General features: G+C 37.7%; 1 long non-coding RNA gene across 1 annotated transcript; it reads right to left on the bottom strand.

Annotated features, from left to right (window-relative positions):
* Positions 1-38,114: 38,114 nt before the first annotated feature.
* Positions 38,115-39,085, bottom strand: LOC149146705 (uncharacterized). Its single transcript, XR_016265315.1, has 4 exons — positions 38,947-39,085; positions 38,778-38,849; positions 38,609-38,682; positions 38,115-38,452 (listed from the first exon to the last, which is right to left on the bottom strand). It is a non-coding gene; the product is annotated as an uncharacterized LOC149146705 (long non-coding RNA).
* Between the last annotated feature and the right edge of the window lie 33,004 nt (positions 39,086-72,089).

Below are 72,089 nucleotides of genomic sequence, written 5' to 3'. Positions count from 1 at the left end.
TACATACTCTTCTTAAAATGATCAATTTACACACTCTCCTCCATTATCAAATTTCAAACATTTAAAATGATCAATTTTAAATGGAGTGTTAAACCCCAAGTTAAGATGGATCTTCTGGAAATTCCATTACCTAATTTTCTTTTTTATTCGAGGAATAGGTTAATTGATCTCTTTTTAAATTGTATATATATTATTTTCAAAATTGAGTTTGTTAATATTAGAGGACACATTTTTTATTTAATTTTTATTTTTAAAGCAACTTTACACATATCTTAGCATATACAATATATATTAGCTCACACATACATTTTTTTAATATCCCCTCTCAGCGCAAAAATTGATGTAGCATATATATATAATCCAAAAGTTTAATGTGGATTACAGATAAAATATTTCAATGTCAACTATGTATATATTATATATGATTTAAAAAATGTATATATTATATTAAGAAAATGGAGACAAAAAATTATAGTTAAAGTATTTCTAGTAATTTAATATTTTACATTTTGGTTCTTAATGCAACAAACTGAGGTAACTAAGGAGATTTTAAATTAAATTGACCAAATTAATCTTAGACATATTTAGAATATATAAAATGATCAAAATAATTAGATCAACAAATTTTGTATGACTGCACACCACTGAAGCCAGCCTAGATCCATCTTAACACCAGATCTAGCAAGCGTCGAGAGGGATCAAATCTCTCGAGGTGCAAACAATTCCTCAAGTTTTGCGCTCAAAAAATAGGTTTGCACCTCGAGAGATTTGATCCCTCTCGACGCCTAATAGATCTGGTGTTAAGATGTATCTTCTCGAAATTTCTTTACCTAATTTTCTTTGTTATTCAATGAATAAGCTAATCGATCTCTTTTAAAATTGTATATATACATTTTCAAAATTGAGTTTGTTAATATTCACTGACACATATTTTTTAAATATTTTTTAATGTAACATTACGTGACAACATCTCCCTCATATACTGGGCTGTAGAGTGCCTCTTGAGGCAAAAATTGATGTAGCATATATATATATATATATATATATATATATAATCCAAAAGTTTAATGTAGATTATTGATAAAATATTTCTATATATATATATAGATAATCCAAAAGTTTAATGTGGATTATAGATAAAATATTTCAATGTCAACTATGTATATATTATATATAGTTAAAAAAATGTATATATTATATTAAACAAACTTAGATAGCTAAGCAAATTTTAAATTAAATTGACAAAATTAATCTTAGACATATTTAACATATTTAAAATGATAAAAATAATTAGATGTTTAGCAAATTTTGTATGACCACACATGACTGAAACCAGCGTAGATCCATCTTAACACTAGATCTATCAAGCGTCGAGAGGGATCAAATATCTCGAGGTGCCAACCTTTCCTCAAGTTTTGCACTTAAAAAATAGGTTTGCACCTCAACAGATTTGATCCTTCTCAGCGCTTGATGGATCCGGTGTTAAGATGGATCTTCTCGAAATTCCTTTACCTCATTTTCTTTGTTATTCGATGAATAAGCTAATCGATCTCTTTTTAAATTGTATATATATTGTTTTCAAAATTAAGATGGATCTTCTCAAAGTTTTAAATTAAATTAACCAAATTAATCTTAGACATATTTAGCATATTTAAAATGATCAAAATAATTAGATGTTCAACAAATTTTGTATGATCACACACGACTAAAACCAACCTAGATCCATCTTAGCACCTGATCTATCAAGCACCGAGAGGGATCAAATATCTCGAGGTGAAAACATTTCCTCAAGCTTTGCACTCAAAAAATAGGTTTGCACCTCGAGAGATTTGATCTCTCTCAGCGCTTGATAGATCTGGTTAAGAAGGATCTTCGCGAAATTCCTTTGCCTAATTTTATTTGTTATTTGATGAATAAGATAATCGGTCTCCTTTTAAATTATATATATATATATATCGTTTTCAAAATTGAGTTTGTTAATATTAGCCAACGCATACTGGGCTGCAGAGCGCCTCTCGACGCAAAAATTGATGTAGCATATATATAATCCAAAATTTTAATGTGGATTATACATAAAATATTTCAATGTCAACTATGTATATATTATATATAGTTTAAAAAACGTATATATTATATTAAACAAATGGAGACAAAAAATTATAGTTAAAATATTTCGAGTAATTTTAATATTTTACATTTTGGTTCTTAATGCAACAAAGATTTGTTAGAGTTGTAAATAGAACTATGTAGTCTACACAATATAGGTGCTGAAGAGATTTTGAATGTGTTGAATGTATTTGCACATTCAAAATGCACTTTAAACAATGAAAAATGAAAAATTACACATAATACACACACACACACACACACACACATATATATATAAATTTATACTAATTATAAATACGGTCATATCATCAATTTCATATTACAAATCAAATAACATTTGGATTGCATTGTATATATGTAGCTTATTTTTAATTTTTAAAAGAAGGATATGTTATTAGTCTTTAGGCTTCCCATTGGACTAGGGTTATGGTTTGGTGGTAAATGTAAGAATTTACAGGGTAAGTTCCTTAGATAGAACACCAAGGGATACCACTCACAAAGAAATCACATATCAATACACTAGTATTCTTGACGTGGTTAAAACCCTTAAAGAGGGAAACAATCCACGACCTAAGCTAACGCGGCCACTTCAAACAATTTATTAATGTAAAAGAAATTAAATTTACATAAACATATCTCATGAACGGTCACCTTACAAATGACCCTCCATGCTTTGTAAATAGAGATCATGGACCAATCAGGTGTTAAGCCACATATCAAGTGTTGGTAATACTAAGGAAAGAATGAACCGTTGGATGACTTCATGTCTAGAACATATCGTGACCTTCAGATTGTAAGTGACAAAAATACATAGTGAAGAAACACACTTTACCTAACTCTACACTAGACCAAGTTATACTTAACTATTTCCTATGTGCCGAAATATCCTAACAGCTCCCCATAAGAACAACTTGGGATAGGATTGAAGGATGTAAAAATATGACACAATAGGAGAAGGAAGGAGGCATTAGAGCCTATCCCCCCTTAGTGACAACTTCTTGAACTCCAACCATAAATCGAAGTTTAGTAAACTTCGCCTCTGCGAGAGCCTTTGTAAAGATGTCTGCAACTTGATCATCGGTTGAACAATATTGCACTTCAATAACATGGTCGTGAATGATATTTCTGTTGAAGTTCATGTGTAGTTCAATGTGTTTTTTGCACTGATGTTGGACTGGATCTTTGCATAGTTGAATGGCACTTTGATTATCACACCAAAGTGTAGTCGGATGTTGTTGTTGAAAGCCAAACTCTAACAGGATCTAACAAATCCACATGGCTTCCTTACTAGATTCTATGACGCCATGATACTCTGCTTCTATTGAAGAAAGAGAAATGGTACTTTGTTTCTTCCAAGCCCATGTAATAGGTCCAAAACCAAGAGTGAAGACGTAGCCTGCAGTAGACTTTCGATCATCAGGGTCACTAGCCCAATTGGAATCAGTGAAATCAACCAATAGAGGAGATGCTTATGCACTGTAATGAATCCCAAACTGAACTGTACCTCAAACATAACGAAGTATTCTTTTAGCTGCTTTCCAATGACTTTCATGTCGGTTTTCATAAACCGAGTAATAAGGCCAACAACAAAGGAAAGGTCAAGATGGGTATGGGTCAAATACAAAAGTTTTCCTACAAGCTGACAGTATAAGGTAGCATCAACTTCAAGGGAAGTACAAGTTATTGAAAGTTTGGCTCCAGACTGAAAGGGAGAAGGGGGTAGCTTACAGTCTTCCATGTGAAAATGGTGTAGAATATTGCAGGCATACTTGGACTAGGAAAGGGAAATACCTTCCTTGGATTGCAAGACTTGAAGACTAAGAAAATAATGCAAGTGTCCTAAGTCTGTCATTTCAAATTAATTTTTAAAGCTGGACTTCACATGTTTTATAAGGTTGGGATCACTACCAGTAAGGATAATATCATCAACATAAAGAACAAGAATGATAAGATACTTACCCACTTTCTTGGTGTAGACAATATTTTCAGAATGACATCTAGAAAATCCAGTATTTAAAAGAAAGCTATCCATTTTGGCATACCAAGCCCGAGGGGCTTGATTGAGACCATAAAGGGATTTCTTAATCCAACATACAAGGTTGAACTTTGTTTGTATAAATCCAAGGGGTTGTTCCATATATATTTCATCATGCAAGTCCCCATGCAAGAAGGTAGATTTAACATCCATTTGATGGACTTCCCATTTGAATGAGGTAGCAAGAGAAATAACAAGGTGGATCGAGTTCATTTTGGAAACAAGGGAGAAGGTTTCAATATAGTCATTTCCTTCAACTTGTGAAAAATAATTAGCAACAAGATGAGCTTTATGTTTATAAACTTTTCCATCTAGTCCAAACTTGGTTCTGTATGTTAGCCTCCTCTTGCAACAGGGTATCATTTTTCATGATCGACATTTTTACATACCAAATATGTCATACTTTGCAAGCTGCAGTGTTCCATATTTCCAGAAGAGACCAAAGAAGAAAGCCATGAAGTGTGCCAGTACAAATGCTACTGTTGATTCCAATTTTTGATAAGTTGTTCCAGTTTTGAAGAGTTTTCATTTAAGGGAGGTCCAAACAGTTTAATCTTGGTCTCCCTAGGTTTCAATTTCCTGTTTTAGAATATAGAGAATGATATCTGTCCAAATAGTTTAATCTTGGCAGATCTGTAGATAGGTAGAGAATCAAAGGGACCCAACTCTTTAATCTGGGCCCTGGCAGAAATAAGTGTAGATTTAGATAGGAAAAATTCAAAAGAAAAAATTGTAAATCTGGGTTTGCAAGTCTAAGTGCACCCAATTCAAAAGAAGAAAAAATGTTAGGAGAGTAGGCTGGGTAGGTAGCTGTGTGGTTGCAGAATGATAATTTATGACCAACTTTGTGTTACAAAGTGCTTTATCTTTACAGATCACAGTGCAGGCAGTGTTCATGCAAAGGAGCTCAAAGCTGGACATAACTAACTCCCCCCTTCTTCTAATTCCCCAAGTCCCTTACTAACTTCCCAAAGAGGTCAAGATCTGCTTGATTCCTCTTAAGTTTCATCATCATCCATAGTAGTTGCCTTGGTGACGATCTGCTTCACTCAAAGATTCTATTTCTTTTCAAATTCTTTTCCCCAAAATTAGCCTAAGGTCCCTAACCTTAGCACTTGCTGATCACCTTCATATTAACTACTAACAGTATTGTATAACTCCCTATCGATTTTCCCCTTTCCCCTATTAAAACTTTGTATATAAAATCCCCCTATGTAAATATCCCCTCCCTGGCAATATAGCCATATTTTTATAAGTCCGGGAAAAAACGGTCCATCCGGGGCTGTTTTTAGCCCATCCGTGTCTTAAAAGGGATTAATCTGACACCTGGCCAGATTAATAACCTCTCCCCTAGCCCTAAACCCTCAAAAACCCCCTTTTCCGCCCCTAAACCAAAGTTTTGTGCACAAATACATTGACCCGCGCGTATTAAACCCATATAACCCCCATAACCCACATAAACCTAAGTTTTAAACCCACCGCGCGTTATATTTAAAAGGGAATATTCTGCGCATATTCCCCGCCCTAACCAGCCGTCGCCTCGTCCTTCCCGCCAGCCGTCCGATCGTCCGCCCCGCAGATCGACGGTGGGCGGGCCGTCCCATCTCCAAAATGCCCGAGCTTTAGCGTCCGGGAGATGGGCGGTATTACCGCCGTACCTCCCGCCACGCGTCAGCTCCTGGGCTGTGGCGGAGCCCCCTCTGACAAAACCGCTTCCCCCCAAAAGGTGGTGCGCCACAAAACCACTTACCGCCTCCTGCCCGGTGACGTCACCACTTACGTCACCCCCCTGCACAGTCACCGCTTACGTCACCCTCCTCTGTGCAGTCACATGTCGAGTCACCTACCTGTGTGGCCCCTTGCCACGTGTCATGCCACATCACCGTCCATACATGATGACGTCATGCTGATGTCATCCCACCATGTCATCATGCTGACATCATCGCTGACATCACCCGCCGTACAACATCACGTCATGCTGACATCATCAGCACTTTTTGGCGCGAAGGGCAAAAAATCGCACTTCGGAGCCCCGAAATCAGTTTCTGAGGCAGTTTTTGATGAGCGATTTGTGCGCGCAAATCGCTCATCGCTAGATTTTTTGGGCCTGAATGGGGAATCTTTAGGGAATCTTTTCATTCTGCGGCCCCCAGCAGGCCCGAAAGGCGCCGAATGACCCATTTTTCTTCGCGAAGCTTGCCGGAAGGAGCAGAAAACAGTTTTGAAGGAAACAGAGGCCGAACAGCGGCCATTAATTTGTGAATAAGACCCACAGCACGTCAGAACAACATCAATTTATTGCCAAAGAGTATCAGAGGAAGAAGAAGAGCCAAAGAGTATCAGTCAAGATTTTTTAGGGGCTCGAAGCACCTGAACATTGATGAGCCCCCCCAGAAAGTCAAATCAAGAGGCGTAAGCCCATCCTTGCCCTCAAATCACAGTTAAAGCTTTAAATGCAGACAGACAGCAGAGATGCAGAAACCCATACACATTTATTTTAGAAAACACTGCAGAAAGCCACCAAGGTCAACATCATTTACTCAGTTTTGATACGGTGGCCCTGAGTGCAGCCCGAGATATTTTTGCATTTATTTCTGGATAGGATTAGGTTAAGTAATCATCTTTCTTTCAGACCTAATTAGGTCAAGATGTAATAAAGGAACTCTGTAGATAGTTTTGCCCTATATATACCGCCCTCTACATTGTTTCAAGGGCTGGTTGATTGAGAATTTTCACTAGAGACTCGCATTGTATACCTGAGTTGTTTCTATAATCAAAGATTGCTGAAAGTTTGGAGAGCAAACTGACTGTTGTAAATGAATGTTTTTGGAGATATGAAGATGGAATTCTTGTGCTGCAGCCTGAATCAATAAGTGCATCTTACCTCTGTTTATTGTTTACCACTATCTAAATAGCAGAAAGAAAGAATAGCCTAGAATTAGTTTAAATACTCTCTATGCTCAATTTCTGCTATTTCTTTATGTTTTTCTCTGATTGAATTGGTTATGAATATGAATTCCTCCTGGCTCATGTTTACCCCAGTTCACCTGTGTTTGCCAATTATCTAGGGATTCTTTACTGCCCCTAGGTAGCGCTCTGTTATCTCCTCTGTTAAGCTGATTGAGAGATTCTTAACTGCCTCTCATCACTTAGCATTTTTCCTATTGTGTGTGGCGCATGATTGTTTAGAGGTCTTTGTTTCAGCCGGATGTATACCCCAGGAAGTTTTGTACACCCCTCCACGCGGGGGGTGCCAGAAATAAATGTAAAATTGCCTTGTAAAAGTATAGTAATTTCTAGTCAATCTGGGCCGTTCATTAGGCGGATGATCTGACGGTAGAACTTATGTTTAGTTTAGGGTTTTTTTCCCTAGAAGGCAACCCCTCTCTTCGTATGAGGGCATTTTATTTAAGGCTGTGTGATAGATGTGTATTCTGTGAGCGAGAAACAGAGAGGTGAGACTGTGAGAGAAACAGAGGATATTACAGTAGATTTGTTGTAGGTTCTGTCTCTTCATTTTGCTGGATAATAGAAAGGAAGGACTGGCTGTTCGGGGTGGACATAGCCTAAACTGGGTGAACCACGTATATCTGTGTCTCTCTTGTTTTGTGCGTTCCCAGTGTTTATATTTCTGCAATATTTTATGTGTTCCATTGCTCCGTAATATATAATTATCTAACATTTCCCATCATTTTAACCTGAAATATTGTTTCATGCACAACTATCTTGCTCCACTTTCCCTCTCTTGTGACCGAAGAAATGCACCAGCAGTTATCCTCCTTGACTCCACACCCAATGGTTTGAAATTTCCAGACTATGCCTTGCCTCTCTGTCTGAAAACATCAATTTTCCCACCAAAAACAAAACAAAGACCCTCTGAACTCGAGACCTAGCCTAAAATCCTTTTCAACAAAGTTAAATCTTAAAGAGAGAGCCCTCTCTGATTGCAGGTTGGCTAGAACCTGTAATCCAAAGTTGGTCTGTGGTTACCTCGGCCGTATCCTTTTCCAGAGCTTAAGGACAACTTGAGTGATAACATAATGGTGACTCCGCTGGGGACTTTCTCAGATAGTTTCACGAAGAAGGTAAGAAAGCTCTGCTGAGACCATAAATCAAACTTTCCAATTGTTGTTTATCTCTTAAAACTACAGATGAAGCCTGAATGTCAGCGAGGAAACCTTTGAGACTGTTTTTGCTTTGCATTAACAGGAGTAAATAAATGTTGCTTCAGTCAATCTTCATGCTAGTTTTAAGTTACAAACGAGCTGTCTCATATTTTAATTAGTCCCTTTTTGATTACAAAAACATTCCTCGGAAAATTACCCAAAAAACAATTCAGAAGCTGGCTCCCAAGAAAAATCCACGATATACAAGGTCAAATCCAGATCCCAACCCTCCAGCTGTTTTTGAAAACCCTAACATAATCTCGAAAATCATTAGGAAGCAAGAAAGACAGGAAGATTTGGCTGATTTGAGCCCTGAAACAACTTACCCTAGCAGTATTCCGACTCCTGTCAAGGTTTTGTTCCATTCAACCCCTATTTCCCTTAGTTCATCATCTACATCCCGTAGTACTCCTTCCACACCTTCATTCACTGCACATACTAGCACTACTGTTGTTTCCAGCATTCCAGTTACTCCTGTGATCCCCGTTACTCCAGTTGTTCCACTTATCCCCATTGTTCCACTGATACCTGCCAATATGGCTAATAGATATGAACCCCTGCAATTACCTGTTAATGCTGGGGCTTTACCTCAAGAGTACCAATTGAAAATCACATATTTTGATTCCACCGATCCTTTCACAGCCCTTCAGCACACCAAAAAGATGCAAGAATATTTTGAAAACTATGAGATAGATGATGATAGTGTAAGAATGAGAATTTTTGTTCAGAGTTTGACAGGTGATGTGAGAACTTGGTTCAGATCACTTGTTGCAAATTCCATAACCACCCCAGATGAGCTTTACCAATCCTTTACCAACAGATGGGAGAAAAAGAAAGACCCCTTGCACATACTAGCTGAATATGATACGATCAAACGAGGTCATCAAGAGACTGTTTTGGAGTACTGTGCAAGATTCAATAATGTATATAACGCAATACCACAGAACTTAAGGCCTCCACCTGATCTGGCCTTGTACAAATTTCCCGATGGATTCGACCCGGATATGGCATACCAGTTAAAAGAAAGAGCTCCTCAAACCCTTGCGGACATGCAAAATGTTGCTGTCAGCGTAGAAGCCAATTTAATTGCCAAAAGAAACAGAGCTAGAATGGAAAGAAGAACCACCTTTAAGGAAGAACCCTCAACTTTTGATCAAAAGCTTGATGCTATCATCAATGGCCTGCAAAGGCTGGGAGAAAGAGTAGAAAATGTTGAGAGAAAAGCATCATGGGAAGGACAACAGTCTAATACCATAAGGAACCCAAATTTTAGAAAAACGCAGAACACAAATGCTGGTAGGCCTAACCAAGACCATGATATAAGACCCCCTTTCCAAGATAATTATGTTGAAGGATCTACATCTAGTGAACCCATAGAGGACACTCACATGAACTTAATGGATCTAAAGGGTGAGCACCAAACTGTCCTGTCCCAAGAAGATCAAAATGAACCCGATTACAATCAGTTTCAGACTAAGTCTAGCGAGTCTTTTGATTTTAAACAAGGTTATGATACCACTGTGTATGAAGTACACAAACAATATAAGCTGAGAACTAGGACCATTGACATTTCCGAACCTAGTAAAACAAAGGAAGGCAAACAACCCAACAAGACTAAAGACAAGGCTGTCATAACAGAACTAGCTGATATACCTATTCTAAACTTGCATCAAGTCACTGCAGAAGACATAACAGAAATACAGCCTTCCAAAGATCAGCCTTTGCCACCTTCTTCCTCGAAAGAAAGCTTGATCAGGGTTCCAAAAAACTTTCCTGAAGTTGAAAAAGCGCAAGCAAAAACCTCCCATAGCAGTGATAAACAAGAGAAAAACGCAGACAATTCAAATGAAACAGAAAAAACTGTTATTATCAACACCAAAACTCCACTGGAAAAGCCATTTAACTTAGAGACAGAAATAACTAAGTTAAAAATATCCATTCCCCTCTCAGAATTGGCTAAACACGATGTATATAGGCAGCAAATTCAAAAATCACTTCAAATGCCAGAGGTTAAGGATGATGTAAATGTTTTAGATGACACCCCAGAGCTGCTATTTGGCCCAGAAGTTAACGGAAAATCAACACATGGACCTGTCCCACCCTTTTATGTCAGTTTGCATATACATGATAAGGTTTTGCACAATGCTATGTTTGACTCAGGGGCATCGCACAATCTTATGCCCAAAGCAATTATGGAAAAACTGAATCTTGATGTTACAAGACCTTACAAAGATCTGTATTCATTTGACTCAAGTCAAGTGAAATGTCTAGGCCTCATCAAAGACTTGTGTTTCTCCTTAGTCCAATATCCCAAAAAGACCATCCTCATGGATGTAGTGGTTGCTGACATTCCACCAAAGTACGGTATGCTCCTGTCAAGATCATGGGGAGCAAAACTCCAAGGATCCCTTCAATTAGACCTTTCCTATGCCACCATTTCAGTCTTTGGGCAATGAAAGAGACTGTATAGAGAAACGCTCATGAAATATGTGGTAAGTAGTGAGAGCAAGCCTGAAAATTTTCCCATTTACTCAATCCACTCTGATATGGATTCTTTTATTTTGTTTAATGATGATACAAATGTTTCAATTGATAATGAGCCCTTCACTCTAGAGAAACAAGCACACATCAACGAAGAGTCGGTTGCAAATACCCACGAAACTGTCATAGCAATTGATGCAACCAACCTACCAAAAGAAGTTCCCCAAACAGAAATTTTAAATCTGCCCAATCCTAAAACAGCTCAATCTCTTGACACTGACTATAAGCGAGAAATCACATGGCATTTAGAGTTTGATGGCTCTGTCAACAAGTTAGGAGCAGGCCCACGGGGCTTTGGATTGACGGTTAATGGGTGGGCTGTTAAGGCACTCCTTGCGATAGGTCACTGGTTCAAATCCCCGTGGGTGCGTAGGTTAGTCTTAACAAGCAAAAAAAAAAAAAACAAGTTAGGAGCAGGGGCAGGTGTCTGGATTCACAACACACATAACAACCATGGAGAAGGACATGCCTACAGACTGAATTTTAAATGCACAAATAACATGGCAGAGTATGAGGCTCTGCTTTTAGGCCTCAAACTCCTCAAAGCTCTAGGAGCTGCAAAAGTCTCTATTTTAGGAGACTCTGATTTAATTATACAACAGATGAAAGGCAATTTTGTAACCAATGACAACAGAATGAGGGCCTATAGGACCGCTGCTACTAATATACTCCAGGCATTCACTGAATTCAAGCTTGACAAGATTTCAAGAAATCACAACATTCATGCACACAGCCTAGCTACTTTTGCTAGTACATGCAAGCTTCCTTTTGACCCAAACCATCACTTTACAGCTGAAATAAAACATAGGCCCGCAGTCCCAAATAACGTTAAAGATTGGCAAGTATTCGAAAATGATGCCCAGATTAATAATTTCCTCACCCTTGAGCATGAGTTTTCGAATATTAACATCGACATGGATGCTATGACAGATATGGAACACCAAACAAATGAAACTCAGCAAGATGTAACAGCTGCAACAGTCAAGCAAATCCTGAAACCAACTATTTTTGACAAAGAAAACATAGAACAGATGAAACAAATACACTTGGAAGATATAGCCAAAACAGAGGCAGACATCATTGACTTAAAGGATAACTTTCTGCCTGCTGGCCTAACCCCATTAGAAGATATGTTTGATGCTAATGACGTGCCAAGAAAGCCAAAATTGCAGCCCATAAACACTGAGATAGAGGAACACAACATTGGGAAAGTAGAAAAGCCAAAAATGATCAAACTGTCCAAAAACTTACCACCCGATCAAAAGCCCAAGTATATTGACTTATTCAAATAATTCCAAGATGTATTTGCTTGGAGCTATGAGGATCTGAAATCGTATGACACCTCGGTGATCCAACACACCATTCCTTTAAAACCAAACCAGAAACCCTTCAAGCAGAAACTTAGAAGAATTAACCCTATGCTTCTTCCCCCGATTGAGAAGGAAGTAAATAGGATGTTTGAAGCAGGCATCATAGCACCCATCAGATTTTCCGAATGGGTGTCCAATCTTGTTCCTACGAGAAAAAATACAGGCGAGATCAGACTTTGTGTAGACCTCAGAAATTTAAACCAAGTCTCCCTAAAAGACCATTACCCTTTGCCCAAAATGGACCACATCTTGCAGAGAGTAGTGGGATCATCTAGAATCTCTTTGCTAGATGGTTTCTCAGGTTTCAACCAAATACTTTTTCACCCGGACGACCAAGACAAAACTGCCTTTACTACACCTTGGGGAACATTTAAGTATGTAAAGATGCCATTTGGTCTTAAAAACGTTGGTGCTACCTTTCAACGAGCAATGGATATTGCTTTCGCCAAAGAAATACATGACTTCCTAGCTGTCTACCTTGATGACTTAACCCCATTTTCCAAATCTGATGAAGAACACCTCAAGCATCTTAGGCAAATTTTCATGACATGTAGGAAATATGGCATTTCCTTGAAGCCCAAGAAGTCTATGTTTGGCCTTGAAGAAGGCAAATTACTTGGCCACATCATATGAAAGGATGGGATCAGAATTGATCTTGAAAGAATACAAGCCATCCTCCAAATCCCATTCCCAAGAAACATTAAAGAGCTACAAGCATTCCTTGGGAAAATCAACTTCTTGAGAATATTTATTCCAAATCTAGCTGAGCTGATAAGATTGTTAAGCAACATGTTAAAGAAGGATGCAAGGTAAAATGGTCTTTTGAAACCAAGCAAGCATTTGAGAGTATCAAATCAGCCTTAACACAAACCCCTGTCCTAACTAGCCCACAGTTTGATAAAGATTTTATCATATTTTCATTTGCATCTGATCACACCATAGCCGCTATGCTTTTGCAAAAGGATGAACAGGGAGCTGAAAAACCAATCGCTTTTTCAGCCGAGCCTTAAGAGACGCCCCTTTGAAGTACCCAATAATGCAAAAGCAGGCCTATGCACTTGTTAAGGCCATCAAGGATTTCAGAGTGTACATATTATATTCACACGTGATTGCCTATGTCCCACATGCTGCTGTAAAAGACATATTGACCCAAGAGGGATTAGAAGGCAAAAGAGGCAAGTGGATTGCAAACATCCTTGAATATGACATAGAGATAAAACCAAACAAGCTGATAAAGGGACAAGGTTTAGCTAAACTGATGTCCGAGACGAATTTTCAGGCCTTAGAAATTAACCAGCTGGACAATGAACCGGAGCTGGCGACTCTACAGATCAATGAAATCTTTTTACAATCTCCATGGTACGCTGATATATTCTTTGTATTGTTAAACCTGTGTGCTCCCCCAGGATTGTCGAGAACCAAGAAAAGATTTTTGAAAATGAAGGCTTTAAAATTTTGTGTTATAGATGGTGCATTATTTTGGAGAAATCATGAAGGTATATTGCTTAATTGTTTAACCATGAATGAAACTAACAATGTCATGAAAGAATTCCATGCAGGTGACTGTGGAGGACATCTATATTGGAAGTCCACTGCTAATAAAATTCTAAGGGCTGGTTTTTATTGGCCCTCTCTTTTTGCAGATATAAAGAAGTTTGCCATGTCATGTCACAAATGCCAAATTTATTAGGGAAAGAGAAAGCTGTTGCCCCTGCCCCTTAAACCTATCTCAACTAAAAAACCTTTTCAACAATGGGGTCTTGACTTCATTGGAGAAATCCATCCCTCTTCCTCAGGCCAGCATAAATGGATCCTAACAGCCACCGACTATTTCACCAAGTGGGTTGAAGCCATTCCCTGTAGACAAGCCAATGACACCATCATTATCCAATTCCTTGAGTGCAATATCCTTTCCAGATTTGGCTACCCTGAGAAAATCATCACTGACAATGCCGCTGCCTTTAAGTCCAAAAAGATGATCAATTTTTGCCACAGATTTCATATTACCTTGGGCCACTCCATAGCCTATTACCCTCAAGGCAATGGCTTGGCCGAGTCCTCTAACAAAAGCCTCATCAACATCATAAAGAAAGTGCTGGAAGAAAATAAGAAGAACTGGCACAAAAAGCTGGTAAATGCCCTATGGGCAGACAGACTGTCGAGAAAAAGATCCATTGGGATGAGCCCTTATGAGCTAGTATATGGCATGGAGGCCAGATTTCCTTCATCCCTGGGCATTCCTACTATCAAGCTGTTACAAGAGATTCAGGCTGAATCGAATGACATTCAAAGAAGAATAATCAGACCATCCATCTACAACAAACCAAAGAACAAGTTTACGACAGAGCTCAAATTTTGCAAGAAAAGCTCAAAAAGATGTTTGATAAAAGAGCTAAGGCTGAAGATTTCAATGTTGGTGACAAAGTTCTAAGATGGGACTCAAGAAGGGAAGACAAGGGCAAACATGCCAAGTTTGATTTTCTATGGAGAGGTCCATTGGTTATTTCTGCTGTTCAGGGAAATAACACTTATTTTCTCAGATCTGTAGAGGATTGTTCTGCTGAAGAAGGCCCTGTCAATGGCCGTATGCTGAAGCATTACCATGATCCCTTTTAAGGGACACAATGCAGGTTTGTACATATCTTTGTACAGTCTTATTTGTATATATCAGCACTTTGTTTTCATTTTTATAAGCAAGCCGATTGTTTAAGAAGCTGCAGTAAATCTGTGAAGATTCAGCCGATGCAAGTATTCCAATTTTAAAGGCCCTGTCTTTGCACTAATTTCAGCACAACAGCGAAGAATAGCACAGACACATCACAATATATTATGGTAAAGGCAAGCTGTTGCAGATTATAATCTTCAGCTAAAAGAATGTTGACAAGGAAGAAGAAATTGGTCAATAACTGTTCAGGACCAGAGTCAGAGAAGACACATCAGTTTTGGCCCATGACTTTCAGAGGCATAATGCTCAAACAATGTTGTACATAATTATCAAGCACGCAGAAGAAAGCAGGCGATGCTGCACAGTTCACAAGTAATTCAGTTGAGGAGGAGGTTGTTCCTAGTTCAAAGTTTATATTTTTAAAAGTCAGAACAAAGAAGTGTTTCCAGTCTACAACAACCACAGAAGATCAAGGCAATCTGACCTACTATTCTTGGTCTCCCACAAGGGAAGGCCATCCCCAAGTGGAGCCACTGTTAGCCTCCTGTTGCAACAGGGTATCATTTTTCATGATCGACATTTTTACATACCAAATATGTCATACTTTGCAAGCTGCAGTGTTCCATATTTCCAGAAGAGACCAAAGAAGAAAGCCATGAAGTGTGCTAGTACAAATGCTACTGTTGATTCCAATTTTTGATAAGTTGTTCCAGTTTTGAAGAGTTTTCATTTAAGGGAGGTCCAAACAGTTTAATCTTGGTCTCCCTAGGTTCAATTTCCTGTTTTAGAATATAGAGAATGATATCTGTCCAAACAGTTTAATCTTGGTAGATCTGTAGATAGGTAGAGAATCAAAGGGACCCAACTGTTTAATCTGGGCCCTGGTGGAAATAAGTGTGGATTTAGATAGGAAAAATTCAAAAGAAAAAATTGTAAATCTGGGTTTGCAAGTCTAAGTGCACCCAATTCAAAAGAAGAAAAAATGTTAGGAGAGTAGGCTGGGTAGGTAGCTGTGTGGTTGCAGAATGATAATTTATGACCAAATTTGTGTTACAAAGTGCTTTATCTTTACAGATCACAGTGCAAGCAGTGTTCATGCAAAGGAGCTCAAAGCTGGACATAACTAACTCCCCCCTTCTTCTAATTCCCCAAGTCCCTTACTAACTTCCCAAAGAGGTCAAGATCTACTTGATTCCTCTTAAGTTTCATCATCATCCATAGCAGTTGCCTTGGTGAAGATCTGCTTCACTCAAGGATTCTATTTCTTTTCAAAGTCTTTTCCCCAAAATTAGCCTAAGGTCCCTGACCTTAGCGCTTGCTGATCACCTTCATATTAACTACTAACAGTATTGTATAACTCCCTATCAGTTTTCCCCTTTCCCCTATTAAAACTTTGTATATAAAATCCCCCTATGTAAATATCCCCTCCCTGGCAATATAGCCATATTTTTATAAGTCCGGGAAAAAACGGTCCATCCGGGGTTGTTTTTAGCCCATCCGTGTCTTAAAAGGGATTAATCCGACACCTGGCCAGATTAATAACCTCTCCCCTAGCCCTAAACCCTCAAAAACTGCCTTTTCCGCCCCTAAACCAAAGTTTTGTGCACAAATACATTGACCCGCGCGTATTAAACCCATATAACCCCCATAACCCACATAAACCTAAGTTTTAAACCCACCGCGCGCTATATTTAAAATGGAATATTCTATGCATATTCCCCGCCCTAACCAGTCGTCACTTCGTCCTTCTCGCCAGCCGTCCAATCGTCCGCCCCGCAGATCGATGGTGGGCGGGCCATCCCATCTCCAAAACGCCCGAGCTTTAGCGTTCGGGAGATGGGCGGTATTACCGCCGTACCTCCCGCCACGCGTCAGCTCCTGGGCTGTGGCGGAGCCCCCTCTGACAAAACCGCTTCCCCCCAAAGGTGGTGCGCCACAAAACCACTTACCGCCTCCTGCCCGGTGACGTCACCGCTTACGTCACCCCCTGCACAGTCACCGCTTACGTCACCCCCCTCTGCCCAGTCACATGTCGAGTCACCTGCCTGCGTGGCCCCTTGCCACGTGTCATGCCACGTCACCATCCATACATGATGATGTCATCCCACCATGTCATCATGCTGACATCATCGCTGACGTCACCCGCCGTACAACGTCACGTCATGCTGACGTCATCAACACTTTTTGGCGTGAAGGGCAAAAAATCGCACTTCGGAGCCCCGAAATCAGTTTCTGAGGCAGCTTTTGATGAGCATCGCTCATCGCTAGATTTTTTGGGCCTGAATGGGGAATCTTTAGGGAATCTTTTCATTCTGCAGCCCCCAACAGGCCCAAAAGGCGTCGAATGACCCATTTTTCTTCGCAAAGCTTGCCGGAAGGAGCAGAAAACAATTTTCAAGGAAACAAAGGCTGAACAGCGGCCATTAATTTGTGAATAAGACCCACAGCACGTCAGAATAGCATCAATTTATTGCCAAAGAGTATCAGAGGAAGAAGAAGAGCCAAAGAGTATCAGTCAAGATTTTTTAGGGGCTCGAAGCACCTGAACATTGATGAGCCCCCCCAGAAAGTCAAATCAAGAGGCGTAAGCCCATCCTTGCCCTCAAATCATAGTTAAAGCTTTAAATGCAGACAGACAGCAGAGATGCAGAAACCCATACACATTTATTTCAGAAAACACTGCAGAAAGCCACCAAGGTCAACATCATTTACTCAGTTTTGATACGGCGGCCCTGAGCGCAGCCCGAGATATTTTTGCATTTATTTCTGGATAGGATTAGGTTAAGTAATCATCTTTCTTTCAGACCTGATTAGGTCAAGATGTAATAAAGGAACTTTGTAGATAGTTTTGCCCTATATATACCGCCCTCTACATTGTTTCAAGGGCTGGTTGATTGAGAATTTTCACTAGAGACTCGCATTGTATACTTGAGTTTTTTCTATAATCAAAGATTGCTGAAAGTTTGGAGAGCAAACTGACTGTTGTAAATGAATGTTTTTGGAGATATGAAGATGGAATTCTTGTGCTGCAGCCTGAATCAATAAGTGCATCTTACCTCTGTTTATTGTTTACCACTATCTAAATAGCAGAAAGAAAGAATAGCCTAGAATTAGTTTAAATACTCTCTATGCTCAATTTCTGCTATTTCTTTATGTTTTTCTCTGATTGAATTGGTTATGAATATGAATTCCTCCTGGCTCATGTTTACCCCAGTTCACCTGTGTTTGCCAATTATCTAGGGATTCTTTACTGCCCCTAGGTAGCGCTCTGTTACCTCCTCTGTTAAGCTGATTGAGAGATTCTTAACTGCCTCTCATCACTTAGCATTTTTCCCATCATTTTAACCTGAAATATTGTTTCATGCACAACTATCTTGCTCCACTTTCCCTCTCTTGTGACCGAAGAAACGCACCAGCAGTTATCCTCCTTGACTCCACGCCCAATGGTTTGAAACTTCCAGACTATGCCTTGCCTCTCTGTCTGAAAACATCAATTTTCCCACCAAAAACAAAACAAAAACCCTCTGAACTCGAGACCTAGCCTAAAATCCTTTTCAACAAAGCTAAATCTTAAAGAGAGAGCCCTCTCTAATTACAGGTTGGCTAGAACCTGCAATCCAAAGTTGGTATGTGGTTACCTCGGCCGTATCCTTTTCTAGAGCTTAAGGACAACCTGAGTGATAACACTGTAAACCCATTTGCATCTAACAAGTTTTCGTCCCTTTGGAAGAGGAACAAGATCCCATGTATCATTTTCCAATAATGAACATTATTATTCTTTCATAGCTGCGTCCCAATCTGGATGGCCTGCAGCTTCTGCAAAGCTGTCAAGATCATAATTCAATATAGCTTGAGCCAGTAAAGAAGAGGCTCTATCAAACTGCGAATGTGTGTGACGTTGATCTGTGGGATCACCTACACCTACAAGAGCACCTGCTGCATCCCGAGTAGCGTAGACCCATTTTGGAAGTTGAGGTGCTGAAGGAGGATCCCGAGAATGTGGGGGAGGATTTCCATCCTCGCCGTCATCATTTGAAGAAGATTTTTTTTTAGAAGTAGAAGGGATAGAGAGAGGTGGTACATCTGCCAAACTAGGCTCGTAGGCCGATATATTTCCAGCAAACTTTACATATCTTTTAATGATAACATTTTTGTATTTAGGTGGAAGAATTCGATATCCTTTGACATCTTCGTAATATCCAAAAAAAATAATGTTTTCACTCTTAGGTTCTAAGGCTTTATGTTTGTCATCTGGAATATGGGCCCATGCTTCACTTCCAAAAACACGAAAGTGACTTACATCTGGTTTAATTGAACTACATGCTTCTTCTAGAGTGATATTCTTTAAAACCTTAGTAGGAGTGTGATTTACTATGTAATTTGCATAGGTAATTTCTTCTGCCCAAAAAGTACGACTAAGTCCTTCAGATTAAAGCATACAATAATTTAGCCATTTCCTTTAAAGCGTGATTCTTCCTTTCAGCTACACCATTTTGTTGTGGAGTATATGGAACAATATGTTTCATTTGAATTCCATGCTTAGTGCAAAAGTTGATGAATTTGTTGTTAACATTTTCTCCACCATTATCAGATCTTAGCTTAAGAATTTGATGTCCATATTGTTTCTCAACAAAGGCCTTAAAGGCCAAGAAGATGTTAAATACTTCACTCTTGAGTTTTAAGAAGTATACCCAAGTGGATCTGGAGAAATCATCAATGAAAGTTAAGAAATACTTAGAGCCAGAGAATGAAACAACTGGAAGTGGACCACATAAATCACTTTGTACAAGCTGTAAAGGGGCTGTGGCGTGCCAAGAGGCACTTTTTTCAAAACTATCCCAATGATGTTTTCTGAGTACACATCCAGAACAAACACCATCTCTGCAAGATATCATAGGAAGACCTGTCACCATATTTTCTTTACATAGATTTTGAAGGGAGCGATAGTTTAAGTGACCAAATTGCTCATGCCAAAGTTTGCTCACTTCATCATTATGAGCAACAAATACCGAGGCAAGAGTTGATGACCCAAAGTTGTTAAAATTATACAACCTTGTAGAATCATCAAAAATTCCATTAGCTAAAATCTGTCTAGGATCTCTTAGGTCCTTAATTCCAACATCGTGAGGTGAAAATTCAACAGTTTTTACCTTCACCTAAATGAGCTATCTGATATATAGATAAAAGGTTGCAGGATAAGGTTGGAACACATAATACATCATTAAATTGACCATTGTCTAGATTAATAGCTCCAGTCCCTACAGCGCTAAGAGATCTATCATCACAAACATATATATTTTTGGTGTTACAATCATTCAAAGAAGAAAACATGGCTTTGTTTTTGGCCATGTGATAAGAAGCTCCAGAATCAGTGAACCACCAATGAGAATGAGAAGAAGAAGATACATTTAGTGCATAACCAGACTGAGATGCTTAACAACCACATGTAGAAACTGTTATTCCTAAAGATGAAGTTGAATTTGAAGAGTGCTCCAAATGGATGTTATGCTTCTTCATTGCTGCTTCCAAGGCTTCCATCTTCTTAAAGCATTTGTATTCTAAGTGGTCATCTCGATTACAAAAGTTGCAATGTCTATCAATCTTCTTCCCTTTGTTTTTATTTGCCTTATCATTTTGTTGAATTGATTTTTCATTTTGTTGAGGCTGAAAGTGCTTAGGACCTTTGTTTGGTTTATGACCATTCCTTTTAGGATATTTCTTCTTATGATTCTTTGAATTTGGTTGCTACTGGACTGCTAAGGCTTTCTTAGAAGAGTTTCTAGTATTAAGAAGGCCAAGATGTAAGAGTTTTTCTCGTTCTCTTATTAAAGAATCATAAAAGGCATCAAAAGAGGGGGACTTGTAGGCGTGTCCTTGAGAAATAAAGGCTTCTCTAGTAGAATGGAAGGTGGAAACAAACCCAGAGTAGACTGGTCCTAACTTAATAAGAATGAAATAGATAAGGTTACCATCTTCTTTCTTAACCTTAACACCTTCGAAGAGAAGTGCAAGGGTCTTGAACTTGGACAAAAAATCTTCAATAGAAGAAAAACTATTGCAGTCCAATGTAAACAGCTCATTTTTGAGTTTATGGGCTCTAATTTCATTTTTAATTCCAAAAACTTTATTGAGTTGTTTCATTGCTTCATCAGTGGTATCAAGTTCTACGATATGGAATCTAAGGTCTGGAGAAATAGACATTCTTATCAACCCACGTGCTTCATATTGCTTACTTTCTCATTTGACTGCCTTATCTTCATCTTTAGGTTTAGATTCTTGGCTTGAGGCTATTCTATAAAGACCTTTACTTCAAAGTAAATCCTCCATGTAGGACACCGATTGGAAGTAGTTGGTGTTGTCAAGAATAACTTGGCATGGACTTTCCATTTTAACAGAAAAGGAATCTATAAATGTTGAAGCTAAGTGTTCCAATGGAAAGATCTAAAAAAATTAGGCCAATTAGAAAAAAAAAGCTCTGAAAATGACTTTCGGATGAAGAAGTTCTGACTTTTTGAAGAAAAGTTGTTGAATATGTCGATGAAGAACGTGAATGTGTGGAAGTGAATGATAATGTTATAGTTTAAATGCCCACCTCGCCCCCCCTTGCCAAACTTAATCTAATTAGCTCACTTTTAAAAAGAAAAAAAAAATTATGTGACCACTTTTATAAATAAGTGAAAGTCACTTTTACAATGATACTTTATGAGCTACCCACTAAATTGTAACTTAAATAAAAGATAAAGAGACTTTAGAATTATAAGTGACTCACTTTTTCTAATGGGTAAGAACACGGTTACACAAAGTAACTTTAAAACATAAGTTACATGTGATCTTTGAAACAGTGACTCAACAAAAAGAAACACTTGAACCCAACACCTCTATTATCATAAAGTAACTTTGGAGCAAGTGAGCTAGTTTAAAAGGGGTGCGTGCTTACCTGAGAAAGCCCTTTTTTCCTACAAAACAAAAAACCGCACAACCCAAAACGGACATGCACAAAAACCAAATCTTACGACTTGAAGTTAGATTTTGCCAAAAACTAAATATTTTCCTCAATGTTTCTGATTTTCCAAGATCACACTAAGGCGCGATGGAAAAAAGCATACGCATGAGAAAAATCATTTCTTTATATTTCTGATTTTCCCGAATCACATAGAGTCGTCGGAAAAAGAGCATACACAGAAATGAAATGTATAGATACGGTAATAAAAAACAGAGAATAAATAAACCGAAATAAACAGAGAGATAAATAATTAAAACTGCAAATAAATACGATATACCTCTAGATTTTAAAAATGATGTAGCTAGGGCTACCGAAAACCTTTTCGCGTGAAACGAAAGGGGTTCCTCATTGGAATAGATGCTCCTAACACAATAGAGTAGTCCTCTTGGCCCGAAAGAGGTCAAAAATAGTAGATCTAGGAAATGATAGTCAGATGCAGTTGTACTGGCTTCGGATTTGGATCACCAACGGGTGCGACCCTCAAATAGCTCTGATTCCATGTAGGAATTTACATGGTCAGTTACTTAGAGAGAACACCAAGGGAAACCACTCACAAACAGATCACAGATCAGTACATCAGTATTTTTAAAGTGGTTAAAACCCTCAAAGAGGGAAACAGTCCATGACCTGAGCCAACGCGGCCACTTCAGGTCATTTATTAATGTAAAAGAAAGAAAATTTACATAAGCTTCTCTCATGAACGGTCACCTTACAAATGACCCTCCATGCTCTTTAAATAGAGATCATGGACCAATCGGGTGTTAAGCCACAAATCAAGTGTCGGCAATATTGAGGAGAGAATGAATCGTCGGATAACTTCATGTCTAGAACATATCGTGACCGTCGGATTCTAAGTTACAAAAGTACATAGTGAAGAAACACACTTTACCTAACTCTACACTAGACCAAGTTATACTTAACTATTTCCTATGTGTCGGAATATACTAATAGTAAAAGTAGTTGAATTTATATTACACCCAGATTTGATAACTACAAGTAAATTCTTATTAATTTTTATTATATATATATATGATATTTGAAATATTATTTTTTCTATGGTTAAGATCATTTGATGAGACTCAATTGTCTTTGGTGTGCATTATTTTTTTTTGCTATTTGTCGAGATTAAATAACACTTATTATCCTTGCGGGTGGAGGTATAACACATTCAGTAATTCCTTGATTTTTAATTAAACATCATTTGACAAAAAAATTAAATAAAAATATATAATGTAAATATGAAAAAATAAAATTTTCTATTTTTTATATATTTTAATTTTATTTATTTAAAATGTGATTGGTTCAATTTATTTTGGTCTTAGTGTGAAATAATCACTGATAATTGTGAGCTCATAGTCATTTCAAGATGACTCATCTATGTTATGGAGCAAATAAATTATGTCAACTATGATTTGATAATTGGTTGTATTAAAGCAAGAACCTCCAAGTTATTGTAAAATAACCTTCTATATATGAAAATATAATAAGGAAATTATCTTGCGATAAATAAATAAACAATCTTCATAGTCATTTCAAGATGACTCATCTATGTTATGGAGCAAATAAATTATGTCAACTATGATTTGATAATTGGTTGTATTAAAGCAAGAACCTCCAAGTTATTGTGAAATAACCTTCTATATATGAAAATATAGTAAATAAATTCTCTTGCCATAAATAAATAAATGAATCTTCATAGTCATTTCAAGATGTCTCATCTATGTTATGGAGCAAATAAATTATGTCAACTATGATTTGATAATTGGTTGTATTAAAGCAAGAACTTCCAAGTTATTGTGAAATAACCTTCTATATATGAACATATAGTAAATAAATTCTCTTGCCATAAATAAATAAGCGAATCTTCATAGTCATTTCAAGATGACTCATCTATGTTATGGAGCAAATAAATTATGTCAACTATGATTTGATAATTGTTTGTATTAAAGCAAGAACCTCCAAGTTATTGTGAAATAACCTTCTATATTTGAAAATATAGTAAAGAAATTCTCTTGCCATAAATAAATAAACAAATCTTCATAGTCATTTCAAGATGACTCATCTATGTTATGGAGCAAATAAGTTATGTCAACTATGATTTGATAATTGGTTGTATTAAAGCAAGAACCTCCAAGTTATTGTGAAATAACCTTCTATATATGAAAATATAGTAAAGAATTTCTCTTGCCATAAATAAATAAACGAATCTTCATAGTCATTTCAAGATGACTCATCTATGTTATGGAGCAAATAAATTATGTCAACTATGATTTGATAATTGGTTGTATTAAAGCAAGAATCTCCAAGCTATTGTGAAATAACATTCTATATATGAAAATATAGTAAAGGAATTATCTTGCCATAAATAAATAAATGAATCTTCATAGTCATTTCAAGATGACTCATCTATGTTATGGAGCAAATAAATTATGTCAACTATGATTTGATAATGAGTTGTATTAAAGCAAGAACCTCCAAGTTATTGTGAAATAACTTTCTATATATGAAAATATAGTAAAGAAATTCTCTTGCCATAAATAAATAAACGAATCTTCCATATAACAAGACAATGTATCATCACATATGAATTGTAATGGGTTACGGAGTAATAAATAGATTATAGGAGTAAATATTTTAGATTATGCGAGTAAATATTTTCAATGTGTGCATAATTTCCTTCAGAAATGTGTGATCCCAAATCTTGTACACATCAAATAATTCACAAAGCATGCAAACTAAGAGGTGAGCCACATCCATATTTTCAATGTGTGCATGATTTTGCTCCGGAAATGTGTGATCCCAAATCTTGTACACATGAAATAATTCCCAAAACATGCAAGCTAAGAGGTGAGCCACATTCATTTGTAATTATCCAGGGAAACAATAAATGATTTTTTAAAATCTATTTCAAAGAAATTAAATAGAAACATAAGTGAGTTCATTTGTAATTATCTAAGGAAACAATAATTTGTTTTTTTTTTTTTCAAAGAATTTAACTAATATTTTATTATTTAAAAGAAATAAAGGCTTACTTGAATTTGGAGTAGTGTTTGTTTTAATTTTATGTAAAATTTATATATATATATATATATAAGAGCAAGCCACTTGAATTTGGAGTAGTGTTTGTTTTAATTTTATGTAAAATTTATATATATATATATATGAGCAAGCCAACATTTTGAGTAAAAAAATATTTGACTTTATTTATGTACTATTTTTAAAAAGCACAATTTAGAAATATTATTTTAAAAAATTTATTTAAAAAAATTAGGATTTTCGTTGCAATTTGGTTCAAAAAATATTGTTTCAATTTTTCGTTGACTTCATGTTTTTTTATGAAAAAATAAATTCGATGCTATTAAAAACCTAATTATTTTTTTGTGGTATAACTTTTATAAATGTTAAAGTTATTATAGCTAGCTATTAAAAACTTAATTATATTTTTGTTATATAACTTTAACATTTCTAAAATTATTATAACTAATTTTATTGGAAAAATTTTGAAAATCCACATAATAATATTATAAAGAAGAAAATTGCTCCTAATATTAAGTATTTGACATAGAATTAACCATTAATTAATTTATTATTATTATTATTAAAAACTAACATTATAAAAAAAAAAATTAAATAATAATATGTAAAATTAACATTATAAAAAAATAAAAAAATTATTATCATTATTTTAAATCTATTATTTTAATATCTTATTAATTAACGGGCCTTAATCATGTTTCCGCCTCCAATCGCATATGGAATCATACCGTTTGCGGTGTCATGCACTTCGTACTTCAGCCTATAAACAATCCTTAAAACATTGTACGAATGGAAAAAACTTCATCGAGGATTATATGTCTCTTACTCTTAGAGCTTGTAATTAGAGAATTAGCTCAACAGCACCAATATGAAGAATCATCATATGATTCTTTCAGCTCTTCATCTCTAGTAGAACTCCAAGCTCACATAAAACAATATTCAGATTCTGATACTTCAATTTGTTCCTGCTCAAATTCTGAAGATGTGGCTACTTCCTTTGGGAACAGTGCCGGGAACCTGTTGACAGGTTTAACAAGATCCTGAATCTTTATATTTCTTTTGAAAATAAAGGAGTTAGGAACTGGTTTATCTATTTTTGATAGATTCATCTTTTCAACTTTATTTGTCAAACTAGATATAAGACTCTTAGTTGTATCCACATGATCAACTAATTCATCTTCTACTCCTTCTATTTTTGATAAAGATTCTTTGGCATATCATCAAATAATAGCATAATTGTACTGTACATCATTTAAACATTTATTTACTTCATTCATTGATACTTGAACAATATCAAATTGTTCTTTTACTTCTGCTACTTTGGCTGTGTTGATCTCTAGGCCTTTGATTGCTGTATTTGTCCAATTTAACTGCTCACTAGCCTTCTGTATTTTTGCCATCAATGCCTAAAGCATTGTCATCTTTCTGCACTAGTGGAATGGCTCTGGTTGCATTCTGATTTTCTCCGATAACAATTCCTTTGAATGGTGGAAATGTTGATGAAGTTTCCACTTTACTTCCATCTAATGCAGTCCAAGCATGCTTATTAACTGAAGTGGTTGATGATGAACCAATTAAAACATTCATTGGTGAAATATTATCCTTCCACGAATAAAAGGATATCCATGAATTGTTAACATCCATGTAGTGTTTCCAATCTTCAGCTAATTTCTTTTTCTCTTGAGGATTATAATTTCTTCCAAATTCTTCTGCTTGGGGATTAGTGAATAAATCCCAGTTAAGCATTTCTTTCATCCATTGGGTGGTTATTTCAGACTTTAAACATCCATCCATAAGAGAAAATAATTTGCGCATTTCCATTACAACAGGCTTTTTACAGTCATTAGGGACTGGACCAAATCTACATGCTGGTATAAGGCCTTTTGCTTGCTCAATATATCCTAGACCATAAGTGGGCTTAGCAGGTCTCATTAGACTCATCATTTCAGTTAATCTCAGGTTTTCTCCTTCCAAAGTAATTATCTCATGCATCATAAGGACATGGTCAGACTCTTGTTCATGTGGAAAAGGAATGTCTGAACATTTAGGATTGGGGCATGGATTTATAGAGGTTGATGGAGGAGCTATGCCAGATCTAGGATTATGGTTTGCATGAATTGCAGTTTCAACAAGCGTAAGTAAATTGACAATATTTTGGCACTCTAAACATTTAACTTCTAGGGAAGCGAAGTTAACAATCTGTGCAAATTCAAAAAGGGAAATATGTTTACAAGAGGAAGAACTAGAACATGCAGTATCTACAGTAGAAGGATCTCTGTAATATTTAGAACTCTTACAGGCTTGTTCAATACCTCGGCGATCAATAGTAGATCTTCTGGGAAAGGATAAGACTGCAGAAGATTGATTTTCTTTGATGTCGGCTGAGGTTATTCTTTTTGGAATGAGAGGCTTGGGGTTGTTTACTACCCAGTGTTCAGGGAAAGTTAAATCTTCCCAACAGATTGTTTGATGTTCAATTTTCTGATTTTTAGAATCAGTTAGAACAACAACGCTTGACTTGGAATCACGACTGGGAGTATGGAGGATGGCTGGCCATAATGTATTGGTATGTATGAAACAACCTTTTGACTGTATGGCAATATTATTTCTCTTCCAGTGCATATCGAAACCAGTAGATTGGATTTGAAGCTGTAGAATCTGGTCAATGGTTTCATCAAAAGTATAGATTGAGAAATTCGAATAACAGTCAAAATAAACCAGGCCATGAGACAGTGGAGCGACAATCCCACCAATCAAGGAATCTATATACTTTTTGTGTATAAGATCACGGATGGTGGCTAACACTAAAGTATTTAACCCTTGATGAGTTAAAGGGTTGATTCCTATCCTGATGCATCCTAAATGCAGATATTTGGTATTTAATCTTTTGGCCTCTGCCTACAAAGCTTTGGGATCCAGTAAAGTGATGGTCTGGATATTATCATAGTTCTCTTGTATTTGGCTAACAGACTCTTTTATGCTAATCCTATTGAAGGTTTTTAAATGAAACATAGATATGTCATTATATACTTCTAAGGGAGCTATATCAGGTAATTCCCATCGAGCAGATGACTGACTCTCTTCATACTCAAGTTCAGCTTGGTTTAAAACATGACTCGAACTTGAAGAAAACATATCTCTAAGTGGATTTTCTTCAACCAAAGATTCTCTCTCTCCTAATTCACGGAATGATACATATTTCTGGAATGAATCCATTCTTTATGAGTTTAGATTTAGAATACCGACCTTTTGAACCAAACGTTACTGGCTCTGACACCAATTTTTAGCAGGGGTTTTAGGGGCTTCTGTCACAAGCTTGCTACTTGCTACGTCTCTTCGTTTATCTTTGCAAACCAACTCCTGGTGAACCAGTGGTGAACTCAGCGCAAACCTAATCAGAATTTTCACTCTCTCACGACCTCAACAACGGCTTCCTCGCCTAACAACGGCCTTGGCGTCCCTTCGTTCCTTTGGCGAACCTCTGATGAACTTCCTGTGAACTTCGAATGAAGGTTCAAAGAAAAATACTACCACAACAGACAATATAAATGCGCAAGGTACTCATATGTGGAATGGTATACTCATATTATTTCAGAATGGAGTTCAGAAATTTTACAGAGAGATTCTTTATCAGAGATTGACTATCTTCGCATTTATCGGGCTTTATGTTGTTCGCAAGGAACAAGCAATACCGAAGGCTACCTGATGAAAGATAGGCTTTGCCTCAGAATATGACTTGACTCAGACTCGATGACTTCTAAAATGATCTGGCCACTTTAGGTTCTTACCAGTGCCGAGCACACTCATACACAGGCTTCTCAGATCATACTAACTCTCTATGATTCTCTAAGACCGGATGCCTCCACAATGAGCCTTACTCTCATTATGTAGAAAATGAGAGGGGACAAGCATTCCTGTAGGCCATCGGTGGACGAACATAAAAGTGGATAGAATCATTGCTTTTGGGTAACACCGAGGCGACATCTGCACAAAGATTCCAGTCTGGAAAAGAAAATATCAAGGAAAGGGATTTTGACAGAACAAAGTGGATGTTTTTAGTCTATCAAAACCCACAAGAAAAGATAGAAAAACTGTTTACACAGTGGAAACTTCTAGTACAGCAAAGCTCATGGGAAATCTGGTCACAATTAAGTCCTTGTGACTGGGCATCATAATTACACTATGGATGCTTTTACGGAAAGCCCATGTGAACCGTCAGAACACAGTGAGTTCTGGGAATCTATTTCTTTTGTACAATAATTCATCCCAGGCTTTGGTGAATATCCTGCGGACGATCATAGGTTTACCCAAAACAATCTGATGTTTAACTTTGGTTAAAACTAACCACTCTAGATGTTCTTTCATGTATTCTTTGAGTGAATAGTTTTCTTCATAGAATGGCGACCATTCTCTAACTGTCATTTCTTTGACAGTTTTATAAATGGGGTGAAAACATTCTCCAATATTCTGTTCAAAGCATAAATCACAATGTTTTCTACAATATGACTCATGGTATATAGGATCCATTGCAGTTCTATTCACACCATAGTCACGCCACCAATCTTGGAACCATTCACAATGGTTGTTTTGCTGGAAGGTGCCGGTTGTACTGAATTTCAACTTTGTATAGTGAGTTTCTACTTTATCATCAACATTGAGAAAGTCCCACCATAGTTGTTTATAACCTGCAAAATCATACACAGTGTCAGGAAACATAATCTTTGGATCACCTTTTGGCCTGAGAGTAGCAGTATGTGTTGGCCAGTGTTTAGCTCCTGTCCAGGCAAGATTTCTGGTCCGATAAATACAAAAATACTTTTCGTATATGCCAGTGCTGGCCCCTCCATGGTACCATATGCCAACAATATCATGAAAGTTTTGTTGTAGGGTGACTTCTACAATTCTGGCATTTCTCTGTGCTTTTTCATAAATCAAATCATGGATCCACTTGCTTCCTTTTGGATATATTTTCCTTTCAGGTACAAGATGCTGGATGTCAGTATGTGCTTGTAAATTAGCATCTAGTACTTTCGTATTCCTGAGATGCCATGTGGGTTTCCAATTCATTTTGTACTCTTCCCAGTCCTGATCTTCTGGGATTATTCGTAGGACCTCTTGCTTTTGGTTATAGTCCCATTCAGTGACGATTATCATAACATGCTCATGTGGCTCAATATATTCTCTGCTGAGAAAGTTAGGGAGACTATTCTCTGTTCCTTTGATATGCTTGACCTAGAAGTCAAAATTAGCAAAAAGTGCTTGCCATCTGGCAAACTTTGTTTCCCCTGCTTTTCTGATGTCCTTTGTAACGACCTTCTGAAGGGTTGATGCATCGGTTCTTAGCAAGAATGGTTGGTTGATGAGATATACCTCAAACTTGCTGATGCAATTCAAGGCTGCTTTAACTTATTTTTCTATCGTTGAGTAATTTTGTTCAGCTGGATTCCAAAATCCTGATGTAAATTGAACAATCTATTCAATATCTCCCTTCTTCTGCTTTAGTTTGCCTCCCCACCCTATGTTGCTTGCATCTGTTTCCACAATTTTAAATGCAAGATCATCAGCAACATATAAGATCGGCAAAGTTTTTACCTTGGCCTTATTATTTTGTACTGCCTTCGTATGGACCTCTGTCCATTCTGGGGGATTTTTCTTCAATATTTTGTTCAGTATTCTTCTATCACTTGCACAGTCTTGATAGAAGTTACTAACATAATTAAGACATCCTAAAAATATTTGCAGCTAGGTTTTGTTTGTGATGACGTCTCGGAATTTGTCTGAAAACTCTAATGCATGCTTCTGTAATGATATCTGACCATTGGATATTGTATGTCTAAGAAATTTGATAGTGGTCTGGAAGACCTCTATCTTTTTCTTGCTGAGTACAAGGCCATTGTACTTGACCAGATTCTTGAAAATATTTACATGTTTGAAGTGATCTTGGATATTCTTAGAAAATATTAACACATCATCTATATACACAATAAGCCAATCAAAGTATGGCTTAAAAATCTTATCCATTACCTTCTGGAACTTGGATGGCGCATTCTTTAATCCAAAAGGCATCACGTTCCACTCGTAGTGGCCTGCTGGTATGCTGAAAGCAGTTTTAAACTTATCTTTTTCTGCGATGGCGACTTGCCAAAATCCTGCCTTCAAGTCGAACTTAGAAAAGATTTTTGCTCCTGCTATCCTTCTGATCAAATCACCTTTGTGAGGTATAGGATATGTGTCATCTGCTAAAACTGAATTCAGAGGTTTGAAGTTTATCACCAACCTTGGAATTCCTCTGATTTGTTCTGCTCTCTTGTTAACATAGAATCCATAACAGTTCCAAGGACTGTCTGATTCTCTAATAAGTTTTCTGTCAAGGAGCTGCATAACTCCTTTTCATAGAGATCTCTGTATTCTTTATTCATGGGGATTGCTCTACTCTTGCAAGGTTTTCCAGTATAATATTATTTGTAAGGGAGCTCAACTGTATGCTACTTCTGATGCCAAAATGCATTAGGTTCTTCTGAGCAGCATTCATCTTCTATTTGCTTTCTCAAATCCTCAATTTTCCTTTTCACCTGAGGATGCTTAAGTTGTTCTTCAATTTGGAGAGTAGATTTCAGATCTGACAGTCTGGCTTCAGCTTTGTCCAAATTGTGTACAATTTGGACCATTATAGATACTCGAAGATTTGAAACATACGGTAATTCAATCTTCTTTTTTGTTCCTCTATAAGTGGGAACAGAAATGAAATAACCAGCCTTATTATTATTCATTCTTATTGAACCATGGGGTTCAACATCTGCCAAGAAGATATTTCCCAGTATACAGTCTACTGGAATTTCTGCAACTACAAACTTCATATTAATACAATGTTGTTCAAAACATATAGATGCTTTGGGCACCTCATATTTGAGCGTCTTGTTGCCCAAACCCACTACATTTCTTTTGGCTGAGACCCAATATTTTGCTGGTATGATCTTTATATTAAGAATGTTTACATCTGCTCCTGATTCAAGGAGCGCAATTAGCTCAAACATTTCTCCTCTGATACAGATGTTGACCTTAATGTGATGTTGCTAATAAGAGATGGTTAAAAGCCTCATCTCTTTGAATCTAAAGACTGGATCTTTAACACCTTCAACAATTTCAAGGTTTTGATTACTGCTATATTGGGTGGTTTCCCATGGATGATCATCATCTTCTTTTTCTTTTTCTTTATTAACCACCTGCTTGCCCTTTTTTAATTCTATAATCTGGGACTTCATAGCAGAAATTTCTGACTTTATATTGTGAATCTCGTGACTCACTTCACCCAAAGTGAGTGATCTCACTCGGTCAGGTTTTTCCTGGTGCTTTTGAAAATATTTAGCGTTTCTTTCAAACGAAGCATCAATAAATAAATATTTCTTACCTGAGTTTTTAGAAGCATTAGTTTTAAGCTGGTCCATGAATGCTTCAGTCAGGCGATTCTTCATTTCACCATCCTCCATAGCACGGATTTGAGATAAGATTTTTATTTCTTCTTCTTTGGTTGCGGCCATCAAAACTTTTTCTTTTTGGGGCTTGGAGGTCCATTCTTCTTCATTGAATTCACTATAGGATTCTGAATTAGAGTCATAGTGAACTTGGCAGGCACATTCTTCAAATTCAGAGCAGGAACAAACTGAAGTATCAGAATCTGAATATTGTTTTATGTGAGCTTGGAGTTCTTCTAGAGATGAAGAGCTGAAAGAATCATATGATGATTCTTCATACTGGTGTTGTTGAGCTAATTCTCTGATTACAACATTAGGTCAACGTTCTATCTTATGAGTATGGGAGCCACAATTCATGCATTGCATTGGTCCCTTACTTTCTTGCTTAACTTGTTTTCCTCTTTGAACAAAGGCTTGAGATTTCTTGCCTCTGTTTTTCTTTGAATCTTCTCCTTCTAGACATCTAGAGGAGGTATGTCTAGTCTTACTGCATAGCCAACATGTAAGGCTATTCCATTTTTCTTGCTTTGAAGTATGTAGATGAATATCTGAAGGTTTATAATAATGTGTTCGAGGGACGTACTTGTAATATCCCTTTTTAGCTCTGGAGGTTTGTCCTCGAGATTGCTTGGAATATTTTCTTCTATCCTTAGGATATTTTCTGCGTTCTTTATAGAATTTTTCTTTGTATTCCCTCTTTGGCCTCTTCTTTGCTTTTCTTCTTTTGACTAAAGGGTCATCTGCTGTAAGTCCATATTTACTGCAAATGGACTTCTTGTCTAGGAGTCTGGAAAGCTTTTCCAAAGATTTATTAACTTTTGAACTGGTACAAAGACTTACCAGAGTCTTTGTGATATGGGCATATATCTCTCCCCAATTATAGGATTCAAATTGCAATTGAAAGACTTCTTGTATTTTGATATAGTCTACAAAACTGGATGGAAGCGCTGCAAGATAAACTTGTTTCCATAACAAGTTTTTTGAGTCCTTCACTTCATATATCCGCTGCATCCACTCTCTGTGGAAGTCTTCAAACTGAGACATTTTATGGCATTTCAAGTTCATAAGAATGACTTCATTCTTATTTGCAATTTCTGTCTCACTACCACACCAGTGTTCAAGGATCATTAATGTCAATGCTCCTATCATATTGCTGATAGTAGTGCCATATGGATTATGTACAACATCTCCATTTTCATCTTTGAGTACTTCTTCTTCCATTTTTGCCAGAAGCTTTGGAGATGACTCTATCTCCCGCCACCTAAGAAGTGTTCCCGCAAAACACTATATGATGGTCCTGCAAGCGTCAATCTCAATATTTCCCCTTAGACACATAAGTTTATATTCAGTATACACCATGTCTATGAGTTGTCTGATTTGTCCAACACTCAGGTTGTCTATGTTCCATTCTCTGTGAGATTCTGGGAAAAAGGTATGAGCTTCAAGGAGCTTACCTTTGCCTTCAAGATCAGGTGCTGAGTATTTATTGAACCTGCTCTCAAGTGGTTCACAGATGGGAAAGATCTGAGTGTCAGAATCTTTCTGCTCTTTTTTCTCTACTTTTTCATCCTTAAATAAAGATGCAATGGTTATTTTCTCTTCCTGTTGAGCTAATTCTCTAAATATCACTAAGAAGATTCAACTCATTTTCATCACCAAGAGAAGTTTGTCATATCATCGGGGTCTGTTCACGAGAAGGCCCACCACTAACAACGGCTGCATATCATCCAGGACTCTTCACCTTACTTAATCGCAACACTTATGGGCATTAATGTTAATATATCTTAGTGTAGTGTCAGGGATATATTCATTACACTTTAATTGATTAGATTTTCACCCTTAACATTTTAATGTAATTAAATTGTAAAATTATATTTTATAAAATAATTAAAGTAAATTATGAAAATGATAAAACTAATATTAGGTACTATATGAATTGATTAGATTTGTATTAAATATATATATATATATATATATATATATATATATATATATATATATATATATATATTATATTTTATATTTTATAATCAAAGTAAATTATTTAAATTAAATATGAAAATGATAAAATTAATTTGCTACATTTTAATTGATAAATGAAATAGAATTTTTTATCAAAATTTAATTATACAAATTTAAGGAAGTTTGTGATTTTTTTATTGTTTAAAATATGTTTTTACGAAATCTGATTATACAATTTCAAGCAAGCTTGTGATTTGTTATTATTTAAAGCACATTTTTGAATGATTATGAACTACCATAAGGGACACTAATTCTACATTTTAAATAATTTTAATTTGTCTATGGAATATGCCTAAATATTCATAGTAGTATACACGGATCAAGGTTAAGATTTATCTCCAAGTTAACTATAACTTTTTAATTTATTTATCTTAAATTAATTAATTAAAGAAATTGTAATACCAACATATCTCACTTTTTTACTCTTATTATCCCTGCGACTGAAAGATATAACACATTCAATAATGCATTGACTTTTAATTAACTAGTCTTTAATTAAAAACTTAAATAACAATGTATAATGTTAACATTAAAGTCAACCACCCTTTAACTAAAAAATTAAATAACAATGTATAATGTAAATATTAAATATAAAAATCAGTTTTGTTTTTTTAATTATATATTTTAATTTTATTTATTTAAAGTGTGATTGGCTCAATTCATTTTGGTCTTATTGTAGAATGATCGACTTACAATTGTCAATTCATACTCAATTCAAGATGGTTGATCAATGTTATGGAGCAAATAAATTATGTCGATTATGATTTGATGACGGGTTATACCAAACAAGAACCTCCAAGCTATTGTAAAGTAACTTTCTATATATTAAGATGCACTAAAAAAAATTCTCTTGCCATGGATAAATAAACAAGTCTTCAACATAACAAGACAATGTAAAGTGACATGTGAATTGCGGTGAGTTAAGGACTAGTCATAAATAGGTTATGCGAGTGATGCAAGCACAATAACATATTTTCAATGTGTGAGATCTTTTCTAGAAATGTGTAATCCCAAATCCTATACAGATTAGAGCAAAATAATTCACAAAACATGCAAGCTAAAGGGCGGAGTCACATTAATTCTAGCCACATCAATTCTTGTGAACCTTCCTTGGATGATGAGTTAATTTGTAACTATCCATGAAAACAATAAATGAGTTTACTTGTAATTATCCCTGAAATATATATATATATATATATTATAAAAAGAAATAAAGGAACTTAACTAAGATATTATTATTATTTAATAGAAATAGAGGTTTATTTGAATTTGGGGTAGTGTTTTTTTTAAATAATTATATGTAAAAATTGACTTATTTGAATAAAGAAAGTTTTCACTTTATTTATGTTCTATTTTTTAAAACACAATTTAGAAATATTATTTTAAATAATTTATTTTAAAAAATTATGATTTGCATTGATATTTGGTTAAAAAATTATTGTTTTAATTTTTCATTGGATTTGTATTTTTTATTAAAAAAACAACTACTATTAAAAACCTAATTATATTTTTATATATATTTTCATTGTATAACTTTAACATTTGATAAAAGTTACTCTAACCAATTTTATTGGAAAAATATTGAAAATCCAAATAATGATAATATTAATAAGAAAAATCATATTAGTACTCTAATTTTTAAATTATATGTGTTATTTGTTTTTAAACTCAAATTTATCTATTAATTTATAAAAAAAATGTATTACTTGTGAATATTATATTAAATTATATATTACATCAAGAGTTTTTTTACAATCCATGTTTAGCTTCTCTTCGTACTATGTATATTATAATATTTCATATATATTTTTAAAATTAATTTAAATTTATTGTGATGAGAGATGCTCTACAACCAATGAGGGAGATGTTGGAACGTAACATTACCTTAAAATTATGTGTGTGTGTGCGCTAATATATGTATATGCAAGAGATATTGTGCATAACGTTACTTGAAAAAAATTAATAACGTTACTTCAAAAACCAATGTCAACCATTTTTAAATGTAATGTCTATAGTATGCTAGAAATGTGTAACATAAAGTAATATAATGTTAACATTTTGACTAGGTCAAAATAGTATGCTAGAAATGTGTAACGTAAAGTAATATAATGTTAACATTTTGACTAGGTCAAAATAAAATTAAAATATGGTACAGATGTGTAACTTAGTAAAATGTAAACATTCTAACTTGGTGAAAATAAAAAAAAATAAAAAAATAAATAATCCAAAAAAAATAAATAATAAAAAAAAATGTTAACATTTTGACTAGGTGAAAATAAAATTAAAATATGGTAGAGATGTGTAACTTAATATGATGTAAACATTGTAACGTGAAAATAAAATAAAAATAAAAATAAAAAATAACCCTAAAAAATTAAATAATAAAAAGACAATGAGTCATGGTATTGTGTGATATCCCCCGTAAATGTGAATATTTTTTTTGTTATTGCATATTTAAACAAACTGGAAACTGATTTAAGTTTTGTTAATGAATAGAATTCTATTTTTGGAAATTGTTAAAAGAAATGCAGTGTTGGAATTTAGACAAGAAAGGTGATTTAACATAATTCCATGAAAAGACATCTGGCAATAGATGATGGGTGTAATTCCCAAGGATAGTTAGGGTGGGCAATTATCAACCCTAACTACTCCTAGAGAATGGTTTTATCCCAAAAGATCAAGAGGATGGGGATCTGAGATGAGGTAGGGGAAATGAACCATGAAGGAGGAAAGAATGACAGGCAGGAACTATGGAAGTTAAGTCTGGTTAGGACGAGATAACTATTACAGATCGTTTCTAGACAAGAAGACCCAGAAACGGGCAACTCGAGAGGAGACAGGCGCTATGGCGCAAGTCTCAAGGTTGAGAGGCAAGACGAGTTAACATCTTTTTCATTGCTCAGATAACCAGATAAGTATTAAATCTGGAGAGATTATGTTCTATTATTAGCCGATACTAAAGTTATTTATGTCCAGTTTAGCCGGTAATAGGAGTTATTAAAATGTATATAAGGTATAGCAGATGCTGGAGTTAATTCAGTTCTAAATATAGAATTAGTATATTTATTCCATGTCTGCCAAGTATTCCATAGGATTACAGAAGCTTCAAATACTATTTATTCCATGATTGTTAAGTATTCATTAAGATTTCTGGAGCTTTGAATACTTGTACATGTAAAATCTATCAAAGCAAAGTAAGAACAAATTATGTACTTTTGTAAACTATGAAGAAATATCCATAGCTATATGGGAATCTCTAACAGAAAGAAATACTCAGCTCGGGTTCCGAACATGGTAGGAAACAGAGAAACAAAACTGAGACTAGAATAAATCTTCTTTGATATTAAAATAAAATACAACATCCAAGATGGTTGAAATAGATAGAGAATTACTTGAAACACTAATGGAAAATAGAGAACATAACAAAAGGACTTAAGCCCTCCAGAAATATACAGCTTCAACTACACCTATCTCTTGTTAAAGAGTGTAGCTCGAATGAATAGCCAATCAAAGGCTATCTGAACATTCTCAGGAAAAGAAAGCTCTTGATAAGAATTACGTATACGACTATAAGAAAATGCTTGAGTTTTCTCAATAACTTCATTATGATATTACAGGAGAAAAAACCATATTAATACATTGCAAGAGTAAAACTTTAGGAATTTCCAGAATTTATAATTAAGAAGAACTTCTTGTACAAAATATCGCAGATAACAAAATGTACAACCAGACTACACGAAGGTCCTTCGCCTTCTCCACAAGAAGCAACACAACACTGTAATAAGGAAAAACAAGGGAACAGTGGTTGACCACCTGTTTGTTCACATAAGTATAATTCCAAATCAGTCAAATACCTAGACAGCAGTTCCAAGACTCGAAATGGCCAATCATTATCAAAGACCCTAGGACCTATCCTGTTTTCTTAAACAGAAATAACACAAATGGGAAATAACTATTCCATGTGAAGACTTCCTTCAAGACCAAACCCTGGGAGTTTGGCATAGTCCTCGGACTAGTAGAGAGACCCAGAATCCTGTCAAAAGGATTTCCAATGATTCAACCAATTTCAGAATGAGCCATACCAAGGAACAAAAGTGGTGTAACCAAACAATTTAAGGAAAACGGGTCTACAAATCATCCCATAAACCATGCCTTAAAACTAAAAATTAATATAGACCACGTCTCATACCTGGAACATGTTGAAGGAATGTTCGGAAGGAGTGACGGTGAGGAGGAATACACCAAGGTCGAACCCTGCAAACCCTAAACAGAACAATGCAACAGCAGTCAAAACCCATAAAATATGATGACTAGGGAAATTAATGAGGGGTTAGAAGAATTAAAAATCCTTTAGTTACCCAGGTAACTGTCCAGTTCGTCTAGCTCATCGAGGAGCCCCCCGGGCATACCCTGTTTCGCCATGATGTAGTCTGAATACAAAATGAGATAGTAAGACTTAGAAACAACCGAACTAGCTTCTTCAAACATTCCAAACTCAACAGAGCCAAGGGACAGAGTGAAACTCACAATGAAATCCTCGACCAGTAGATGGAGTCGAATTCCTTGTCTGCAAGGATGTTAGCAGAACCCTCCACAACAGAAAGGCTGTCAGAAAAACCCCACTCTACACTAGACATCGGCTTAAGGTTACCTGCCTCAACCCACACCGTCAGATGATCAAAGGTAAGGGGAACCATTGATGAGGCATTGTCATCCACACGGTAGGAGGCCATCTGTAGCCCAAGTCAAAGACCCGCGAAGGAGCGGCCTCACATTCTTAGGCAGGGACTAGAACCCTTTAATGTTTACCTTATGGGTATTTGTACCAGTGTACAATTCGTTGTACTCCAACATGTATCAATTTAAACAAAGATAATTAAGGGTTTAGAGTAGGGCTTAACCATTTCCAATTAGTCTTTAAGAATTACAACTTCGTAATGCGACCACCAAACAGTATGTAGGTATTGACCCTTATAATGAACGCATATGGATGAGTTATGATTTAAATCCCTGACTATAATGCAAATGTAAACAACAGAGTTATGATTTAAATCCATGACTATTATGCAAATGTAAACAATAGTCCTTCCAAGTAGTCGGCAGACTTTGGTAAAACAAATTATTTTATGTATATGTATATCATTAATTGCTATGGATGTGTGACATATGGTATCAGAGCGGCTCAGTTTGCTAAATTGAGACCTTTTGGATTAAGAAAATAACAAAATTTTGTGATATTCACGTAGGAAGCATGAAAAACTAATATGAGGAGAACAAGTAATCCACCACTCAGACCCTTTCAGGAGGGCAATCCTGAAGTGTGGGAGCAGCTGGGCAAGGAGCCACAAAACACTGGCATAGATATTAGGGAGATATTATAGGAGTTAAAGGATGAAATGGCCTGGCTATGGGCAAATAACGAAAGGGTAATGCAGGAACAAGAGAAAATTATGAAGAGTCTATCAAATAGACAAAATAATTGGCCACTAATTCCTAGCCCCGAACATAGAAATGAATCAAGGGAACAAGAATTTTGAACTGAAGATGTGGAAACCGGTGGCGGAGAAGAGAATCGTGAAGAGGAGTCGGGTAATGTGTCCAATCACAGAACACAGAAGAGGCAAAAAGTGGAACTACTGGGTGAGTTTCGAAAAATAAAACACCCTCTCTTCGATGGAGAAGAGGAAGAAGCAGCTGAAGCATGGCTCATAAATATTAATAAATACTTCCAACTATACGAATATGACCAGAATCTGAAGGCCCACTTGGCTATTTTTCAAATACAGGGAAAGGCCATGCTATGGTGGGAGGAACTAAAGACTGTACGAGGGGTGGACAAACAAAGTATCACTTGGGAAAAATTCCAGAGATCTTTTAAAGAAAAATATATAATAGATTGATTCTATGATGAAAAATCTAAATAATTTCATGATCTCTGACTAAGACAAGTGCCCATGGACGAATTCATGACTAAGTTTACCTCATTACTCTGATACTTTCCATACATATGTGAAGAAAACTCAAAGGTACAACGATTTATCGGTAACTTGCCCCTATTCATGAAGGAACGACTGGAATTTGACAACTCGAAGAACATGGACGAGGTGATCTGTAAGGCACGAATTTTCTATCAGCAGAATAGGCCAAAAGGAGACATGAACAAGAAGTGGAATGATAAGAAAGGAAATAAATTTGAGGGCAAAGGTTTTGGTAACAAAGGAATGTATAAAGGAAAAAATAACAGAAATTTTAATAAAAATCAGCACATATTAAAAGTACCAGGCAAATCTGGAACTCAGGAGCTAGGCAAAGCTCGGGTGGAACTGGCTAGCAGGCCCCCAGTGAAGTTTTGGGGATGAGGAGGCCCATATTATATCAAGAACTACCCATGACACAGAGGAGCGGATCAAATTTCTCAGTTTCAAGAAGCCTCTGTAGTGGGAGATGTAGCAAGGTGTCTTACAAAAATTAATGCGGCCCTCGAAGATCATCAAGCAGAATTTCAGCCAACAATGATTGAGTTTGAAGGTAAAATTCTGGACCAAGCTGTTTCTATTTTAATTGACCCCGAGGCTACTTTTAGTTACATTAGTCCTAAGATTGTAGTACAATGTAAATTACACACAAAAAAGTTTAAAAACTCATGGTTGGTACAACTAGCCATTGGAGCCAAAAGAAGAGTTTTGACCAAAGTTAGTAATTGTCTGCTAGTGTTAGCTAATCAATCTATCAGGGTAGAACTGAATGTACTGCCATTAGGGTCATATGATGTCCTTATTGGTATGGACTGGTTAGAGAAACTTTGGTCTCTTACAAACTGCAAAACTAAGACCCTTAATTGTCGGGATGACAAGGGTGAAAGACAAGAAATGCAAGGCATTTAGAAGCCTCTGCAAGTAAGATCACTGACAACCTCTTAGCTAGCCAAATGCATAAGAAAATTCTGTCAGATTTTCCCCATACAAGTAGGATATGCTGAATTTAAGGAGAAAACTACTGCTCTAGAGAATATACCAGTGATACAAGACTTTCCAGATGTCTTCCCCGAGGAAATCCCCGGTTTTCCTGCAAAAAGAGACATAGATTTTACAATCGAGCTGATTCCGAGAGCTACCCCAGTCTCCCAAGCCCCTTACCGCATGAGTGTACCCAAATTAACAGAATTAAAAATGCAACTATAGGAGCTGCTAGATAAGAAATATACTCGACCTAGTGTGTCTCCTTGGGAAGCCCTAGTATGGCACATTTCAAATGCGTATGGACTACCGTCAGTTAAACAAACTGACCATTAAAAATAAATATCCCCTACCCCGCATAGACGAATTGTTTGACCAAGTTAAGGGGCAACCATTTTCTCTAAGATTGACCTCCAGTCAAGCTATCATCAGATTTAGATAAAGGAGGACGATATAGCTAAAACTGCTTTTAGAACTCGTTATGGGCATTATGAGTTCGTAGAGCTACCTTTTGGGTTAACTAATGCACCCGCAACATTCATGTGTCTCTTGAACAACATATTTCATCAATACATAGACATGTTTGTGTTAATCTTTATTAACAACATATTGATCTATTCCCAGAGCATTGAAGAACATACGGAGCACCTTCGCATTGTTCTACAAGTTTTAAGAGAACACCAGCTATATGCGAAATACAACAAGTGTGATTTATTTAAGGAACAAATCCAGTATTTGGGACATATTATCACCAAGGAGGGAATCGCAGTAGATCCAGAGAAAATAAAAACCATCATGGAATGGTCAATACCAAAGGATGTGGCAGACATAAGATCATTCATGGATCTAGTGGGATATTATAGGTGATTCATAGAAGGTTTCTCTAGGGTGGCATACCCTATGACATCTCTGCAAAAGAAAGGAAGGGCCTTTAAATGGACCCCTAACCGCCAAAGGAGTTTTGACTAGCTCAAACACTTACTTACCACTGCTCCAATTTTAAGTATTGTTGATCCTAACAACGAGTACATCATATGTACGGATGCAAGCAAGGAAGGAGTGGGTGGCGTGCTAACAAAAGAAGGCAGGGTTATAGCCTATGAGTCGAGGAAGCTCAACGAATACAAGCAAAAATAATCTGCTTATGATTTGGAATTAACGGTAGTGATTCATGCCTTGAAAATGTGGCGACACTACTTGTTGGGCAAGAGATTTCTGCTATTAACAGATCATCACAACTTGACAAACTATTTCAAGCAGACCACCTTAAACATTAGACAAGCTCGATGGGTTGATCTCCTAAGTGAATTCAATTTTGAAATCAGACATTTGAAGGGGAAGGAAAACCGAGTTGCGGATGCCCTAAGTCAAAAGTAAACTGCTATTATGAAATTTCTTTTAGTGAGTCACATACTACTTTCTATGAGCAAATTCGTGAAACAACTAAGCAAGACTTAGAGTATAAACATTTGTGGCAGCAAGAAAAATTGGCAAACAACCATGAACAGCAAATGGGATACGAGGTTACTCCAAATGAACTGCTTACTTATAGGAAAAGACTATATGTACCTCATCAAAAATCACTTAAAGATCTGATTTTTGATGAATATCATAAGAGTCCTTATGTCGGGCACTCGGGGTATTAGAAAATGATTTATGTCCTTAGAAAGGATTTCTTTTGGCCCAAAATGAAGAAACAAGTAGCAGAATATTTAGGGCGCTGTTTGGAGTGCCAGAAGATTAAAGAAGAACACCAACACCCAACAGGGTTGCTTCACCCACTGCCTATTCCTGAATGGAAGTGGGAGGCTATATCTATGGATTTCATCACTAGTTTACCTAGATCAAAAAAATTAAACAACTTTATTATGGTGGTTGTTTATAAGTTGATAAAATCCGCCCATTTTATACCCGTTCAATCCACTTATAAAGCAGTACAAATTGCTAATATTTTCATGCAGAATATTTTCAAACTGCATGGCCTACCCAAGATGAAAATTTCTAACCGAGATGTGAAATTCACATCAGCCTTTTGGAAGGCCCTGTTTGAGGGATTGGGTACCCAATTACATTTCAACACTACATATCACCCTCAAACGAATGGACAGAAGGAAAGAGTCAATCAAGTAGTCGAAGACATGTTGCGAGCCTATGTGATGCAATAGCCCTCTAAGTGGGAGGATTACTTGCATCTAGTAGAATTTGCATACAATAATGGGTACCATACATCACTACGGATGAGGCCATTTGAATTATTATACGAGCGTAAGTGTAGAACACCCTTGTGTTGGAGCGGCCCAGAGGACAAACTAATGTTGGGACCAGATATGCTAGAAGAAATGGAGAATATGGTAAAAAGTGTACGAAATAATTTAAAAGCTACTCAAGACCAGCAAAATAATTTTGCAGATTGAAAAAGGAGCTTCCGCAAATTCCAGGTGGGAGATCATGTGTACATCCGAGTACGAGCTAAGAAAAGTACCCTGCAGTGGACCGGATGTGCTAAGTTAGCACCCCAATTTTGTGGGCCTTTTCAAATTTTAGCCCGAATCGGGCCAGTGGCGTACCAATTCGCTCTACGCAGTCATATACGTGTACACAATGTATTTCATGTTTCTTTCCTTAAGAAATACATCTACGTTGCTAAACGTATAATTAATTGGCAGAACATTCAAGTGAGCTAGTTCAATCGGACTCTGAAAGACAGGCTATCACAAATATAAATACTATATCTATATATATATATATATATATATATATATATATATATATATATATATATATATATATATATATATATATATATATCTATACACACACACACACACACATGTACGTAATTATTTTATCTGAAACTTTGAAAAATTTTTATTTTCTTATATTTCAGGTTGAACCGAAAGGAGAATTCCTGGTAGAACCAGTGGGTATACTCAATCAAAGAGAAGAAACACTGTGGAGATGAGTTATCACCCAAGTTAAAATTTAGTGGCAGCATTTTGGGCCTGAAGAAGCCACCTAGGAAGATGAGTAGACTATGAAGGAAGCTTACCCTTATTTATTCTCATAGAGGAACATCGGGACGATGTTCAATATTGTGGGGGGGAGATGTGATATCTCGGTTAAATGTGAATATTATTTTATTTACTGCATATTTAAACAAACTGGAAATCGATTTAAGTTTTGTTAATTAATAGAATTATTTTTTTGTAAATTGTTAAAAGAAATACAGTGCTGGAATTTAGACAAGAAAGGTGATTTAACATAATTCCATGAAAAGACATCTGGCAATAGATGATGGGTGTAATTCCCAAGGATAGTTAGGGTGGGCAGTTGTCAGCCCTAACTAATCCTAGAGAATGGTTTTATCCCAAAAGATCAAGAGGATGGGGATCTAAGATCAGGAAGGAGAAATGAACCATGAAGCAAGAATGAATTGTGCTGTAGGGACAAGAAGGAACTGTGGAAGTTAAGTATGGTTAGGACCAGATAACTATTACAGATCGTTTCTAGAAAAATAAGACCTGGAAATGGGCAGCTCCGGGGGAGACAAGCGTTGTGGCACAAGTGTCAAGGTTGGGAGGCAAGACGAGTTAACATCTTTTTCATTGCTCAGATAACTAGATAAGTATTAAATATGGAGAGATTATGTTCTGTTATTAGCCGATACTGAAGTTATTTATGTCCAGTTTAACCGGTAATAGGAGTTATTAAAATGTATATAAGGTATAGCAGATGTTGGAGTTAATTCAGTTCTAAATATAGAATTAGTATATTTATTCCATGTCTGCCAAGTATTCCATAGGATTACAGAAGCTTTAAATACTATTTATTCCATGATTGTTAAGTATTCATTAAGATTTCGAGAGCTTTGAATACATGTACATGTACAATCTATCAAAGTAAATTAAGAACAAATAATATTCATTTGTAAACTATGAAGAAATATCCATAACTATATGGGAATGTCTAACAGAGAGAAATACTCAGCTCGGGTCCTGGCATGGTAGGAAACAGGGAAACGAAACTGAGACTAGACTAAATCTTCTTTGATATTAAAATAAAATACAACATCCAAGATGGTTGAAACAAGCAGGGAATTACTTGAAACACTAATGAAAAACAGAGAACATAATAGAGGGACTTAAGCCCTACATAAATATATGGCATCAACTAAACATGTCTCTTGTAAAAGAACATAGCTCGAATGAACAACCAATCAAAGGCTATCTCAACATTCTCAGGAAAAGAAAGCTCCTGATAAGAATTGCATATATGACTATAGGAAAATTCTTGAGTTTTCTCGATAACGTCATTATGATATTACAACAGCAAAAACCATAGTAATACATTGCAAGAGAAAAATTTTTGGAATTTCTAGAATTTATAATTAAGAAGCACTTCTTGTACAAAATATAACAGATAACAAAATGTTCAGCCAGACTATGTGAAGGTCCTTCACCTTCTCCACAAGAAGAAACACAAAATGGTAATAAGGAAAAACAAGGGAACAATGGTTGACCACCTGTCTGTTCACATAAGTATAATTCCAAATCACTCAAATACCCAGACAACAGTTCCAAGACTTGAAATGGCTGAACCGATATCAAATACCATAGGACCTATCTTGTTTTTTTAAACAGAAAGAACACAAATGGGAAATAACTATTCTGTGTGAAGACTTCCTTCAAGACCAAACCCTCGCAGTTTCACACAGTCCTTGGACTGGCAAAGAGACCCAAAATCCTGTCAAAATGATTTCCAATGATTCAACCAAATCTAGAACGCACCATTCCAAGGAACAAAAGAGGCTTAACCAAATAATTGAAGGAAAACGGGTCTACGAATCATCCCATAAACCATGCCTTAAACCTCAAAATTAATATAGACTGCGTCTTTGTTATCGGGAAAACTAGTGTCCATTCAAAGCTGCTAGTCCCACTAAGACGGGTAGCTATCTTAGAAACAAACAGATTAAAGTTACTTGTGTTTTCCTCTATTAGAGATGGATGAGAGAGAAGTAGAGAGAACCAACCTCAGTCTTTCACTAGTCTCCTTGCTTGTTTCCTCTCTCCTTTGATAGATCTTTCGCCACTCCTTTCTCACTTGTCCTGCTTCAAAGAACATTTGTAGAGCCAAGGCATCAAAATACCATCAATGCATAGAGACCTATAACCATAAATAATGTAGGATCATATGTACATTAACCATATAAATGCATACATAAACAAGATTTAGAGATATACAAGCATATGGAGGAAAACTCAAATAGCTTTATTGATAGAAGTAGTAGAAGAGAGGATTACAACCAAGCTGTCTGATCCAGCATCATCCTCCCAGCATGAAAGCCCTCTTCACCTCATACAAAGAAAGATCACCCAACAATGTCTTCAAAGAGAAACCACAACACTTCCTTGCAAATTACAAAATTCCAGCCTTTGGATCTCTTGGATGAGAGATCCATATATAGATGTCTTCAGGAGAGTGAGTCAGCTTCTAGGATTTTGATTAGTGTCATTTCACTAATAGTTCTTGGTTCCACTTGGAGATTTTAGATCTCTTACTCATCCCTGGGTGAATTCAGAGAGGCAAGTGTCATATGAGCAGTTTCTAGAAGATTTTCTAGGTTTCCACCTAGCACACTGCTTCTGCCATTTATCTGCTCTCGCTCATCGCACCCTACAGAAGGGCTTTCCAGTATGAATCGCACCCCCCATTTGTAATAGGTGAGATGCGTCACACCCTATGCATGGAGCAGTCTGTATGGTCCTATTTTGACCAGTTCCGAGTAGTTTTTCATGGATAACTTCTGGGAGATGATGTAATCAGCTGACCTTGTTCCTTTAGGGTATGAAACAAGACTTTTAGGGGTTTAGAAGCCCTTGGTTTATGGACATATATGATTGGAGTTTTAGTGCCCAAATATGTCTATAACAGTTGCCCCCTAAAGCATGAGGTCGTAAATCCTTTTGATGTCAAGTGAAATGCTTTATAATGAGGATCTGAAGTTTTTCGAACTGGAAGGTGACCTGTAATAAGATACAATACAATACATTATCTTCATAATATTTTCATGATCTAGCTGAGGTGAGCATTCCCATGCTCAGCTTTATAAATTCATATTCATGTACATAAGACAGACAATCGTCTGTGTCGCAGACTGATGATTCTGGTAGAGCCATCATCCTTTAGTTTGGATGATTATCTATGCAGCAATGATGTACATTTGATGTCTTTATTTTCCTGAATATATCACAACCTGGATGGATGAAACTAGATTCGAGGTCCTCAAACTTGTTCAATCTTCACCCAAAGTACAAGTCGATCCATGTGAAAAGATGTTCTGATGTCGAACATGGAAAGACATCGCGTGATTACCAGCCAATGATGTAAGCTGTTAACAGGCACGAGAGGAATCACCGATAATGATGATGACCCGCAAGGTACTACAGTACAATTCACATGGTGTGAATACATGAGCTAATGTTGAACACCACATAAAATATTTTGGTCGAAGGCCATTGATGTAAACCTGTCGCCGAAAGTGAGAAACTTGCCATTGAGGCATGCAAGCTTCAAAGTATTGAAAGGGTTGTCCCTAAGTCAACTTCTTGGATAATGAGCTGATGTTGACAAGAAGTGACCCATCGTAGGAGGGCCTTAATGAATCCCACATCTATGACATGGAATGGAGCAAATGATTTTGTAGAGGTGAAAATGATCTGATGATACAAGGTTTAGGGTGGTGGTCATGAAAAATGGAGAGTGAAGGCATTGCAGCGGATAAGACGTTAGCTAGGTTGGTGAATTCTCCGAGCGACTTCTCTTGAACATATCGGTGACACTGAGATGGATTGGTAGCATTAACCCCAAGGAGGATGGTATGGTGGACCAATGGTGATGTGACCGGTGAACGGAATAACCCAACCCGACTCAATCATGTTGACGGAGTGAAAGTGTCATGTTCAAGAGCGACCTGCCACCAATGAAGCTATTCAAGTTTTCTTCCCTTTTTCCCCAGTCATTGCTAACCAATACCTCTTTATTTTTGTCAAGCTTGAGGAGGATAACATATGCTTGTGCTATAATTTTCCCTTCAGGCGAACCCGTCGCTATGTTTTAACGAGCCTAGCGAAAGTGAAACTCACTTTTGTCTACATGGACAAGTTTGTCACTATTGTTTTAACGAGTTTAACGACAAAGATAACTCGACCCTTTTCAATTTTAGAGAGTCTAAAAAGGGACGTAAAGTAAACTCCAGTGGTCCTTTTTCGTAATGTAATCCCTTAAGTCTGAAAAAGTGTAAAATAATATGAAAGGGATGACTTTTCGATAGTTTTAATGAGCCGAACAAGACAAGCGCTCGATCTTTTTGTGTAATAATCCCTCAGGTCCAAAAAGATTAAAATCTAGAGGAGGGATAGCACTTCCGGTCACTTTAACGAGCTGGAGAGGCCAATTGCTCGGCAATCTTTTCATATTTTATGAGTCAAATGAAAAGAGCTTAAAGGAGACTCGTTTTTTGAGGAACGAGTGATGTTTTGGATAGCAACTGGTTCCAGGTAAGGTTTGGAACATTCCAATCACGGCAGTGTAAAAAAGGTGGCTAATAGAATCACTCATTGCAACTGTTCCTCAAAAGGGTAATCAATCAAATGGAGGTGTGTGATTAGCGAAAAAGAGTGGAGTTGATGGTAAGAACACGACCAAGGTTCAAAAGCTGATAGTCACGCGATAAAAATGACTATTTACTGGGGGTGGGGTTCATTTTTTAATGATCTTGAACTCTATGGAAACACTTGCTCATTGCTAGTTTTATTTTTTGACGAGCTTGAACTTTGCATAAAACTACTCATGGCGAGGTTTATTTTTTAATGAGCTTGAAATTTGCGTAAAACTGCTCATGCCACTCATATAATAAGGATGTCTCATCCATAGGTTCATTTTTTATGGAGCTTTCCCAATTCGAAACTTTCTCCTGAGCCTTTCGTTATGCAAGCTAGGAACGACCAACCTACGATTCTAAAGGGTTGAGAGCCTACAAACTAAGAAAATAAATGGTCGCTTTTCACTTGCATGCAAAAAGGTTTGCATGCCCCCAGGTATAACGAAATAGAGTTTCCAGGTTACCATACGGAAGTTCTTACATTAGCAAGATTGTTTCATCCACATTTGCAGACAAAACACTTCCTTGGATCTATCCATCGAAATGGACGAAGGTGATTCTAGTTCCAATCACCTAACCTTTGACGAAGGAATCCTTTTCCAGACTGATCCATTATCCTAAATGGACAGGATTGTCAGACTAGTCATATTCCTACAAGGAAACCTATCTTATATCTGGGGTTTTTCTACCGAAGCAGACCAGAGTGCATGCTTCCTGGGTTTCAGTCACAATCACTAAATTACTCATGATCATAAGGTGGACGGACTGGAGATTGATGAGACATTCCTTATGCAAAAAGACCAGTTAGGGATGGAATTTGACTAATAGTTGTTTTTGAACTAGGGAACGAAAGCTGGTCTACGAGTTGGACCATTCTGCCTTCATGTGGAAAACACATCACTCAAAAGAGTGAAGAAACAATAGCTCCCATGCTATAAATGTAGTCACGCCCAAGGAGTAGATTGTAATCTAGAGGTCCTTGGACTACCATCACGTTTAGATGAACGGTTTTCCTTCTCAAAGTTATACGCAAATTTGGAAGGATCCCTAACAGTTGACTGGTTCCTTTGTTGAAGCCTGTAAGATTTCGAATCTCAGGCAGAAGCGATGGCGAACCAAGCGCTTTCCAACCAGTTGAGGAAAGGATACTCATAGAAGCCCCTTCATCTATAATAGTACTGACCATGATCATTATGTAAGCTTGTACTATGATTCAAAATGGTACATTAGATGGTAGGCGGGGTCTGCCTAGAAGATTACAATCGAAGGAAACAACTAGATTTCTTGGAGGTGGGACTCAATAAACGGCCAGATACATCTCTGCCAAACTCCCTTCTTGCAGTAAAGGAATGGGTAGATTGCCCCCATGTTCATCGGAGTCTGTGTTTATGAAAAGAATTTGAATGGTGTCATTCTCATTCTCTTTGGTGACAATATCGTTTGAAGGTGGGTCCTCTAAAGACAAGATTGGGTCGACTGCTGTCTCGACCCGTTGAATTTGGTCCGGTGTGGACTCAGAGGGTCTATCTTCAATGATAGGTGCTTCGATCGACAACAATGGTGTGTCAGTCAGATTTTCAACTAGCGATGGACTCGACAAGAGTTTCTTGTATCCAAGAGGAAGTCGTTGCGATGATGCAAGACGGTTATCCAAGACTCTTTTAGCTTCGTCTAAGAAGGGACAATGGTGGAGGTCATGATCGCCTTCACACAGTCTACAAGGAAATTTGGATCTTTTTTTTTTTCCATTGACTTCGTTTTCACTAGTTGACAGTGTGCTTTCAACATGATCGTCAACAGTGTAAGACACCGGATTGTCCAAGCGGGGAGACCAGTCCCTCAAGATCCGTGGGATGTAGGGACAATCTTGATGATAATGGTCTCCCTTGCAAATGACACATGGAGATTTAGGTTTGGAAGGTGCAGTGTGTGAATTTTCGCCATATGATGTATGGTTGCCCCCTTTTGCTGTTTTGTTCTTCTTCTTCTTCTCCTTCCCTTTCTTCTTCTTCTCAGTTTCTTTGTTCTTAGCATTACTAGCTTCACCAAGCGAAGAGGAAGAAAGAGAGGGAGAAACAAACAAAGTAGAAGGTGGGGGAGCAACTTCATCTGGTTGCTGATGTGATTGCTGGGGAATTGCGGTGTTTTGAATGACAGAGGTCCAGAAAATCCATGCTGGCAAGCCAATTGTGAGTCCTAGAAGGGACAATGTGGCCATGTGTGGAGAACCAACAACCCCCCAAGAGGAGAAGGGACTAGGATTTTCCCCAAGGGGAAATCCTTGATTAGTAGACTCCATTTCTCAACCTAAAGACCAACGAGGGAATAGTGATGTTATTCTGATTAAAATAAATTTTATAACTCTTTGACACAACTTGCTTTTTCAATTTTTAAGAGTCGAGAAAAAGATAAAGATGACTCTAGTCGCCTTCGATTTTTAATGAGCCTGAAGTGACAAGTGCTCAGATGGACCTTTTCTTTTAAGGAGTCTGAAAAGGAATGAAAGTGACTACTCTGGAAATCTAGATAGAGGGATTACCAAACCAATTGCAAAACTGTAGAATACTTTTTACGGTATGGTAGTCAATCTTTCCGAATGTTGTGTTCAGTTCATTGCGATCGATAGGGCGGCAGACGCAGCTTCCTAAGGATAAAGGATGTAGCCTATTGTGGTCTCCCAATATATACTCAACGGCACATGGGAGCACAAGTTCGTACTGGCACTTTTCGTCTCAAAGAGGAGGAATCACCCAACCTACGATGAAAGCAATAGTTACCAGGCTTTACGACGCCAGAATACGTCTCTAGCCTAGACTTCTACATGTTGTGCATTAGGTTCCAAAGAATTTTTATGTTCATTGAAGTTTATTTTACAGTTGATCTTTCTTAATAAGTTTTCCTTTAAGGTTCACCATGTGATGTAGATATACAATTCCTAAATATGCAATCTAAGATGATAAACAATCATTTACTTTCTTTTTGCAATGAAAATCCTAGGTACTAAGGAAAGAGAAATGAAATTCTTTCAACATAGAGTAGAGAGGACACACTAGATGCACTTTTCCTAAATCAAATTCAGCATGCAGTCTTAATGCAAATGGACATGCATGTATTTGTTTTCCGCTTTCTTAATGTATGAATGACAAAAAGAAAACAATGTATAGATCTGAACTATTCTCTTTCAAAGCGACAGTACTAACAATTTTCTTTTCAAAAAATGAAAGTAGGGTCAAGACGACACTTTGCGATTTTGAAGTTAAACTGCTTTCAACACTTGAAATATTAATGATTCAAAACAAATACAATGGAAAAAGTGTAATCGACTGTATAAAAGAAGAATTCTTTGTAATACTCTTTTTCTTGATTGAAAACGACACTTGCGACACTTTCAAATCAAAAGACGACAGTTCGATTAAGCTACTATTTACAAAGGAGAACTGTAAATGATGAAAAATACATAAAAACATTCACAATTCCTTCTGATGGAGGTTGAATAATTCCGAGGAAGATGGTTTCAACAGAGATATACTGATCACAGACAACAAAACTAATGAATAAAGCTGAAGACAATGAAGAAAAACCCAAAATCTGGAGGTAGAAACAGTCTCATTTGATCATTGGACCTGTAACACAGGGAAACAGGGATGCATCTCACTATAACACATGGGAGGTGCGATGCATATAGACTGCCAAGAAGAGACAGTGCGATGGTCCAGGGATGAGGTTGAGATTGGTTTTTGCTCACAGTTTGCAGCTAAGTTCAGGGATTTAGGCTGAGCTAATGATTGTCAGTAAACACAAAGTATAGGGGCTGATATAATGAGGTTATTTGAGCTACCACCAGGGCACTTAGGATGTTTTCAAGCTAGATGTTCAGTTCATGAACCAACCTGGAGATTGACTGAAGCAGCGTTGATCTACTTTGCAGTTGCATAGAAAAAGCAGTTCGAAGGCTAGCTGGCTTGACTTCAGGCTCTGTCTGTGGTTTATAAAGCAAACTATAGTAACAAAACAAACAAACTATTCGCTCCCCAATGGAGTCGCCATTTGGTTATTGGGAAAACTAGTGTCCATTCAGAGCTGCTAGTCCCACTAAGATGAGTAGCTATTTTAGAAACAAACAGATTAAAGTTGTGTTTTCCTTTATTAGAGATGGATGAGAGAGAAGTAGAGAGCACCAACCTCAGTCTTTCACTAGTATCCTTGCTTGTTTCCTCTCTTCTTCGATATAGCTTTTGCCACTACTTTCTCACTTGTCTTGCTTCAAAGAACACTTGTAGAGCCAAGGCAGAAAAATACCATCAAAGCATAGAGATCTATAACCATAAATATTGTAGGATCAGATGTACATTAACCATATAAATGCATACATAAACAAGATTCAGAGATATACAAGCATATGGAGGAAAACGCAAATAGCTTTATTGATAGAAGTAGTAGAAGAGAGGATTACAACCAGGTTGTCTGATCTAGCATCATCCTCCCACCATGGAAGCCCTCTTTACCTCATATAAATCAAGATCACCCAACAATGTATTCAAAGAGAAACCAAGAGCACTTCCTTGCAAATTACAAAATTCCATCCTTTGGATCTCTTGGATGAGGGATCCATATATAGATGTTTTCAGGAGAGTGAGTCAGCTTCTAGGATTTTGATTAGTGTCATTTCACTGATAGTTCTTAGCTCCACTTGGATATTTCAGATCTCTTACTCATCCCTGGGCGAATTCAGAGAGGCAAGTGTCATATGAGCAGTTTCTAGAAGATTCTCTGGGTTTCCACCTAGCACACTACTTCTGCCATTTTTCTGCTCTCAGTAATCGCACCCTACAGAAGGGCTTTCTAGTATGCATCGCACCCCCTGTGTGTAATAGTTGAGATGCATTGCACCCTATACATGGAGCAATCTGTATGGTCCTGTTTTGACCAGTTCTGAGTAGTTTTTCATGGAGAACTTCTGGGAGATGATGTAATCAGCTAACCTTGTTCCTTTAGGGTATGAAACAAGACTTTTAGGGGTTTAGAAGCCCTTGGTTTATGGACATATGTGATTGGGGTTTTAGTGCCCAAATATGTCTATAACAATCTCATACCCGGAACATGTCGAAGGAGCATTCAGAAGGAGCCACAGACGGGAGGAATCCACCAGGGTCAAAGCCTATGAACCCTAAACAGAACAATGAAACAGTAGTCAGAAACCATAAAATATGATAACCAGCAAAATTAATGAGGGGTAACAAGAATTAAAAAGCCTTTACTTACCCAGGTGACTGTCAAGTTCCTCCAGCTTGTCAAGTACCCCCCCGGGCATACCCTGTTTTGCCATGACGGAGTCTGAATACAATTGGAGATAGTAAGACTCAAAAACAACCGAAATAGCTTCTTCAATCATTCCAAACTCAACAGAGCCAAGGGATAGAGCGAAACTCACAATGGAATCCTCAGCTAGCATACGGAGTTGAATTCCCTCTCTGCAAGAATGTTAGCAGAACCCTCCACAACAGAAAGGCTAACAAACAAACCCCACTCTACTCTAGACACCAGCTTAAGGTTACCTACCTCAATCCACACCATCGGATGATCAGGGGTAAGTGGAATCATCGATGAGACATGGTCATCCATGCTGTAGGAGGCCAGCTGTAGTCCAGGTCGAAGACCCACGAAGGAGCGGCCTCGCATTCCTAGGCAGGGACCAGAACCCTTTAATGTTTACCTTATGGGTATTTGTACCAGCGTACAGTTGCAGTACTCCAACATGTATCAATTTAAACAAAGAAAATTAAGGGTTTAAAGTAGGGTTTAACTATTTCCAATCAGTCTTTAAGAATTACAACTTTGTAATGTGACCACCAAACAGGATGTAGGTATTGACCCTTATAATGAACGTGTATGGATGAGTTATGAATTAACTCCTTGACTATTATGCAAATGTAAACAACAAAGTTATGATTTAAATCCCTGACTATTATGCAAATGTAAACAACAGTCCTTCCAAGTAGTCGAAAGACTTTGGTAAATTTTTTTATTTTATGTATATGTATATCATTAATTACTATGGATGTGTGACATATGGTATCAAAGCAGCGCAGGTTGCTAAACTGAGACCTCTGGGATTAAGAAAATAACAAAATTTTGTGATATGCACATACGAAGTACAAACATTTAATATGAGGAGAAGAGGTAATCCACCACTCAAACCCTTTCAGGAGGGCAATCCTAAAGTGTGGGTGTAGTTAGGCGAGGAGCCACAAAACACGAACATAGATATTAGGGAGATAGTATAGGATTTAAAGGATGAAATGGCCCAGCTACGGGCAGATAAAGAAAGGTTAATGTAGGAACAAGAGAAAATTATGAAGAGTCTATCAGATAGACAAGACAATCAGTCCACTAGTGTTAGCTAATCAGTCTATCAGGGTAGAGCTGAATGTACTATCATTAGGGTCATATGATGTCCTTATTGGTATGGTTTGGTTAGAGAAACATTGGTCCCTTATAAACTGCAAAACTAAGACCATTAATTTTGGGGATGACAAAGTCATTCAGAAGCCTCTGCAAGTGAGACTGGTGACAGCCTCTCAGCTAGTCAAATGCATAACAAAAGGCTGTCATATTTTCACCATACAGGTAGGATATGCTGAATCTAAGGATAAAACTACTGCTCTAGAGAATATACCGGTGATACAAGACTTTCCAGATGTCTTCCCCAAGGAAATCCCTAGTTTACCTCCAAAAAGAGACATAGATTTTACAATCGAGTTGATTCCATGAGTTTCCCTTATCTCTCGAGCCCCTTAATGCATAAGTGTACCCAAATTAACAGAATTAAAAATGTGACTATAGGAGCTGCTAGATAAGAAGTATATTCAGCCTAGTGTTTCTCCTTGGGGAGCCCCGGTATGGCACATTTTGAATGTGTATGGACTACTGTTAGTTAAAAAAACTGACCATTAAAAATAAATATCCCCTACCTCGCATAGACAAACTATTTGACCAAGTTAAGGGGGAAACCATTTTCTCTAAGATTGACCTTCGGTCAGGCTATCATCAGATTCGGATAAAGGAGGAGGATATAGCTAAAACTACTTTTAGAACTCGTTATGGGCATTATGAGTTCGTAGTGCTGCCTTTTGGGTTAACTAATGCACCCGCAACATTCATGTCTCTCATGAACAACATATTTCATCAATACCTGGACAAGTTTGTGTTAATCTTTATTGACAACATATTGATGTATTCCTGGAGCATTGAAGAATATGAGCACCTCCTCATTGTTCTACAAGTTTTAAGAGAACACCAGCTGTATGCCAAATACAACAAGTGTGATTTCTTTAAGGAAGAAATCCAATATTTGGGACAGATTATCACCAAGGAGGGAATCGCAGTAGATCCAGAGAAAATAAAAACCATCATGGAATGGTCAATATCGAAGGATGTGGTAGACATAAGATCATTCATGGGTCTAGCAGGATATTATAGGCAATTCGTAGAAGGTTTCTCTGGGGTGGCATACCCTATCACCTCTATGTAAAATAAAGGAAGGGCCTTTAAATGGACCCCTGACTGCCAAAGGAGTTTTGACTAGCTCAAACACTTACTCACCACTGCTCCAATTTTAAGTATTGCTGATCCTAACAAAGAGTACGTGGTATGTACGAATGCAAGCAAGGAAGGAGTGGGTGGCATGCTAACACAAGAAGGCAGGGTTATAGCCTATGATTCAAGGAAGCTCAAGGAATATGAGAAAAAATACTCTTCTTATGATTTGGAATTAACGACAATGATTCACGCCTTCAAAATGTTGTGACGCTACTTGTTGGGCAAGACATTTCTGCTATTAATAGATCATCACAACGTGACAAACTATTTCAAGCAGTCCACCTTAAATGCTAGACAAACTCGATGGGTTGATTTCCTAAGGAAATTCAATTTTGAAACCATATATTTGAAGGGGAAGGAAAACCGAGTTGCGGATGCCTTGAGTCAAAAAGTAAACTGCTTATATGAACTTTCTTTTAGTGAGTCGCGTATTACTTTCTATGAGCAGATTCATGAAATAGCTAAGCAAGACTTAGATTATAAGCATTTGTGGCAGCAAGAAAAATTGGCAAACATCCATGAGAAACAAATGGGATATGAGGTTACTCCAAATGAACTGCTTACTTATAGGAAAAGACTATATGTACCTAATCAAAAATTGCTTAAAGATCTGATTTTTAATGAATATCATAAGAGTCCTTATGTCGGGCACCCGAGGTATCAAAAAATTACTTCTGTCCTTAGAAAGGATTTCTTTTGGCCCGGAATGAAGAAAGAAGTAGCGGAATATTTAGGACGTTGTTTGTAGTGCCAGCAGATTAAAGAAGAACATCAACACCCAACGGGATTGCTTCATCCACTGCCTATTCCTCAATGGAAGTGGGAGGCTATATCTATGGATTTCATCACTGGTTTACCTAGATCAAAAAAATTAAACGACTCTATTATGGTGGTTTTTGATAAGTTGATAAAATCCACCCATTTTATATCTGTTCAATCCACTTATAAAGCTATACAAATTGCTAATATTTTCATGCAGAATATTTTCAAATTGCATGGCCTACCCAAGGTGATAATTTTTTACCGAGATGTGAAATTCACATCAGCCTTTTGGAAGGCCCTGTTTGAGGGATTGGGTACCCAATTACATTTCTGCACTACATATCACCCTCAAACAGGTGGACAAATGGAAAGAGTCAATCAAGTAGTCGAAGACATGTTGCGAGCCTATATGATACAACAACCCTCTAAGTGGGAGGATTAATTGCATCTAGTAGAATTTGCATACAACAATGGGTATCATACATCACTATGGATGAGTCCATTTGAAGTATTATATGGGCGTAAGTGTAGAACACCCTTGTGCTGGAACGACCCAGAGGACAAACTAATGTTGGGACTGGATATGCCGGAAGAAATGGATAATATGGTAAAAAGTGTACGAAATAATTTAAAATCTTCTCAAGTTCACCAAAATAATTTTGCAGATTGGAAAAGGAGCTTTCGAGAATTCCAGGTGGGAGATCATGTGTACATCCGAGTATGAGCTAAGAAAGGTACCCTGCGTTGGACTAGATGTGCCAAGTTAGCACCCCGATTTTGCGGGCCTTTTCAAATTTTTAGCCCGAAACGGGCCAGTGGCGTACTAGCTCGCTCTACCCAATCATATATGTGTACACAACGTATTTCATGTTTCTTTAATTAAGAAATACATCTAACAGAAAGAAATACTTAGCTCAGGTTCCGAGCATGGTAGGAAACAGGGAAATGAAACTGATATTAGACTAAATCTTCTTTGATATTAAAATAAAATACAAAATCCAAGATGGTTGAAACAGGCAGAGAATTACTTGAAACACTAACGGAAAATAGAGAAAATAACAAAGGGAATTAAGCCCTATAGAAATATACGGCTTCAACTACACTTGTCTCTTGTTAAAGAGCGTAGCTTGAATGAACAACCAATCAAAGGTTATCTGAACATTCTCAGGAAAATAAAGCTCATGATAAGCATTACGTATACGACTATAGGAAAATGCGTGAGTTTTCCTGATAACGTCATTATGATATTACAGTAGCAAAAACCATAGTAATACATTGGAAGAGTAAAATTTTGGGAATTTCCAGATTTTATAATTAAGAAGCACTTCTTGTAAAAAATGTAGCAGGTAACAAAATGTACACCCAGACTACATGAAGGTCCATCGCCTTCTCCACAAGAAGCAACACAAAACTGTAATAAGGAAAAACAAGGGTACAGTGGTTGACCACCTGTCTGTTCGCATAAGTATAATTCCAAATTAGTCAAATACCTAGACAGCAGTTGCAAGACTCGAAATGGATGAATTGATATCAAAGACCCTAGGACCTGTCCTATTTACCTAAACAGAAAGAACACAAATGGGAAATAACTATTCCGTGTGAAGACTTCCTTCAAGACCAAACCGTGGCAGCTTGGCATAGTCCTCAGATTGGCAAAGAGACCCTGAATCCTGTCAAAAGGATTTCCAATGATTCAACCAAATACAGAACGAGCCATACCAAGGAACAAAAGCGGCGTAACCAAAAAATTGAAGGAAAACAGGTCTACGAAATCATCCCATAAACCATGCCTTAAACCTCAGAATTAATATAGATTGCATCTCATACCTGGAACATGTCAAAGGAGCATTCGGAAGGAGCAACAGCCAGGAGGAATCCACCAGGGTCGAAGCCTGTGAACCCTGAACAGAACAATGCAACAGCAATCAAAACCCATAAAATATGATGACCAGTGAAATTAATGAGGGGTTAGAAGAATTAAAAAGCCTTTACTTACCTAGGTAACTGTCAAGTTCCTCCAGCTCGTCGAGGAGCCCCCCAAGCATACCCTATTTCGCCATGATGGAGTCTGAATACAAATGGAGATAGTAAGACTCAAAAACAACCAAACTAGCTTCTTTAAACATTCCAAACTCAACAGAGCCAAGGGACAGAGAAGAACTCACAATGGAACCCTCGGCCAACAGACAGAGTCAAATTCCCTCTCTGCAAGAATGTTAGCAGAACCCTCCACAACAGAAAGGCCGACAGACAAACCTCACTCTGCTTCAGACACTAGCTTAAGGTTACTTGCCTCAGCCCACACTGCCAGATGATCAGGGGTAAGGGGAACCATCGATGAGGCACGATCATCCACGCGGTAGGAGGCTGGCTGTAGCCCAGGTCGAAGACCTGTGAAGGAGCGACCTCGCATTCCTAGTTAGGGACCAGAACCCTTCAATGTTTACCTTATGGGTATTTGTACCTGTTATGAAACCAGCTCAAGAAAAGATAGAAAATATAGATCAACGCCTTAGAATTCAGCCTCTTCGAGGGGGCAACCTCCTTTACATTACATAAATGAACAATTCTTGGATGATACAAATGACAAAACCTCCTTTCTATATATAGGAGTCTAAAAAGTCACAATATAATCCAGCCGACCTAACAATAATAATACAAAGCCACAAAAATAACAATAGAGGGATTCTATGGGGCACAGAAATAACAATATGGGGGTAATAGGGGCACAACAATATCAATAAGGGGTATAACTACAATAGTAATGGGGTAATCACTAGTATTATAGGGACCCAACATGCCCCTCTCCTTCAAAAAAGTGTTGTCCTCAACGCTTGAGTAGTTCTGGATACTTCTGCATAAAATTCTCATCCTCCCATGTGGAATCTTCAGCGGATAAGTTCTTCCACTTGATAAGATACTCTGAAATTGATCGATTTCATAGCTGTCGAGTTCTTGTTTCTGTGACTGCTTCCGGTTCCAATATAATTTTTCTTCCTCGTCAAGTTCTGGCAATATTGTTTGAATTGGGAGCTTGTCACCTATAACCTTCTTTAAACATGAAACATGGAAAACTGGGTGCAATCGAGAAGCTGCAGGAAGCTCCAATTTGTATGCCATAGTACCAATATTTTCCAACACCTTGTACGGACCATAATACTTTGGTGAAATTTATTATCCTTCTTAGCTTGCTTTAGGGACATTTGCTTATATGGTTGTAGCCGTAGGAATACCCAATCACCTACATCAAAACTTCTTTCACTGCGATGTTGATCTGCCTGTTGTTTCATTCTATTTTGTGCCAACACGAGGTTATCCTTTAAGAGTTGGAGGACTTGTTGTTGATGTTCGATGTGATGTTCCACTGCCTGAACCTTAGAATTTTCTCTTAAATATGATGTGATGGATGGTGGTTGATACCCATAAAGTGCCATAAATGGGGTCATTTTTGTTGTTGTATGGAAGGAAGTGTTATACCACCATTCAGCCAGAGGCAACCATTTGACCCATTGTGTCTGTTTATCAGATACAAAGCAACGAAGATATCCTTCCAAACATTTGTTTACTATCTCAGTTTGCCCATCAGATTGAGGATGATAAGATGAGCTATGAGCTAACTGAGTACCAAGACAAGAAAATAATTCTGTCCAAAAATTTCCAGTGAAAATGGGATCTCTGTCACTTACAATAATCTTTGGGTTTCCATGTAGCTTTTGAACTGTTTCCATAAATGCAGTAGAAACTGTACTGGCTTTAAATGGATGTGATAATGCACAAAAGTGTGCATACTTGGTAAGTCTGTCAACTACCACCATGATGACACTCTTTCCCTCAGACTTGGGTAAACCTGTGATAAAATCCATTGAAACCTCCTCCCAACGTTGGCTTGGAATGGATAAAGGTTGTAATAGCCCGGTGTCTTAATTGTTTCAACTTTATTTTGCTGGCAAACCAAACATTCCGCCACAAACTTTTGAATATCTGATTTAAGGCCATCCCAAAAAATTCCTTCTTAACCCTGTGGTAAGTTTTTAAAAATCCTGAGTGCCCTCCTAAGGGAGAAGTGTGCAATTCCATAAGAATCTTTTGTTTTAGCTGGGAATTCTTACAGAGGTATAAGCGATCTTTGTACCATAACGAATCATTTTGCCAGCTAAATGTATCAGAAGTACTGGAATCTTGTTGTAGCTTTTGAATAAGTGCCCACACTTCTTCGTCATTCTTCCATTCCTCCCTTGCTTCGTTTATCCAATCTGGTTGGATAATAGAAATGGCACACAACAATGCTTCCACATCCTCATCCTTTCTTGAGAGTGCATCTGCCACCACATTTTGCTTCCCTTTTTTGTAGATGATTTCAAAGTCATAACCCAACATCTTTGTGACCCACTTTTGTTGCTCTTCAGAGGATAATCTTTGTTCTAAAAAGTATTTAAGGCTATCATGATCCTTTTTTACCTTGAAGTGTCTTCCCATTAGGTAGGGTCGCCATTTCTTAAGTGCATGGAGTATTGCCAACATTTCCTTCTCATAAATAGCTTTGCTTAAAAACTTTCCCTTGATTGGACGACTTTCAAAAGCAATGGGTCTTTCATCTTGCATTAGAACAGCACCAATTCCATTTCCTGAAGCATCACATTCCACAATAAAGGTTTTTGTGAAGTCCGGTGTAGCTAAGACCGGTGCTTGGCACATTGCCTCTTTAAGATGTTCAAAGGCCTTTGTTGCTTCCGGAGTCCATGAAAATGAATCTTTCTTCAATAATGTTGTTAGAGGTGCTGCTATTCTCCCATAATTCTTAACAAACTTGCGATAATACCCTGTCAACCCAAGAAATCCTCGCAGATGCTTTATGGATGTGGGGATTTTCCATTCCTTAATGGCTTTAATTTTGCTAGGGTCTACCTTAACTCCTTCATGAGATACAATATGACCCAAATATTCCACCTCCTGGACTCCAAAGAAACATTTGGATCTTTTTGCATATAATTGTTTCTCCTCCAATAGTTGTAGCACCCTGTCAACATGTTCAACATGATCCTTCCAAGACTTGCTGTAGATTAGTATATCATCAAAAAATACTAACACAAATTTTCTAAGGAATGGTTTGAAAATTGAATTCATCAAACCTTGAAATGTTGAAGGTGCATTGGTAAGGCCAAAAGGCATGACCAAAAATTCATAATGACCCTCATGAGTTCTAAATGCCGTTTTCGGAATGTCTTCAATCTTCATTCTGATTTGATGATATCCCGAACGAAGATCCAACTTGGTGAAGTAAATTGATCCATGCAATTCATCCAGTAATTCATCAATAACAGGAATGGGGAACTTATCTTTAATAGTGAGCTTGTTGAGCTCCCTATAATCCGGACACATGCGCCATGATCCATCCTTCTTGTGCACCAATACTACTGGAGCTGAGAAAGAACTTTGACTTGGTTGAATTATACCAGCCTCTAGCATTTTGCAACCATACGTTCAATTTCACTTTTTTGGGCATAGGGATATCTGTACGGCCTGATGTTTGGAGGAACACTTCCTGGAATCAGATGAATAGCATGATCATGATCACGCATAGGTGGGAGACCTTTGGGAGTCTCAAATACCTTGGAATGATTGTCCAGGACATTTTGGAGATCTGGAGAAATAGATGATTCCAATGTGGAAACATCTAGCGAACATAATTGTGCAATTACACCTCTTTGCTCCTTTTTTAGAAGCTTTGTCATGCCATTAGAGCTGATTATCTTTCCTGGTTTCCCTGCAATACCCCTTAATTCAACTTCCTTTCCTTCCGTAGAAAATTTGATGAAAAGTTCTTGAAAATTAAAAGCTATTGTACCCAAGGATTGTAGCCATTGGACTCCTAGTACAACATCAGCACCTCCCATTGGAATGGAAAGCATTGGGCTAGTCAATACATATTCTCCCATGGATAGCTTGATATTATGGCACTTTCCAGAGCAATTTATTGTTCCTCCATTTGCAATCATCACTTGACACTCTGGTGCTGGATATAGGAAGCAATTCAATTCTTTTGCTACCCTACAATGAATAAAATTGTGGGTGCTTCCTGAATCAATCAACACTATTACCTTTTTCTTCTTGATTTGTCCTTCTATCTTGATGGTTTGAGGAGTGGTAATTCCCGCCAATGCATTACAAGATATGGTCGGATTTATTTTTTCTTCATCTAGGCTTTGTTCCTGGAGTATATCTTCTTCTTTTGACCTTTCTTGCTCCTTTTCTTCTTCCTCTTCACAATCTATGTAGAATAATTTCTTCTCAGCACACTTATGACCTTTAGTGTATTTGCTATCACAACTGTAACAAAGCCCTTTTGCTCTTTTTTCTTCCAATTGTTGTGGTGTCAACCTTATAGGTTGTGGAAGACTAGCGGCAACAACACTTCCGTCTTTATAGTTGTGAGTGGTATGCTTCCTGGTTGCCATAATTTGGCTTTCCATTTTTCTTGCTAACCTGAATGCCTTCTCTAATGAATCAGGTTCCCAAAGGTGAACATCATGTTGGATATTATCCTTTAAAGACCCTATGAACACATCAATCCTATGCTCCTCTGGAATATCTTTTACCCTTATGTTCAATTTTTGGAACTCCTCAATGTGCTCCATTACTGAACCCTTTTGTTTGAGACTTATCAATTGGCTAAAAAAAGTGTTGCTTTTTGTATCTTCATAATGTGCTATCAATTCTTCCGTAAAAATTGCCCAAGTGATAAATTGTTTACGAGAGCAAAGCCATTGATACCATACAAACTGATTTGGTTCCAAATATACAGTTGCCATACGTACCTTTTGTGCGTTTTGCACATTATTGAGATCGAAGAATTGCTCCATCTGTAATATCCATGTGGCGGGATCCTTGCCGTCAAACTTCCTCATATCGATTTTTGGAATATGGTGATTCTTCGATCCAACATTAGTTTCTATGTGTTAGCTACCTATACCAATAGGTTTCATATTTCATGATTGGCAAGGAAAGGTCCAAATATGCTCTGCTTTGATGATGCAAAGATCCCATATTTCCAAGAGAAGACAAGCTGTGCATATAGCTTGATATAGACTCAATTTTGATGGATGGTCCAACTGCCTAATCTGGATCATGCCATGTTTTAAATTTTCAGTTGTAGAATAGAGAAAGAAGTCTGTCCAAACTGTTTAATCTTGGCAGACAAGTAGCTTAGGTAGAGAAGTAAGGCTCCCAACTGCTTAATCTGGGACCTTGGAAGCAATAAGGGCAGCATTAGATAGAAAATCAAAAGGAAAAAGCCAGAGAAAAGAAAAGGCAAATAAGGGTCTGCAAGTCTAAATGCACCCTCCAAGAAGAAACAAAAAATGCTAGGCAAATAGATGGGTAGGCAGATGGGGTTGCAAAAGTGTCATTCCCTACAATTGAAGGTATGCTAACCTATTTCACAAAGCAAAATCAATGTATTGAGAAGGTCTTCTTCTCCATCAGGTTGCAGCAAAACAAAGAAGCATGTCTAACTTCCCAATTTTCCCCTTTTCCATTCATTACTAACATCCCCTCATCAGTTGAGATTCATGGAAGAATTGGTGGTTTTATGGTGGTTCTTAGTCCTATTAGAAGCCACATTTCTTGTCTAAATTCTTTTCATTTTGATCTACTTCCTAAGCTAAGTTATTTTCAAATAAACTTAGTAATATCACCCCTCATCCACTCTTCCACCCACATTAATTTCTAACTTCTATTATATAATTCCCCTATGTTACCCCTTCCCCTACTATTATAACACCATGGTGTATAAACCCCCAAGCATTGTATAAATATCCCTCCCCTTGGCATTATAGCCAATAAGTCCTCTGTCAGGGATCAAATGGACATCTGGTCAGTTTGAGAAACCTAAACCTAGCCCCCTTCCCCCTTCTGAATCCATTTTGACCCATTACACCTCCATTTGCTAAGAAAACCTTATGAACAACCCCTTTTACCCCTAACCCGCTTTATCCGAAAAAAGCACATAAAAACCCACTTTTTTGAGTTTATCCAAAGTATCGGCGCGGTATTATTTGCATTTTTATTTTTACATTAAAAAACCATATGATCTCGCCGAAACCTAAAGTCCCGTTGGGCGCACCTTTCGAAGGAAAATAATATTTTATTACTTCCCCGCTGCCGTATCGTCCGCACTGCTCTGCGACCCGTCAACCGTCCGATCGGGCGCCTTTGATCGGACGGCCATTATGCATATCGGGTTGGGCCCGACGTCCGAAAATTAGCGCCCGAGAAACTGTCAGAGGGTGACGTCAGGCCTTTGCCACGCGTCGCCCTCACAATTTCTCGGGTCGCCCTCTGACAAAACCCTGACCGTATCTAAGGCAGTCCGAGAAAAACCATTACCGCTTATCATTTACCGCCGGTTCTGTTATGCCTGCATCATCACCACGTCGGACCCACGTCAATGCCACCCCGCCGTCGCATCAGCAATCTTGTCCGCCCCTGCGCTGATATGTCTGCCACCTCATTATCCCGTGGACCAATCACAGCTTGCCACCTCACCCGGTGACGTCATGCTGACGTCATCCGACCTTGACCCAACCCAATGACGTCATGCTGACGTCATCTCAAAAACGCACCAATATGCCAAAAATCCATATTTTAGCCAAAAATGCGTGTTTTTTTCTCACTTTTGCCAAAACAACTATTGATTTTCCTGCATGCATTTTACAACCAATTTAGCGCCAACCTGCACAACTCAACTCTGAAACCGTGGGCGCCTCCGGCGTACCTGCATTTGCAACTGTTATCGACAATTCGCAAGGTATTTCTCAAAATTGCTCCCTGCACCTAGTTTTATCCATATTTCTGCAAGAAAACTGTTTAAGAGAGTGTAAAACACCAAAATTACCATTAAGCATTCAGTGACCTGCACTCATTTTCAACTAGCAAGGCAACAAACCTTCTGCCAAGCCTGCATTTGACCAAATTGACCTGAATTCACAGGTAGTTCGCGCAGTCGTGAACTAGAAACCTCCATTACATAAATTCACCACAGAAACACTCTAGTCACTCCTACTACTGTTTTTATCAGTCCTATAAATGGTATTTCAATTGCTGCTTGCTCAATTCACCCTCTGTCCCCTACAATTCACAGTTACATCGTCAAGAAATTCCTCTGCGTTCTTCTGCTCACTCAAAACAGTTTACATACAATTCAGAAGCCTCACTAGCCATGGAAACACCAATATCCTTGAATATCCAGCCTCTGAATGCCCCTCAAAGGGAGTTAGAATGGAAAGCCCTGGGAGATGTAGATTATCAGATGATAGACTGGTTCCCAATGGGTTCTAAGTTCAATATCCACATGCTAAATGAATTGAAAGCCCAACACCTTGGTGGAGCTGATATTTTAGGGATTTGGGACTCAAATTTGCCCATTTACAACCTCCCTCAAGTCAATTCCCTTCCAGACTTGATCCACAAGTGCCAGGAATGCTATGATCCATGCCAAAGATCTGTTCTCAGTCCTACCGGCTCAATCTTATTCCATATCACCCCAGAAACCATAAATGAGATGCTGCATTTCCACTCTGCGAGGCCATTGACCCCTCTCTCCATGCTGGACTTAGTAAAGAAGGGGAGTAATTTGTCAAGTGCCCAGATCATTAAAATTAATCAGTTATTCATACAGCCAAGCTCTGAAACTATGAGGGCTCCTCCCATTGGATATCACTACCTGAATGACTTGGGCAGAATGCTGGTGGATTTGATCAGCTACGTTCTGGGGTACAGGGGAATTGAGGATGTTGATGACACTATAATGGCAATGATGTCCATATTTTCTCATGGAAAGCCTCCAGCTGTGCACTATGACTATGCCACATATATTGCAGAAAAGATCCATGAACAGCTAATGAATTTACAGAGGGAGAGGGTGTTCAGATACACCTCATACATCTACCACCTGTTCTTGTTTTATCAACCAGACAGTTTCTCCATTCCCCTCAAGAAACTTAATGCCCAGGGAAGTCCAAGGTCAGTTGTGTTTTGGACTTCAGTTTTCCATAATGTTTCTCAATCACCATACACATACTATGAATTTATAGACCTGTTCATTCACCCAGCTATGACATTGTTGTATGGTGTCCCTCCTCCAAGGTTGACCGATGACATGCAGAGAGTTCTCCATCTCTCCAAATCCTACAGCATTGGTGATTGGTATTTTTACCAACACCACACAGTAACCAGAATATATGGCTGTGAATTGGACCCTTACAGGCTGCCAAGGTATGTCCCTATGAGACTTTTTGCTCTAGAATACTTCAGGTAGTTTGGAAATGCAGACTGCTTCCATTTCCAAAGTAGGAATAAGAAGGTGCAGCTGAAGGTAAGGAACCAGCTAGGCCCTTTTCTATACAATAAAAGAGAGGAGGGATGGAAGGAGGTAGATATGATCTTAGAGGGCTTCAAATTGCAAACCAGTTTCAAATGGATACCTTATGACCCTAATCATTTTATCTCCCTCAGAAGGATAAAATACAAATTGGGTAACTATGCACGTGTTAGGTTGCCTCATGTTGAAAAGTATGCAAATTCTTTGAGCTGGAAAGAGGGCACTCTAGAAGAGCCAATTACTAGAGAGCAGATGCTAGAGAGAGAGGCTAGGAATTTGCAAAAAGAGGCTGACTTGGAAACTTGTGGACAGGTTTCCTTATCATATCAAAGGCAACTTGGAGCATCTGCCTCTTCTTCAACAACACATCAGCAAGCTGCCATGGACACTCAACAGACATCCAGCAAAGGCAAAGAAAAGCAGGTGGAACAAGAGAAACCACCTCCCATGACTGAAGAGCAAACAGAAAAAGAGGTGGAACAGCAGGAAGTACATCAACAGCAGCAGCAGCAACAACAAGAAGAACGAAGACAGGAGCAGCCTGTACAGCAAGAGCAGACAGTGGAAGCCCCAAAATCCACTGAGCAACAGCCACAGCAAACTGTGCCTCCAAGGCAAGAAACATCAGCTGAAGCATCAATCCTCCAAACTCCACAAAAGGAGGATACTAGCAGGAAAAGGGACAGAGAGACTCCCTTGACCACATCAATAAGCCATGGTGAGAAAAGACAGAGATTGAATCCTTTCTCTGAGGAGGAAATGCCAATAGGGCAGTCTCTGGGCATGGTCCCACCTAGTAGAGAAGCATCCGCAAGTTCCTTTCAACAGGAACAGGACAGGACTGTTACACTAAAAAATGTCACCATGACTATTTATAGTTAGTATGGCTCTATCAACAGTCATGCTATCCTCTTAGGCAAGTCTTATGCCTCTGCTCTCCATGTCAAACTCCAAAAAGAGAGAAAGTCTTTATAAATGTATTTATCTCTGGGTACGCAGGTTCTCTCAACCTTACCTGCGGGTACGCACCCAATGTTCACAAAAGCTGCGTCCTTGTACGCTCTGTATGTAAAGGGGCAAGTGCGTCCCCCTATAAAGGTCAAAATGCGCAAGTTTCATCTTTAAAATGTTACTTGTGGTCATTTCTAGAGCATTCTAGAAGGTTGTTCGATGTGTATTGAGCGCCTCCAGATGGTTCATGTACCCCTACCAAAGAGGAACTTATCCCATCAATAAGGGAGCTATCCCACCCAAAGAGGGGATTATCCCATTGATGGTGGACCTGATTAACTTCCTCTTGAGCACTATAAATACAAGCATTGGGCCAGAAGGAGGAGAGGTTGGAAGCTATACATTTCTAAGGGTAGATGCTGCTGGAATTAGGACTCCCATTTAGAAGCTTGTGAGGAGAGATTGCCATCTTTGCTTGTTCTATTTGGAAGTGGGTGAGATTTGTCAAAGTAAACGAGAACTCTTGATGGACCTTGGGAGGGACTTGCACAACACCAAGGCTCAGGTTGTATTTTTTCCTTTTGTTACCTATTAATGCAAATGAGTCCATTCTTCTCAATAACTTGTTATTTATGAGTTGTTTCATGTACTCCTTGGTCTCTGTGTTAAATATGTTTTATTCTATGAGATTATCAAGTGCTATTTAATCGTTTGATTGTTAGTGTATGCAGGTTTCAAAGTGAAGGAGGAGCTCATCCGGATCAGCGGAGCTGGACTGCTACAACAGCGTTGGATTACAGGTAGGATCTAAACACTTGATTTCTTATATAGTAAATGCATGTTTAGAGAAGGATTGCTCTTGTTTGTCTTGTTTGTCACTAGAGAGTCTTAGGCTCCTAGGGAGGTTGGTTGTGTCCGCACAATCGACTCTTTCCGCCTGACAAATTGGCGACTCCGTTGGGGACTCCATTGATGTGAAAGTCTTTTCCTTTGTATGAACTTTGCTCTGAGAAAATTGGTTTATTTTTCTGGTTTTTGGCTCTGTGACTTTGTTTTTGGGTGGGTTAGCTTAGGGTTAGATTCATTTTAGTTTTTCTTGAATTTTCCAGTAGGATGCACCCTCTGAGTATTGCACAGTGCGTCCCTGTACGCACTGTCGCTGTGTGCACAGAGCGGGCCCGCACCTGTCCTAACAGGTTGCCTGCGTCCCCTGCTAAAATTTAAGAAAATTCCATTTTTTGCATTTTTTCTCTTAGATTTTGCTTTTACTTTGTTTTTACTGCCCAGATCCATTAGTCTCCTGCCATAAATCTTCACCTAAGCTTGTTTCATTGGCATTCCTGCTTTAAGCTTTCATCAATTGGGTGTTTTGAGTCTCTTTTTTGAGAAATTCTTAATTTGATTTCCTTTGGTCATTACTTGGAGGTTTGTCTCAGTCTTTTCACAATTTTGCATCTTTTTGCTTTTGTTTTTGCAAAAAAAATTTCCCCCTCATTCGCCGGGGGGGGCTAAATTGTGTATGGGTGTTAATCGCCTTTGAGTGTTTTTATTTTTTGATCTTTGGAACTCTCACCCAATTTTCTCAATTTGCACTTGATTGGTTCTTAGATCACATTAGAATCGTCTTGTGTTTGAGAATTCTCTTGCATAGATCACATTTGCATAATTAGAATTCTCATTTTCAGAATATGAATGAAAAATGTGCATAGATTACATTTGCATACTTTTCAAGTGAATTGTGCATAGATTACAATTGCATAGTTTACATTCTGAAAAATCAATGGTAGATTTAGATCAGTTTTCTTGATTTGAATTTACACAAAAATAAAAAAAAATGGTTTGGAATTGATTTGCATTAGTTTTTCTTGATGAAATTAGTGCATTAGAGAATTTGTTATATTTTCTCTTAGTGATCAATTTTTTGCATTGTTGGAAGTGAATGGAAACTCTCTCCTTACTTTAGTTAGGATTCATCGAATTGAAACGATTACATTATCATATTCGATTACATTCAGTTGAGTCGGGTCATAACACCATTGGTTTCATCTCCATTTACCCATTTGAGTAATAACAGCCTTAATAACACAGCGCTTAATTAAAATTCATCTAGTAATTTTTACATTTCTAGGGCTCTGAAACACCAACATAGCTTAGGCTAGTGTCTTAGAGTAGGAGAGTAATTAACTCTCCAAGACAGCAAAACCAAACAGGTAGCTCATCTTGTGGTAGGATAAATCCGATTGTTTCATTTGTACTCTGGGAAAGCTCCTCTTAAAGGAGAAGCACGAGCTCGTGTCCGAACCAGTGAGGGGATCAATCCTCCCTCGTTGGGAACGACGCCAGACACACACGTATTACAAACGGTAAACCTCGGATTAACCATTGTCGAGGAGCCAGGGGTCACTTGTCGGTAAACCTTGGATTATTGTCAAGGAGCCGGCAAGGGGATTGAGCTTGATACTCTGCCCTTGCGTGTTGTCGGAGTGTAGACTGTTCCCCCAGGTGCATTTGTTGCTGTTGGTAACCTTAGTGACCATTATCTTTAGGGTTCTACGCGGAAAGAGTCGATTGTGCGGACACAACCAACCTCCCTAGGAGCCTAAGACTCTCTAGTGACAAACAAGACAAACAAGAGCAATCCTTCTCTAAACATGCATTTACTATATAAGAAATCAAGTGTTTAGATCCTACCTGTAATCCAACGCTGTTGTAGCAGTCCAGCTCCGCTGATCCGGATGAGCTCCTCCTTCACTTTGAAACCTGCATACACTAACAATCAAACGATTAAATAGCACTTGATAATCTCATAGAATAAAACATATTTAACACATAGACCAAGGAGTACATGAAACAACTCATAAATAACAAGTTATTGAGAAGAATGGACTCATTTGCATTAATAGGTAACAAAAGGAACAAATACAACCTGAGCCTTGGTGTTGTGCAAGTCCCTCCCAGGGTCCATCAAGAGTTCTCCTTTACTTTGACAAATCTCACCCACTTCCAAATAGAACAAGCAAAGATGGCAATCTCTCCTCACAAGCTTCTAAATGGGAGTCCTAATTCCAGCAGCATCTACCCTTAGAAATGTATAGCTTCCAACCTCTCCTCCTTCTGGCCCAATGCCTGTATTTATAGTGCTCAAGAGGAAGTTAATCAGGTCCACCATCAATGGGATAATCCCCTCTTTGGGTGGGATAGCTCCCTTATTGATGGGATAAGTTCCTCTTTGGTAGGGGTACATGAACCATCTGGAGGCGCTCAATACACGTCGAACAACCTTCTAGAATGCTCTAGAAATGACCACAAGTAACTTTTTAAAGATGAAACTTGCGCATTTTGACCTTTACAGGGGGACGCA

This window comes from Pinus tabuliformis, chromosome X (genome assembly GCF_031772625.1).
Source record: "Pinus tabuliformis cultivar Carrire ecotype Pingquan chromosome X, CPIR1, whole genome shotgun sequence".
Classification (NCBI taxonomy): Eukaryota; Viridiplantae; Streptophyta; class Pinopsida; order Pinales; family Pinaceae; genus Pinus; species Pinus tabuliformis.
The sequence above is the reverse complement of the archived record's forward strand: the minus strand, read 5'-3'. Positions and strand labels throughout refer to the sequence as shown.